The following is a 67,413-nucleotide window of genomic DNA, read 5'->3' as shown; positions in this document are numbered from 1 at the left end:
TCCAGGAGCTCTCAGCCAGGTTAGCTGTGGTTTCAGCAGACCTGCATCACAATTTAATTTCTTTCTTTGCCCAAGCTACTTTTCCGTGACTTCCACACCATCTTCTAGCAGATGACTGAATGGTGGACATACACTCCTGGTCCTGGAGAGTCTCCTGTTGAGGTGGGAGGCAGCTGCGGCTCACCCTGGGAACATAGACACTGGTGGCAGCCATTCTTTGGAGCTTGTTCTACTGCGTGGACCCTGGTGCTGACGGGTGCCATTGTGGGACCCTCCGTCTAGCTCATAGGCTCTCTCATTTTACTGCATTTTGGATCCATGTTTGGCATGCTTAAAATTGTGACCATACCTTGTTATGCCAAAGGCAAATGCACAGAAAATGTATCTGCTTTTGTGTGAAGGCAAAAGGGAGGATATCAAATTTATGTTTGAGACATAGGCAGTTGTCCTCCCAAATATCCAGTCTTTCCTTCTCCCTTACATAAAGTCACACAGAGATCCGGGACATTTTGGTGGATTCACAGTCTGGGTGGGACTTTGTTTTCCCTGGAGGAGGGTTAAATTTGTTCTGTAGTGAAAAGGGGGATTCTCAAGAGTTCCTAGCTCCCAGAGGGGTTGACTAATGACACAGGCTGCTCTTGTTCTCCAGCTTCCATTCTCTCAGTTTTCCTTTCACTAATAGAGCCCCCATCCCTGTTCATGTTTCAACTGTCCCACTAGAGCCCATGTTTCCCATATTCCCTTGTAATTAGTTGTGGCCACATGACTAGGTTTTGGCCACTGGGATATGAGCAGATGTGACACATGCAAATTCTACTTCAGGGCTTCCCTGGTGGCGCAGTGGTTGGGAGTCCGCCTGCCAACGCAGGGGACACGGGTTCGTGCCTCGGTCTGGGAGGATCCCACATGCCACAGAGCGGCTGGGCCCGTGGGCCATGGCCGCTGGGCCTGCGCGTCCGGAGCTTGTGCTCCACAGCGGGAGAGACCACAACAGTGAGAGGCCCATGTACCACAAAAAAAAAACAAAAAACTACTTCATACACCTAAAGTTGATATTGTTTGCCCTTCACTTGCTCCTTCCCTCTTCCCACAGGATGGAACATAGAATCATGACTTTATATTGACCCATAAAATCCAGGAAAATACCCTAGTGATGGTGGATTAACAAAATGAATAAAACCTGGCTACCTGAAAGATGGCATGAAGCAGGGCTGTCTGTCCAACTGCAGAATATTAAAAGGAAAAAAATTCATATATATATATATATATACCATTTGTTACTGTTGCTGAACTTGTACCCCAACTAACGTGTACTTTGTGTTCGTGTATAATCTGATTTGCAAAACAATTTGAGGTCATTTTATACTTTGTCTGTCTCCCATGCAATGATTCATGAAATTCGGTTATTTACCTGGTGCATTTTTCTCTAATTCATCATCTTCATCCCCATTGTTTGGTTAAACTAATTTGGTTAAGGCCCTCATCAACACTTTTTTTTAAAAAAAAACATCTTTATTGGAGTATAATTGCTTTACAATGATGTGTTAGTTTTTGCTGTATAACAGAGTGAATCAGCTATATGTATACATATATCCCCATATCCCCTCCCTCTTGTGTCTCCCTCCCACCCTCCCTATCCCACCCCTCTAGGGGGACACAAAGCACCAAGCTGATCTCCCTGTGCTGTGCAGCTGCTTCCCACTAGCTATCTGTTTTACATTTTACATTTGGTAGTGTATATATGTCCATATATACACATATATGTCCATATATATATGTCACTTAGTCCCACCTTACCCTTCCCCCTCCCCGTGTCCTCAAGTCCATTCTCTACGTCTGCGTCTTTATTCCTGTCCTGCCCCTAGATTCTTCAGAGCCAATTTTTTTTTTTTTAGATTCCATATATATGTGTGTTAGCATATGGTATTTTTCTGTTTCTGACTTACTTCACTCTGTATGACAGTCTCTAAGTCCATCCACCTCACTGCAGATAACTCAATTTCGTTTCTTTTTATGGCTGAGTAATATTCCATTGTATATATGTGCCACATCTTCTTTATCCATTCATCTGTCAGTGGACACTTAGGTTGCTTCCATGACCTGGCTATTGTAAAGAGAGCTGCAATGAACATTGTGGTACATGACTCTTTTTGAATTATGGTTTTCTCAGGGTATATGCCCAGTAGTGGGATTGCTGGGTGGTATGGTAGTTCTATTTTTAGCTTTTTAAGGAACCTCCATACTGTTCTCCATAGTGACTGTATCAATTTACATTCCCACCAACAGTGTAAGAGGCTTCCCTTCTCTCCACACCCTCTCCAGCATTTATTGTTTGTAGATTTTTTGATGATGGCCATTCTGACCGGTGAAGGTCTTCATCAACTCTTGACTGAATTATTGTAATAACTTCGTAACTGGAGTCTTTGACTTCATTCTGGTCCTTCAAGTTTATTATCCAACTGTCAACCAAATGACATACTTGAAAGATAATTCTAGATTCTGCTTCTAGTATGACCAAGTAAGCTCCTGATGGATTGACTTTATCATATGTAACAACTATAAATTCAGGGGGAAAAGAACTAAAGATACAGAAGTGGAACCAAGAGCAGGCAGATTCTGGGTGGAAGTCAACACTTGGGAGAGAGGAATGGCATTAGATGAGTGTGTCATTTTTATGATATCTTGCCTGAGAATGGCCCAAATCTCTAGCTGAATCACGAACCACATACGTGTGGGGAGGAATCCAAGCATCCTAAGAATCAAAGAACTAAACTGACATTTGAGATGCTGCCCAACAGAAAGAAAATTAAACCAAGTTAATTGCTTGCTTAACCAAGCAGAACACCTCCAGAGGCATATCCCAGAATCCAGAGTGTAACTTAATATATCCAACATCCATGATACAATCCAAACTTACCTGGCATACAAAGAAATATAAAAATATGACCTAGTCTCAAGAGAAAACACAATCACTGGAGGCTGACCCCAAGATCTTATTTCCAACATCTGGAATTGGCAAAGATATTACAATGGCTCTTATAACTATGCATGAAAATGTAAAGAAAAACGTTCTCATAAATGTACAAATAGGCAATCCCAACAAGAAAATAGAAGCTATAAGAAATTACCAAAAGGAAATTTTCCTTGATTGAAGACATAAACTAGCAAATTATAGAAAGCTCATGAGAGGTCTAATAAATTGCATTATTTAATTGCATGTATAATAAAAGTATCTCTGGAAGGTAGTTAACGAGTTTGATGTTACTGTCTCTGGGGATGGGAACTGGATTTCTAAGGTAGCAAGAATAGTAGAAAGACTTCCCACTATATAAGCTTTTGTATCATTTGAATTTGAACCATGTAAATGCATTGCCTATCCAAATATAAATTCATAAAATGGAAATAAAAAATAAAATCTTTAAGTTCAAGTGGAGGAATGGGGCTTAGACAAAGGAAGATACACTTTCTTTGAGACAGGAGGCAAAACCAAAGGGCAAGAGTGAGGTAGAGACATTTGTTAAGTTGGAGGGTCAAAGTATTGGGATTAGGTTATGCTGCATATGAAACCCAAAACAACGACTGCTTAGACAGACAATATCGAGTTGGCAGTCCACACCTGCTATAACAGCTCCACAAGGTCATTCCAGACTTTGTTCAGTTCTGCTATCTTCATCACATGGCTTATATCCTAAAGGTCATTTATGGTCAGTAGTGGGCTGCTTATACTCTATCCATTTTTTTCCCTGTTCTAACCTGGTGAAAAGAGGGGATGATGTGACTGGAAGGGGGATTTTCAGGGCCTCTCCCTGTAAGGTACCTTCCTAAAAGTTCTATACAACACGTCCACTGGCCAGAAGATCCACGGCCACACCTAGCTGCATGAGAGTCTGGAAAATGTAGTCCTTATTCCAGGCAGCCCAATTTAATCAAGCTAGGTTCTGTTACCAAGGAAAATGTGTATTTGGTGGGCAGATGGCAGTCTCTGCCTCACTGAGCAAGTTGAGGGAATTTCAACCTGACAGCTTCTATTTTCTCTGAAGGTGGAGACATAGTGATTTGCTGAAAGGGCAGAAAGGGGTATGTGGCTGGCATGAGGACAGTGGTGAAAGTCTGAAATAACTAATGTGAAGAGTAAGAGAGATAACTGAAGTGGAACATGCAGAAAAATATGTTTCAGGTGGGTTAGACATCATGCAGTTGTGGTGCATCAGTCTTCAAGGTGGTGTGATTTTTTTTTCCCTATGGCATTCAGCAATCTGGGAGTAGCAGGTCTGTGATGGAAGCTATTATTTAGGAAGAATGTGCATAAGGTTAATGAACAGCACTGAGGATCTGTCTCAGTTTGTTGCTGCAAAAACTGTGACATAATCTAAAAATTCAGCAGATTCTGATCCGCGGCTTGCAGGATCTCAGTTCCCCGACCAGGGGACTTACCTGGGCCACAGCAGTGAAAGCCTGGAATCCTAAGCACTAGGCCACCAAAGAACTCCCTCTTCTTTTTTTTTTTTAGCAGATTCTTAATCATGGTTAGAATTTTCTAGTCTTATACATACTCTGTATCCCAAGAGATGGCTCAAATTTTTGAAGGAGGTAGAGGAGGACTGCCAGTTGCAATAACCAGGTGAGTGAAACTAGTCCTGAAAGTCCTTTTAGATTTCTCTGATGAAATGTAAAAAGTGTCTCCAAATTCTATTTTTTACTGATTTAATGTATTTATTCTACAAATATCTAATTAATGTCTGCAATATGCTAGACATTGCCCTAGTCAAATGGACGAAGTATCTAACTTCATTAAAGTTTACCTACTGGGGCAAGAGAGACAGCAAATACATAATGTCGAGAAATGGTCTGCATGTCATTCCCTCCTGTGTAATTCCAGGAGTCACAACACTTCTTGCAAGAGTCGCCCAATCTATTCTCTCTCCCCTCCAAACCCTTCTACTCACAGTTGCCAAATCAATCTTCCTATTTCCTATCTAAATTATGCCTTCATTTGAATACCTTCAATGGCTCCTTTGTGCCTATTGAACAAAATTTAAACTCTTTACTGGCACCTACCTTTTTTTTTTTTAATTTAATTTATTTATTTATGGCTGTGTTGGGTCTTCGTTTCTGTGTGAGGGCTTTCTCTAGTTGTGGCAAGCGGGGGCCATTCACTATCGCGGCCTCTCTTGTCACGGAGCACAGGCTCCGGACGCGCAGGCTCAGTAATTGTGGCTCACGGGCCCAGTTGCTCCGTGGCTTGTGGGATCTTCCCAGGCCAGGGCTCGAACCCTTGTCCCCTGCATCGGCAGGCAGATTCTCAACCATTGCGCCACCAGGGAAGCCCTGGCACCTACCTTTTTACCTACTTTTCATTAACTTCCCGGGATGTGTCCTATGATCCTGCCAAATTACTGTCACCATTCACCAGAAAAAATAATCTCCAATTTTTCTGAGTCCCAGTTTGGACACAATAATTTTAGAGGGATGGTGGTTGTAGAAGCCACACTGTAAAAGAAGAAATGACTAGTGTAGTAGTCATGAGGGCGGTACACAAATATTCTGTTTTTCCTTCAGGGCACACTGTAGAGCTCAGTGTCCCATCTCTTTGAAATCAGGCTTGGCCATATGACTTGCTCTGGCCAATGAAATGTGGACAGAAGTGGCACGTCTTATATCCAGGCAGAAGTTATGCAAGTTATCGCATTTTCTTTTTTCCACTGTCCCAGTTTCCACTGTTTCCAGGGTCCCAGTGCGCGCATCCACTCTATCATGAACATATAGAGTAAATAAGAAGAAAAAAATTCTTGGCGTTTGAAACCTCTTCAATTTAGAGAGGTTACTACAGGGTACCCTAGTGTTCCTAGACTAGTACAACTAGTGAAGAAACAGAAGTAGTAAATGTAAGCCACTGTTTGGAGGTTTTTTGTTTTTTAATTTTAAAAATTAACTTCATTGAGGTATAAATTATGTACAATAAAATGCATCCATTTTATGTGCACTGTTCAGTGTTTTAATAAACATATACATCTGCTTAACCACTACTCTAATTGAGATATAGAACATTTCCATCACCTCAAAACATTTCCTCATGCCTTCTTGCAGTCTAGTCCTTCACCTCACTTCTCCCAGCCCCCAATCCAGCCTCAGGCAAACACTGACCACCTTTCTGTTACTGCAGACTACTTTTGCCTGTTCTAGAGTTTCATATAAATGGAGTCATGTAATATGTATTCATTATATGCCCTTTGAGAAGTTTTTAGACTATAAATTGCCTTTATAATTCAACATACCTTTTCACTCATATAAAAAATGAAGGTTGATTCAGTCTAACTAGGGTAATTAACCTGTACCTCCCTGAATTGTTTTTTCATTTCAAAAAGCTATACTAATTATACTTTCCTATACGAATTATACTTTACATTACAATAGAGTTCAAATCCATCATAGCGAAACTATTATTTTCTACTTAGTTGAGAATTTCACAAGACTTTAAGCTTCATGAAACATTCTATTTTGTTGACCACTGTTTACCCAATGCCTACAATGCTGTCTGGCATGTATTAGTTGCTCAGTAAACATCTGTGGACTGAATGGATGTATTTCCCTTGAACTGCCTTTATATAAGTCTGTGTTAAATTAATGGGATGTTTTAAAATCAGAATTTTAATTACCATGCATTCGTAGAGGATAACGTGTCTTAAGTCCCTCTATGCCACCTTAGGTGGAAGTAGAGGATGGAGATCCTGGAGGAAGCATGACCACTAGTACTGTCGAGTAGGTATGTTTCTGTACATCGTGGAACATAATTTTGTTGTCTGGTTGCATTAATACGTTGACCAAAAAAATCAAGAATATAAAATTCCACCATCATTGTGTCCGAATACCTTTGTTTACCCATTCTCTATTTTATTCATGTTATGTCGTGACAAGCGCCTCAGCCAAATTCTGAGTATTTGGTTCTAGAACAGGATTTGTCACAAACGAATTGTTTGACCCTTGACACTCACCTGTAAAATAGACACTCTGACCTCCTAACCTCTGAAGAGAGTGATGAAAATCAAGCGGGAGGAAAAGTGAGGAAGCACCGCGAAAAACATATTGAGGAACACGAGACGGTAGCTCTAGTTTGGGTCATTACTACCCGCCCCTGCCCAGTCCGCGCGGGAGGCTGTGGCGCGGGACTGCGCAGGCGCTCCCCGTCGGCCCCACCCCACCTTCGTCGGCCCCGCCCCACTTCTGTCGACCCCGCCCAACCGGCGCCAGGCGCGCGCACGCCGCCCGGCGTCCTCGCTCCCGGGGCGTAGCCCAGCTTGCGCCGGAGTCACCGAGGTTCCCCTCAACGCCGGAAGTGACCCTGGCGGGTTTGCCTTCAAATTCTCGGAGAGTGGAAGCAGCGCCCCGAGACTGGTGACCAGGCAGTGCTGGGTCCGTGAGCACAAAACAGGGTGGTTGGGACAGGACAGGGCAGGGCCGTCCTTCATCGCTGCCCGGTGCCCCGCTCGGCCCTCCCGCTCCGCCTGCCGCTGGGCGGTTTCCCGAGGAGCCTCGGAGACACAGGTGAGTGTTGGCTCTCTAGGTCTCCTGGGAATCCCCGACCCACGTGGCCGGGTCGGCGAGGGATTCGGGAGCCTGTGATGCGATCCCGCTGCGCATTCTGCTGTGAACTTGCCGGTGCCTGCGCCGAGGTCCTAGGTTCTTGCTGTTGTCGCTGACACCTGTGGCTCGGATGACGGTTCCCCCTACCGGAGGAGTCTTGTCCGGCCGGAGACTTCTGAGGGCTCCTGCCGATCCCACTCTAGGCCTGTCTCCTTAGAGAAGTCTCCGGCCGAGACAACCTGTTTTTATTTCCTCGCTTTTTTGACGGGTCCTCTCCCGAATTCGTCCACGCCCCCGCCCGAAACCCTCTACCCTAAAAAAAACACCAAAAGCCTTGACTTTGGGGATGCAGCTTCCTTTCTTATGTTTTGTTAGGTAGGTGTGCTATTGTTGAGGATGTTCTTTCTTATTTAGTTTATTCTGGAGCCGGGCGTCCTCTGGGAGGCTATGGCCCTTTTTGTTTAGAGTCGGTACCTTTTACAAAACGTATCCCTCGAAACTTTGTTTCATACTGTATATTATACGGTGATGAAGTTAGCGATGAACGTGGGTCCTTAATGCTTTGCAGTGGATAGTCTCAGGCCCTTATTTACTCAAAAATAATTTTCTCTTTTAACTGCGAAGTGCCATTTTTATATCAGTTACTAACATTTATATCAGTTACTAACATAGCTCCTCTCTTGAAACAACTCATTTGTCTTCCTCTTTGAAATCAGACCTTTAGATACTGCTGAGGACATTCCTAACGTTTTAGAATGTGTGCGATAAATCTTTGCCCCATAGTCACAATGCTAGAACACCAAGGTATTGAAAGATTCTTGTGATGTTCATACAGGCCTAAATATCTCAGTGTGCAGCCTTATTTTCTTTTCCAAAGGAGATGGTTTTTGTAATCATTGAGTTCTCACACAAAGAAATAGTGGCAAAACTCTTTGTCTTGTATTAGTATTAATAACTTGTGACTTGTTTCATATCTTAAAAAAAAAAAAGGCAGTGCCAATCGACTTTCCAGCTTTCTTAGACTATGAAAAGTTATATAAAGCTCCTTTATGGCATTGGTTATTCAAGACCTTTTTACATTTTATAGATTCAGTATTAGGCATATTATATAGTCTACAACGGATTCTGCATCTTATTTTGAAACTGGTATCACAATTCTGACAAATACTAAGGATTAGAGAATCTTGTAGAATTTACTGTATTAAAAACAATGTTGAATTTCTGTTTACAACAATGGTTCTGGATTGTTTGTTTTTTAGCTGTTTGACTGCCTAAAAAGATACTCTTTGTGGACCACACAGCATCACATTAAGTTTGCTAGAAATTTTGCTGTAATATTGAGTTTTTAGTGTTTAAAAAATTTTGACTTATTTGAATTAAAATTTCATGTTGCATCTTACTTAGTTTAAATAAATGAATTTAGTCATTAAGATAAATACTCAGTACACTTAAGCAAAAGGGTGGTTCTGATAGGAAGGATCATGTAAAGGAAAAGCTTGCTGTGAGATAAAGCATGCATCACCTATGCTTATGTTTATTTTTCTCTTTAATAATCTCTTTAAAAACCAACAGTGTGTTTTTGGACAGTCTCAGTTTTTATAATTTTATAATCTCATTTTCTATTAATTGAACCAACAGGTAGTGTTTACAGTTCACTGTGGTTAAACTTTGGTCTACAGACTTTTCTTCACATATATTCATTTCTTCAAGTACTGCCAGATATTGTGTCAGGTAGACCCAAATTCTGTCTTCCTAAAGTGTAATTTTGGCAATGATAAGGATATATTCTTGAAAATTGAAGAATCTCATAAATTTACAGTGTTGACCTTCATTTGAGAAGAAGAATGTGTGATACTAAGAATAGGAAAATTTGTTTTTTGTCTAACATTTATTCATTGCATGGTATTTTGATACATTTTCAGTAAACACATCATTTCTTTGATAACCAAGAATTTTTCAGGTCATTTTTAATGTGGCCTTGGATTGACTTTACATTTGTTTGTTAGAAAATGTCGATTCATTGGCTCCTCAGGAATTTTATCTGACTAGAAAGAAGTATCCATAACACGGAACCTTCAGAGAAGGCCTGGAGTGACTTCTGTGAATTTTGGAACATTGAGCCCTGGCCCTCAGAAATACAAAGGGACAACCTATATATAAGTAACAATTTAGATTTTTTTTTTTTTAGTTGGGGAAAGGGAAGAAAGATCTGGAGGGAGCCTGTTAAGGAAAAGAGAGAGAGAAGGAAGAGACGTTGGAGTCTTGCTATCTGTGCTTATCCAGATCAGCGATATACTGCCAGCAGCCAGCTCCAGCTGTACCCTTATAACATTATTGCTCAGGCTAGGCGTCACCGTAGGGCATATATAGCTTCAGAGCAAAAGCAGTCGCACAGTTCTGGTAGGGGTGATTTGAGGATCAAGTAGTGTGAGAGTGCTGAGGGTCAGAAACTGGACAAAAGTAAGAAATCTTAGTAGTTAGACAAAACCTGACAGTATTCATTCATTCGAAGATTTACTGAGTATCTGCTGTGTGAAAGGAAGCATGGTTCTAGATGCTGGGGATATATCCATAAAATAGCAGAGAGCCATGGTCCCTGACCACAGAGCTCTTATTAAGATGGAATATTATGGGCTTCCCTGGTGGCACAGTGGTTGAGAGTCCGCCTGCCGATGCAGGGGACACGGGTTCGTGCCCCGACCCGGGAAGATCCCACATGCCGCGGAACGGCTGGGCCCGTGAGCCATGGCCGCTGAGCCTGCGCGTCCAGGGCCTGTGCTCCACAACGGGAGAGGCCACAACAGTAAGAGGCCCGTGTACAGCAAAAAAAAAAAAAAAAAAGATGGAATATTATCAGTGGTCATACTTTTCAGTCACGGGATTTTTTTTGCTTTTCTTTTGGACCCCAGATGCTCAGTCTTGAATTACTTATAGACCTTAGTTCTTAGCTGTATTGCTTCATGACAAATTACCAGAAAACTTAATGGCTTAAAACAACAAACATTCATTGTCTCACGGTTTCTTTGGTCAGGCTCTGGGCATAACTTGGCTAGGTGCTTCTGATTCAGGGTCTTGCACAGGCTATAGTCAAGGTATCAATCAGGGCTGCATTTATCTCAAGGGTCAGCTGAGGGAGGATCCAACTTCCTGCCTCCCTGACATGGTTGTTGGCAGGATTCAGTTCCTCTGGTCTGTTGGACTGGGGGCCTCAGTTCCTCACTGGCTGTTGCCCTTGGGCCTCCATCAGTTCTTTGCCATGTGAGCCTCTGCACTGGGCAACTCACAACATGGTAGCTGGTTTTCCCTTAGAGTAGTCCAACGAGAGAGCAAAAGATAGTAAGCAAGGTGGAAGTCCCAGTCTAATCTCAGAAATGATGTTCCATTATTTTTGTATATTCTGTTTGTTACAAGCTCACATTCAAGGGGAGATGATTACATAAGGGTATGGACACTAGGAAGCAGAGGTCATTGAGAGCCACCTTACAGGGTCTCTGTGATTATTGATGGATATAAGGCCCTTCTTTTGTTGTATTTATTTTTGGTTACTCCCCTACCCTCCATCCTCTTTCTTCATTCATATTTCCCTATCTCACCCTCCACAGACACTGTAATATATTTAATATATGTTCTTCGGTGTGTATGTGTCCTTTAAAAAAAAAAGAGTGTTTTATTCACCATATATATTGGGTTGGCCAAAAAGTTCGTACAGTTTCCATGACATCTTATGGAAAAACTTTTTGGCCAGCCCAATAAATATAGCATAATTTTAAGTTTATAAGATGATCTTGGCACTTAGACCTTGTTCTATGTCTAAGTATTTTTTACACCTAACCCTGTATTTTGATGATCTATCCATGTTGCTATTTGCATATTTTGTTCATTGCTTCCATCTGCTACGTAGTATTCCATAGGGTGCATCCACCATATTTCCTTATCTATTTTCTTAGCAGGGAATAGATAGATTACCTCCAGCTATTGATTTCTCAAACAGTTCTGTCATTAACATCCAAAAACAAGTCCCTTTGTGGATCTGTGTGAAATTTCCTCTGGAATATTTACAGAAAAGTAGGGTTGCAGGGTCGTAGGATATATGCATACAGAATTTCTCTAAGTACTGCCAGATTGCTCTCCAAAATGATTATACCAGTTTCTGCCCACACATTGTATGTGAGAATGTCCTTTTTCCCAAATAATTGCCAATACTTAGTATTATTGGATTTATTAATTTTTTTAATCTGGTAAATGTAAAAGGAGTCTCTCATTGCATTCTTCTATTACTAGTATCTGTACTTGTAACCATTTGGGATTTCCCTTCCATGAATTACGCTTTATGCCTTTCTGTGCTACCCATTTTTTAAAAATTTTATTTATTTATGTGTTGGGTCTTCGTTTCTGTGCGAGAGCTTTCTCCAGTTGCGGCAAGTGGGGGCCACTCTTCATCGTGGTGCGCGGGGCCTCTCACTATCATGGCCTCTCATTGCGGAGCACAGCCTCCAGACGCATAGGCTTAGTAATTGTGGCTCACGGGCCTAGTTGCTCCGCGGCATGTGGGATCTTCCCAGACCAGGGCTCGAACCTGTGTCCCCTGCATTGGCAGGCAGATTCTCAACCACTGCACCACCAGGGAAGCCCGCTACCCATTTTTGTATGATTTTGTATGAAGTTCTTTTGTCCGTTAGTGTGAGGAATTACAAGGATGGATTTTCTCAACTTAGATTATAATTGCATTCCTGTGTTGGTCATGGAGAGAGAGAGAGAGAGAGAGAGAGAGAGAGAATGCGCGCTGATACATTGTTAGTTAGCTAATCGTTTTTTTTCTTTTTTTTAGTTAGCTAATCTTTTATTTAAGATTACCACATCATGTTCATAAGTGAAATAGACTTTTTATTGCTGTTAATTAGTTTTGAAATTGAGGCGATTCTCACCTCATAAAAAGTTGATCAGTTTTCCCCTTGTTTTCTGGGCCAATTTTTATGTAATTGGAATTAGCTTCTGTCTAGAGGGTAGGTAAAAACCCACCTATAAAAACCCCATATCCGTATATCCACATCCTACTAAGTACAAAGACTATGCTTAGTTCTTGTATATGGAAAGTTTCAGGGAAGATGCATTCAGCATTTATTGAAGACCTACTCTTTGCCAAGTACTATGGTAGGGACTCTAAATAGCCATTTATTCCTTCTAGTGCAACTCTTGGAAATAGTTACTATCCCAATTACGGATTTAAAAACTAAGGCTCATTAAAGTTAAGGGGCTTGACAAAGGTGGCAAAATTACAGTTCCAACCAAGATTCTTCTAACCTCAAAACACGTGTGTTTTCTGCTGTGTCACAGTGTCCTCCAAAAAATGATCTAACATTCTACATTTGTTCTGCAGATGTTCAATAAGACTTGTATGTCACGCACTGAAGTTACCATCTCAGACCTTTCCTCTGTAAATCCTGCTCTAAAAGAACTTAGAGATTCAAGGTAGACAAGTGCCTTGAGATGAAGGTCCCAGTAAAGTGCCAGGGGACTTTAGAAGGGGGAGGGCTTATTTTGAACTGGGAAGTTCAGAAGGTTGACATACTGGGAGAATTGCCATCTGAGTGGGGTTTTGACACATAGGTAGGGTTTGACTGTGGGAACCTGAGAAATTTCTTTGAAGGAGTGGAAATTAGCATGAACAAATGTATAGAGATGGAAAGTACATTGTGAGTGTCTTCAGGGATCCTTGGAAAGTATACTTTTAAAAAACTCTTTGTAGTACTTATTTTTAAGAGGTAATATTAAATGTTTCTTTCTTTTTTAGCTTATAATTGAGCATGAGTCTTCTTATGATTAGTGAGAATGTAAAATTGGCCCGTGAATATGCATTGCTGGGAAATTATGACTCTGCAGTGGTCTATTATCAGGGAGTTCTTGATCAAATGAACAAGTATCTATACTCAGTCAAAGATACATACCTCCAGCAGAAATGGCAACAGGTAAGAAACATGACTGATGTTTGTTTTAATAGTTTAAAATACTCAGATGTAAATAGGTAGTGCTTTTGCAGCTTTACGTTAAGAGTGTATAATTTATTACATGGATTTGTATATAATGTTTCTTAAAACTTGATTATTATATTAGTCCATATTCGCCATCATCAGTATGATGAGTTCTCAGTTATTCTAATTTTTGGAATCTAATAGTAATGGTTTTGGCATTTTTTTCTAGATCGCATTTTTACCTGGTAAAATTAGAATTGACTTTATTAAGCCATTATTGAAACTGCAGATGACACCTGAATCTCACAAGTACCATATTCTCTATAGAACATCATAAAGCAGACCATACTTGCATCCCACTTGAGGAACTTCAGTCACTGAGGACCAGTAGAAGTTTATAGGTAGAAACTATAAACAGGTCCAGTTGAATATGGCATTTATAATAGGGTTCAACAATGTCACAGGAGAGAAATATTATAGAAATTAATAGTCTTTTTGTGCTGGTCTTTTAGGTAGAGTATTATCCCTCAGATTCTACTAAACTGCTTTTTTCATAGTATTCCATATTTGTCCTAAATTTCTTTAAAAGAGAGAAATACTCTACCTCTTTGAACTTAACCTCTTTCCTTAAGTCTGCCTCTGCGTATTTTACATTAGAAGGGGAAAACACTTTATTTCATAAAGAGTCTTAAATTTGTCACTGAAAGACTTCTAAGACCTTTTGTTCTTAGGCCAGCAGCTTTTACTTAAAAAGTCTGAGCTTTTTTATAAGGATATTTAAATCATTTAGTTTTAAAACCAAATATTACTAACTTCATTTCAGTGTTTCATGTATGTGTGTGTGTGTGTGTGTATAGTTTTAAAATTGAGTCAAGGCTGCTTTTAAAAAAAATATATTGGTTGTGTGTGGATTGAGCCATTTATCCTCTGAAGCTTTATTTTTCAAACTGTGGGATGCAGTTATGAAATTAGTGGATTCTGATCAGCATTTTTAAAGTCAATTAAGTAGCATAAGAACCATCAAAGCGCAACTTGCAAAAGTATTGTTTTTGCCAAACTTTGAAGTTACAGCTAACTTTTAAATTTGTTATGCATTTTGAATAAGAACCATAAGTCAGTCATGATGGCTTCATTAGCCAGGATACTTAATTCATTTTATCAGAATTAATTTTGCAATTAGAAATAAAGAATTCATGAACCATTATTAAAATTTCAACAGAATATTTTGGTATGGTTTCCTGGATATCTGATGTCAAAATGGAGGCTTCTGACATCTTTAATAAATGGCCCAACTTAATCTTGGCAGTGATTTATTAGTTATAGAAATTTAAAGCGCCATATTCTCCTTTGAAATCAGGTTTGGCAGGAAATAAATGTGGAAGCTAAACACGTTAAGGATATCATGAAAACACTAGAAAGCTTTAAACTAGACAGCACTCCATTAAAAGCTGCACAGCATGAGCTTCCAGCATCCGAGGGAGAAGTCTGGTCCCTGCCTGTGCCTGTTGAACGAAGGTAAGTGGAGACCCTTTAAGAAACACACTGGCACGGAAAACTGATAGCATTGGTTCTACCTAGGAAGAGAACTGGGGACTGAGAGACGGGAATGGGAGAGGGTTTTTTACTGAATACCTTTTGTAACTCTTAAATTGTACATCATGTAACTCTGCCTCATTTCAGTAAGTTAAATTTAGGTAGACATAGACCAAAAATATGCTTTTGTGAATGAGCTTAAAGTAGTGGAGGCACTGTTATCTTATGGAAGGAACATGGGGATGGAGATTGAAATATCTGGGCTCTAGGTCTGTATCATTATTTGTAGCTCTGGGAAAATCATGTAACCTTTCTAGAGCTCAGCTTTTTGTTATGTAAAGTGAGGGAATTAGACTAAAACAGTGGTTCTCAAAAAGCTATCACAGAATACTGCTATTTATCAAGCTATACTGCTGCTAAAATTTAAAAATGGGCTTTTTAGTTCACAGAAAAAAAGAAAAGATAAAATGTTCTCAATTATAGGTTTTTTTCTTTGGTATTTTTATCCCCAGTTTCCTCTTACCTGGTGCCAGCAAATGAACAATTAGTGAAAGTTGATATTTACTGAAATGCAAAAGAGCCAATTATGCTTAGTTCCACTGCATATTTTTTAACTGACGAGTGTGCAAGTGGGTGTCATTTATCTATTTTACTCACATAATAGATTTCCTAGTTTATATTGTGAGTTTAAATACATTAGTGTAAAATAGCATTGTACAAAAAACACTGACTTTCAGGTTCTTTGTCCCTTAACCAGTTTGAGAACCTTGCATTAAAACGTTGCTCAGGTGTTTTTCAGGTGTTTAAGATTCTATCATTATAACTGTTAATTCTCAATTGTATTTTATGATAGGTGCTAGATATTGAGTGCTCACGGAGTTCTGAGCACTAATATGGGATACATGTATTATTTTATTTATTTCTTACAATAAGCCTTCCAAATAAGTCATATTTTTTCTGTGTTTCAGGTAAGATAGCTGAGGTAGAGGGAAGTTAAGTAACTTTTTCCAGTTATCACAGAGGTAATAACTGGTGGAGCTAGGATTCGAATCCAGATGTGTTTGATTACAAGGCTGGCACTCTGCCATACCAGTCATTCCCAAACTCTAGCATACATAAAGATCTCCTGGGATACGCATTCAGAATGTGGATGCTGGGGCTTCACTCCCAGAGAATCTGGTGTAATAGCAGGTGGAGCCCAGAAGTCTTCAGGTGATTCTGATACAGGTGGTCAATGGATCACACTTCGAGAAGTACCATACCAAAGTGTTCCCCCTCCAGTTTAAAATTAACTGATGGATATTGATTGTTTCTTAGCCACTTTGATTTTCTTCAGCTCCAGATAAAAGTACTAATGTTCTATTATTGACTCTGATACCTTCTGAATATTTACTAAATTTTACCCTTACTCTAAGTACTTTTATGTATATTTTCTGTTTTATTTTAGAATTCACTAAAAATTTAAAAAAAAGTACAGCGATAGGCTCATTAAAGAAAAATAGGAAAATGCATAAAAGTAGGGGGGAGATCATAGAGTCATCCTAGTGCAACTTCTAGTCTTTTATGCATTGTTTATTTCATAGTTGTAGTTGTGCTATATCCATAATATAGAACCTTGTACCCTGTTTTTTTAAAAAAATCCTAAAAGTAGACAACAGTTATCATACACTTACCAAATACCGTGTTAATTGCTTTACATATATTACATATATTACTTAATTCTCAAAACAGTCTTAGAAGGTAGGTACTAAACTTGTAGCCCCAATTTCTGATAAGGACACTTAAGCTTAGATAGGTTAAGTAATTTGCTCTTCATATTGTATACGTTGATAATTTATAAGCCATCTTAGACCTTATTCTCTGCTACTTTTAAAGGGTTGTTTGCTACTCTTTTGAGGGATATAACCTACGTAGTTAATCATGCTCTTATTCATTGTTTCCTCTTTTTTTTTTTAATTTTATTTATTTTTGGCCACGTTGGATCTTCATTGCTGCACACAGGCTTTCTCTAGTTGCGGCGTGTGGACTTCTCATTACAGTGTTTCTGTTGTTGTGGAGAACGGGCCCTAGGGCACGCGGGCTCAGTAGTTGTGGCGCACAGGCCTAGTTGCTCCGCGGCATGTGGGATCTTCCCAGACCAGAGATCACACCTGTGTCCCCTGCATTGGCAGGCGGATTCTTAACCACTGCGCCACCAGGGAAATCCTCCCCTTTTTTGTTGTTATAAATAAAGTGAATATTTTTCCACATTTATGATCACTTTTTCTTAATTTCAAAAGTAGAACTAATAATAGATGAGTCAAGTTGTGTTTTTATTTTATTTTACCTATGAATATGTCTTACTCCTACTTTCTTTTTTTTCCCTCCTTCTGGAGAATCATCATTTGGCCCTTGTATTAGTCTACTCTGGCTGCCATAACAAAATACCACAGACTGGGTGGCTTAAGCAACAGGAACTTGTGTCCTCACATGGCAGAGGGAACAGCAAGCTTTCTGGTGTCTCTTAATAAGGATACTAATTCTGAGATCGGCCCCACCCTTTTGATCTTATTTACCTTTTTTTTTCTTTTTTTTTTTTTTTTTTGCGGTACACGGGCCTCTCACTGTTGTGGCCTCTCCCATTGCGGAGCACAGGCTCCGTACGCGCAGGCTCAGCGGCCATGGCTCACGGGCCCAGCCACTCCACGGTATGTGGGATCTTCCCGGACCGGGGCACGAACCCACGTCCCCTGCATTGGGAGGCAGACTCTCAACCACTGCGCCACCAGGGAAGCCCCTTATTTACCTTTAATTACTTCCTTACTTCAAATGATCACATTGGGGTTTAGGAATTCAACATAATGAATTTTGGAGGGGTACAAACATTCAGTCTATAACAGCCCTGTAACTCCTTTATCAATTACTGGTAAGAACTTTCCAGTGAATAGATGTGCCCAGTGATTATTCAGTTGATTTCAAATTTAATGAACTGTTTGGTTGCCACAATCTAATATGTGGAGGCAGGAGGCTTCTCTCTTAGGGGTAATGGAAAGTTGAGTTAAATGAGTCTTTCATCTTGAAAAGTCTATGATGATGAACCCTAGTGTCCCTCCTTATTGCTTCTGGCTTTTCTTCAATATTTTTTTCTGTCTCTGATTTTAAATGCCCTGGATTACTATTAACTACAAAGTTCTCCTCTTTGACTTTATTTGCTGCATCTTTCTATTTCTTTCTGTAATTTATTTTACTTGCTTCCTCAACTGAATATCCCTCAAAACTCTTTATTTTTCTGTTGGTCTTAATCTGTACTCATGCTTAAGAGCGCTTATTCTTTCAACTCCCATGGTGATTCTAACCTTGACATTGCCTAAATTTTAATCCCATTTGAAGAACAGATTTAACTGATCCAGCATTCTGGTGCTGTGCACAAATATGTTTGTACAGGAGGTTCATTGAAGCCTTTTAGAGGAAAGATTAGAAATAGAATAAAACTTTTTGGTATGATTCTTTTAAAATGTCTTTTAAAAGTCAGCTGATGTCCCTCAAACATCTTCTCGTCTCACTGAATAAAACCCAAAGTTTTCAGTATGTCCCTCAGTGCCACCCTGTGAGATCTGGTTCCCTGCCGCCTCTGTGACCTAAGTTCTTACAGTTCTCTCCCTCAGCCTTCTTGAACAAGTCAAACACAAATGCTTCAGTTCTCTGCACTTGCCTTTCCTTCAACTCAGATGTTTGATGGCTTGTTCTCTCACTTCCTTCAGGTCTCTACTTAAATATCACCTCAGAAAGGCCATCTCTGATCACCCTACCTATATCATTCCGTAGACCCTACCATTCTTTATTTTCTTAGATAGCATTTAGCGTCATCTGATGTACTGTTTATTTCTTCATTGAAACCCCCTCTGCCCACACACACACTTGAATGTGAGCCTGTGAGAGTAAAGGCTTTTATTAAAGTTATTTTAAAAATTTTTTTACTTTAAATGCAGAGTAGTGCCTGTCAGTAGTAATAGTTCAGTAAATTATTTTTCGGATAAATGAATAGCAGTAAGAAGTGGATAAAGGGACTTCCCTGGCAGTCCAGTGGTTAGGATTCCATGCTTCCACTGCTGGTCAGGGAACTAAGATTGTGCAAACCACAAGGCGCGGCCAAAAAAAAAAAAAAAAAGAAGTGGATAAAGTGTGCCACATTTTATGTGACTGACTGCCAGCTAGCCATTAAAAGTCATTTATGAGGTGATGATAGAGGAAAGAATACCGGCAATGCCTCATGATATAATGAATAGAGAAAAATAAGAGCATATGTGTATATAATGGTTCCAATTTTGTTTAAATGAAAGGCAACCGTAAGAAAATAAACTAATATGTTAAGTGGTTAACTCTGGATAGTGGGGTTAAGGTGACTTTTTCAAATTCTTTATACTTTATTATAATTCAGTGTCTATTTTATATTATTTTTCTTAAGAGGAAAAATAAATATATATTTTAAAGCAGAATCCCTACTTGGCTATCCAAGTTTCTAAATCCAAAATTGAACCCTCATCATTCCTTTCACGTATATATTGGTTTGGCTTTATCATCCTCCCAAATTCTCATTCTCAACCTTTCACATCTAAGAGTATCTTTTTTCATAGTGTCTCTTAGATTTTTATCATTACTCCTTGAGCTAGGCCCTCATCTCATGCCTTGATAACATCTCCCTGCTTTTTCTGTTTCCTTCATCAGTGTATCTTATTATTAGACTGATCTTTCTAAAACCTTTTCAGTGGCCGCCAGCTAAAAACCAAGCCTCTTGAACTGACAGTGTTTAGATCTACTTACTGAACCACCTTATCTGTTCAGTATCATGTTTTAATGTTTACCATTGTCTTCACAGTTAGTAACTTTATAACCTTTACGTAGATTAAGCTCATCTTGCTTTCTTTGCTTTTCTTCACTGATTTTCTTGTCTGCAATTGTACCATCTTGTTTAGGTCAACTTCTGTGTTTCCAGGTCCAATTTACTTTGTCTTTAAGAGGCCACTCCCATTGCCACAGTACTAGATCTCTTTCACACTTTCTAGTATACTTGCCTAGTCTTATGTATCTTCTTCTTTCTTAACTATACTTGAGGTATTTGAGGATAGGACTCCCCTGCCTTTTTTTATTGCTTATTTTACTGGCCCCAACCAAGTCTAGAAGTGTAGTAGGAGCCTAATAAGTATTTGAGAGGTCTAAATCCTGCCACAGAAATAAAGATGAAGTGATCTACATAGAGGTAAAGCACTGTACATGAGTTCTTGTAACTGTCCATAGCCAGTGCTTATGTCAGGTTTTTTTAATGGGAAAATGATTAAATTTTATTAATTAAAACAGAACTGTGATACATTCTAAATAAAATGGTACCAAATTGCACATATATCAGTACATAAGTGTGAAGTCTACACCTGTGCTTTGTTCTTGCTTTTTCGATAAAACTCCCTTCTCTGATTATTGTTCTCTTTTCAGTTTCCAAGAATCAGACTAATTTTTCATCTAATCCGATATACAATAGCTATTTCCTTTTAAAAGAGAGGTGATGATCAGTTGACTTCTATTATTTCTACCATAAAACCATAGTGCACCACAGACAGCTATGCCCAGTTTAAATGCTAGACCTTAGATTTCAGTGACCTCAAGTTTGTTTTATCTTGTGTTCAGTTATGCCTTTGCTTCTTTAGTTCATAAACTAACTTACACACTATGTGTGTTCATCTATATATGGACCAACTCCAAGAGTTGAGTATGATTTTCATGATCTTGTATTTGATTAGACCCTCACCAGGACCTAGAAAACGCCAGTCGTCTCAGTACAGTGACCCTAAACCACAGGGTAACCGTTCAAGTACAACTGTCAGAGTTCACCGTCCATCCGCACACAGTGTTCACAATGACAGAGGGAAAGCTGTTCGTTGTCGGGAAAAGAAAGAACAGAATAAAGGAAGAGAGGAAAAGGTAAATGTTACTGATATTCATAAATGAAAAAGTTATTTATTAACCTTAAAAATGAAGACTGTACAAATTTTAATAATTTTTAGTAATTAAATCTGCTACTATAATAAAACCATAGTCACACTCCACCTAGGCTAGGATTTTTCCTACTCACTATTCAACAAATAATTTTGTTTTTTTTGTTTGTTTTGTTGTTGTTGTTGTTTTGCGGTACGTGGGCCTCTCACTGCTGTGGCCTCTCCCGTTGCGGAGCACAGGCTCCGGACGCGCAGGCTCAGCGGCCATGGCTCATGGGCCCAGCCGCTCTGCGGCATGTGGGATCTTCCCGGACCTGGGCACGAACCCATGTCCCCTGCATCGGCAGGCGGACTCTCAACCACTGCACCACCAGGGAAGCCCTATTTTGGTTGTTTTTTGTAACTTTCTATCTTGATACAATTTCAGACTTGCAAACAAGTTACAAGAATGGTATAAAGAACTTCCAGTGTGGTGAATTGGGAGATTGAGATTGACATGTATACACTGATGTGTATAAAATGGATGACTAATAAGAACCTGCTGTATAAAAAAATAAATAAAAGAAAAAAAAAAGAACTTCCATATATTCTTTCCCCAGTTTTACCAGTTATTAATATTATGTCCCTTTTGCTTTATCATTTACTCTCTGTATATACTTTATTTTTCCTGAAGCATTGAGAGTAAGTTGTAGAAATGAAATCATGCCCTTTTACCCTTAGATGTTTTAGAGTCAATTTCCTAAATACTAGGACATTGTTTCACATGAAAACAATGTAGTGATCAAAATTCATAAATTTTGCATTGATACGGTACTGTTATCTAATACATAGACCTTTAGAAAATTTTGCCAGTTATCCCAATAATGTCATTTATAGCTCCCCCTGCCCCCCGTGCCAGGACCCAATATAGAAGCATACATTGCATTTGGTTGTCATGTTTCTTTAGTCTCTTTTATCTTTTTTTATTTTATTTTTTTAATTTATTTATTTTTGGCTGCATTGGGTCTTCGTTGTTGCCTGAGGGTTTTCTCTAGTTGCAGTGAGCAGGAGCTACTCTTCGTTGCAGTGCGCAGGCTTCTCATTGCGGTGGCTTCTCTTGTTGTGGAGCACGGGCTCTACGTGCAGGCTCGGTAGTTGTGGCATGCGGGCTCAATAGTTGTGGCTCGCGGGCTCTAGAGCGCAGGCTTAGTAGTTGTGACGCATGGGCTTAGTTGCTCAGCAGCATGTGGGATCTTCCTGGACTGGGGCTCGAACCTGTGTCCCCTGCATTGACAGGCGGATTCTTACCACTGTGCCACCAGGGAAGCCCTCTTTAGTCTCTTTTAATGTGAACATTTCCTCTGCCTTTATCTTTTTTGGCCTGACTTTTTTAAGAGTTATTTTGTAGAATGTTCCTCGGTTTGGATTTGCCTGATGTTTCCTCATGATTAGATTTAAGGTTGTGCATTTTTGGCAGGAATACCACTGAAGTGAAGTTTTGTTCTTCTCAGTGTATCATATAAGGAGGCACAGGATGTTTATTTGTTCTGTTACTTGTGATAAATTGGATCACTTGGTTAGGGTGGTGCCTGCCAAGTCCCTCCACTATACAGTTACTCTTTTTCCCTTTATAGTAGTTTGTGGGGAGATACTTTGAGGTTATATAAATATTGTATTTCTCATTAAAGTTTCAGTTACTTGCTTTAGCATCCAGTGATTCTTGCCTGAAGCAGTTATTCCTCTGATAATTGAAAAATCATTTTCTAATGCTATTATCTCTTCTACATTAATTACTTGACATTGAACTGTAAGAAAAAAACTCTATCTCTTCCCCTTTATTTAATTTTATCAGTATGGACTGGTGGACTCTTATTTTATTCAGTGAATTAAAATCTATTACTATCTTTTTGATGCTTAAATTGTCCAAGAGTTGAGGAGTGGGAGACCCTTGAAGCTGGGTCTTAAGTCTTTTTGACACATACTCACCATTCTCTGAGCATTTCCTCATTTTCTGGCAAAATAGGATGTTCCAGGCTCTTCGTGTATTTACCCCATTTCTCCAAGAAACCCTGGTTCCTATTAGTGAGGAATGAGATTTATAAACCAAGATTTCAGTACCAATTATTATTTGAGGGCCTGTGCTCTCTTACAGTAAGAAATATATGGGACTCTGAGAACCTAGTTTCTGTCCTCTCTACTTCCACCTCCCCAGTCCCTTGCCCCAGGCACATACCTAGTCTATGAAATGGTAAAGTACAGGCTCACTTCTTGGCTTGTTGTACCAAAAGGACCCCTCCACACCACCTGGGCAAAGTGAAAACTGGGTTAAGCAAATGTAAAGCCCCCAGTGCTGCCCATTCAGTCCTTTTCAAAACATCATATCATGGGCTTCCCTGGTGGCGCAGTGGTTGAGAGTCCGCCTGCCGATGCAGGGGACACGGGTTCGTGCCCTGGTCCAGGAATATCCCACATGCCGCAGAGCAGCTGGGCCCGTGAGCCATGGCCGCTGAGCCTGCGCGTCCGGAGCCTGTGCTCCACAACGGGAGAGGCCACAACAGTGAGAGGCCCGCGTACCGCAAAAAAAAAAAAAAAACCATCATATCAGCCCGTACTTCAAGATCTTTTTCCTAAATTTGCAGTCTAACTTTGTAATTCTGCTTGAGAACCTCATCCAGTAACCAGCCAAGCCACACCTTTAAATATAACCTTCCTTGTTGGTATAGATACAGATGTGCTTTTAGCTCTTGATTTTGTGTCATCACCTTTATTCCCCGTCCTCCCCATTTCTGGAGGTCATTTGCCCTTGTACATCTGGATAGTCAGTTCCCTTGAGTCCCTCTCACCATCGTTCCATAGTCCTGTATTTCTGTACTTTCAGCAACAGCAGTGCTATTGTAGTTCCTGAAACAAGGAAGGGTATGCGGAAGGTGGCTAATGCCTCTGGCCTTAGGCAGTATTATCAATACGAAGGTTGCCCTTGCCTATCATCTAGGGTGTGGGTTGTAAGCCTTTTAACCATCTGTGGTTTGTTAGAGCTCAATGTCCTATACCTTTTTCACTTTATATCTATACTTTTATACCCTGAGAAATGATGTGTAGAACCTGAGGTACTATAATCAGCAAATCAGTTGTATAAATTAAATTGAATTAATATGATTTGCTTGTTAAAACAGGAAGATATAAAGCTTTTCAAAAATATAGCATGGTGATTAAGAGTATGGGCTTTGGAATCATGTAGACTTGTATTTCAGCACCATCCCTGCTGTTTCTGGATGTATTACGATAAGCTACTTGGGCTTTCTAAATTTTATCCCCTCATATATAAAATTACTTTAATGCCTGTCTTATAGAGTTTTTGTAGGATAAATAAAATAACTTTTTTTAAAAAAATTTATTTTATTTATTTTTGGTTGCGTTGGGTCTTCGTTGCTGTACACGGGCTTTCCCTAGTTGCGTTGAGCGGGGGCTGCTCTTCGTTGTGGTGCGCGGACTTCCTCATTGCGGTGACTTCTCTTGTTGTGGAGCATGGGCTGTAGGCACACGGGCTCAGTAGTTGTGGCTCGTGGGCTCTAGAGCACAGGCTCAGTAGTTGTGGCGCATGGGCTTAGTTGCTCCGCGGCATGTGGGATCTTCCTGGCCCAGGGCTCGAACCCACGTCCCCGGAATTGGCAGGCGGATTCTTAACCACTGCGCCGCCAGGGAAGCCCCAAGATAACTTTTTTTTCTACCTAGTGTGTGCTCAATAAATGTTAGCTATTATTTCCCAAACATTCCAGGTAACTGAGATTTTTGTTACATATGCTATTGACTTGAACAGTTTCACCATTGCATTTTTTAAAATTTTAATGAAATATCTTAGAGGTTGATGACTACATTCAAAATGCTCTTTAATTTATCTAAATGCAAAAGTAGAATTATTAGGTTAAAAGTAGGATAAAAATAAATTCCCCAGAAGGAGGCTCACTTTGAAAAAAAGTTCTTATTTACCAATGGAAGTATTTTAGCCTTCAGTTTAAAACAAATAGTGTTTCTATCACCCTTTGATTCTCTACTGTTTCAAGAATAGGGCAAGAGGACAAAGTATAATAAATAAACATAAAATCAGCTACATTAAGAGGAGATCTTAGGGGCTTCCCTGGTGGCGCAGTGGTTGAGAGTCCGCCTGCCGATGCAGGGGACACGGGTTCGTGCCCCGGTCCGGGAAGATCCCACGTGCCGCGGAGCGGCTAGGCCTGTGAGCCATGGCCGCTGAGCCTGCGCGTCCGGAGCCTGTGCTCCGCAACGGGAGAGGCCAGAACAGTGAGAGGCCCGCGTACTGCAAAAAAAAAGAGGAGATCTTATCTGTGTCTTTGCTGAGTGTAGACATGACTTACGTGCTAAAATCCTCAGGACTTGACAGCCAAAGAACAAGTGTATAGAATAGATTTTCTTCCCAAATCAGCCAGTGTGTCTTTGTTGGTAATATATGCCCAGTGTTGAGAAACTTACATTTGGGGAGATCAGAATAATATATTTCAAACAATTATAGAACAATTAGATGTTAAACTGGTGGTAGCTAGTGACTAAAAATAGAATTCTTAGAAGGAGTTGGTAGTAGTGAGAAAGCTTCATGGAAGAGATAAAGCCATTAAGTCATACAGAATGAATAAATTTTTTTTTCCTATTTAAAACCTTTTGTTACCTATTCACTTAGAAAATCAGAAAATAGAGCAAATGAAAAAAGAAAACTCAGACTCACATTCTTACCCACCCAGAGTTCTGTTAATCTCATGGTATATGCTTTTAATGCTTTTCTATTGCGTGATTTTTTTTTTTTTTTACCGTAACTGGAATCATAAAGTAGCCTGTTCTTTTTGATTATCAATGTATCCTAACAGTCTTTCTATGTTGAGTTAGTCTATTCCTCTAAATAGTAGCTGTACAAATGACTAAAGAAAAGGAAATAAGAGCACAGAAACAAGTGTCTTCAGTAAAATGTCTCTCTTAAGTCTATTGCCCATTATGCAAATGAGTTTTTTTTTAGTCTTGAGTTTTGAGAGCTCTTTATATAGTCTAGAGACTAGTCCTTTGTCAGTTATGTATTTTGCAGATAGTTTCTTTAAGTGTGTAGCTTGTCTTTTCATTGTTTTAGCAGGATCTTTCACAAGGCAAAAGATTTTAATTTTGGTAAAGTCCAACATTTCCTTTTTATAAATTATGCTTTTAGTGTCAAGTTTGTAATTCTTTGCCTAGCCCTAGATCCCAAAATTTTTTAATTTTTTTCTTAAAAGTTTTATAATTTTATGTTTTACATCTAAGTCCATGATCTGTTTTGAGTTGATTTTTGTGTAACGTGTGAGACTTAGGTCAAGGTTCATTTTTTGCCTATACATGTTCAATTGCTCCAGCACCTTTTGTTGAAAAGGATTTGTTATAGCACAGAGAACTACATTCAATATCCTGTAATAAACTATATGGAAAAAATATGAAAAAGAATATACATGTATATATATATATATATATATATATATATATATATATATATAACTGAGTCACTGTACTGTACAGCAGAAATTAATACAACATTGTAAATATACTTCAATAAAATAAATTTTTTACACCTTGGTCAAAAATTATTTGGGCATATTTGTGTGGGTCTGTCTATGGGCTCTCTATTACATTTCATTGATACATGTATCTGTCTCTCAACCAATACTCCACACAGTCTTGGTTACTATAGTTATATACTGTGTTATGTACATAGTAAGCTTGAAATTGAGTAGACTAATTCATCCCATTTTATTCTTCCTTTTCAAAGTTATTTTAGCTATTCTAGTTCCTTTTTTTTCATGTAACTTTTGGAATCAGCTTTTCTACATCTACAAAGAATCTTGCTGATATTCTGATAGGAATTATGTTAAACCTATGTATCAGTTTGGGGGAAATTAAGATCTTTGTTACATTGAGTCTTCCAATCCATGAACATGTTATCTCCTTTAGATCTTTGATTTCTTTCATCAGCATTGTGTAGTTTTCAGCATACAGGTCTTGCATATATTTTGTTAGATTTTAAACCTAAGTATTTCACTTTTCTAAGTGATTGTATCAGTGGTATTGTATTTTTTATTTCAGTATCCACATATTTATTGCTAGTATATAGAAATACAAGTGACTTAAAAAATTCTTTTAGGGCTTCCCTGGTGGCGCAGTGGTTGAGAGTCCACCTGCTGATGCAGGGGACGCGGGTTCGTGCCCCGGTCCGGGAAGATCCCACATGCCACAGAGTGGCTGGGCCCGTGAGCCATGGCCGCTGAGCCTGCACGTCTGGAGCGCTCCGCAAAAAGCCCACAACAGTAAGAGGCCCGCGTACCGCAAAAAAAAAAAATTCTTTTAAATTGTGGTTTAAATATGTATAACGTAAAATTTACCATTTTAGCCATTTTTAAGTATGCATTTCTTTCCTTTTTTTTTGCGGTATGCGGGCCTCTCACTGTTGTGGCCTCTCCCGTTGCGGAGCACAGGCTCTGGACGCACAGGCTCAGCAGCCACGGCTCACGGGCCCAGCCGCTCCACAGCATGTGGGATCTTCCTGGACCGGGGCACGAAACCGTGTCCCCTGCATCGGCAGGTGGACTCTCAACCACTGCGCCACCAGGGAAGCCCTAAGTATGCATTTCTTAAAGTGCAATTGAGTACATTCACATTGCTGTGGAACTATCACCACCATACATCCACAGAACGTTTTTAATTTTGCAAAACTGAAACTCTGTGCCCGTTAAACAATAACTCCCTGATAAGGAAAACTCTCTTTTTCTTTCTGCTTGCTACTTGCAAAACACTTCTGTACTCCAAATGTGTAGGATTTTTTTTCCACATCAAGCAATTCTTTGACACCAGTTGTGTGTCCTACAGTCTAACTCAACTGGCATCAGATCCACAGGTTAAGAGTTCAGTTGCACAGGGTGCCTCCACATCACATGCCAGTTGCAAGTCCAGCTTGTCACCTGTGCTTCTGACCAACTGGTATAAATCAGAGGTTACCAAAACAACCCCCTTGGGTTTGATAATTTGTTAGAGCAGCTCACAGAACTCAGGAAAACAGTTTTCTTACTAGATTTACCAGTTTATTACAAAGGATGCAATTCAGCAACAGCTAGATGGAAGAGAAGCCCAGGGCAAGGTACGTGGGAAGGGACGCAGAGCTTCCATGCCTTCTCCAGATACGCCACCCTCCTAGCACCTCCGCATGTTCACCATACCCTATCCTTTTGGGGTTTTGTGGAGGCTTCATTACGTGGGTATGATGGATTAAATCATTGGCCATTGGTGATTCATTGAACCTCCAACCTCTCTTTCTCCCCAGAGGTTGTGTGGTAGCACTGTGAGTTCCAACCCTCTAATCACAAGTTTGGTTCCCCTGACAACAGTCCCCATCCTGTGATTAACTAGGGGCTTTCCAAAAATCACCTCATTAACGTAAACTCAGGTTGAGTTGAAGGGGCTTGTTATGAGTATCAAAAAACACCTCTTTCACCTTTACTGCTCTGGATCTATTTCAGGAGCTGGGAACAAAAACTGCATATTATAACAAAAGATGCTTCCATTGCTCTTATCAGTTAGGAAATCATAAGGGTTTTAGGAGTTATATGCCAGGAATAGGACTAAAACTAAGTATGTATTTCTCGTTATAAATCATAATATTGCATTCCCTGTTCCTTCCCCCTGCCCACAGGCCCTGGCAACCACTATTCTACTTTCTGTCTCTATGAGTTTGATTCCTCTAAGTACCTCACATGAATGGAATCATACAGTATTTGTTCTTTTGTGACTGGCTTTTCCTACTTAGCATAATGTCTTCAGGGTTCATCCATTTGATAGCATGTGTCAGAATGTCATTCCTTTTTAGGCTCATATTCCATTGCATGTATATACCATATTTTGTTTATCCAGTCATCCATCAAAGGACACTTCGGTTGCTTCCACCTTTTGGCTATTGTAAATAATGCTTCTATGTCACGGGTATATAAATGTCTCTTCAAGACCCTGCTTTCAAGTCTTTTGGAGATATATATATATATATATATATATTCATATACAGAAGTATTCGTGTATAATTCTGTTTTTAATTTTTTGAGGAATCACCAAACGTTTCCACAGTGGCTGCATCATTTCACATTTCTACTAACAGTGCACAATGTTCCAATTTCTCCACATCTTTGCCAACACTTGTTATTTTCTTTTTTTAAAAAATAAATTTATTTATTTATTTATTTATTTATGGCTACGTTGGGTCTTCGTTGCTGTGCGCGGGCTTTCTCTAGTTGCAGTGAGCAGGGATTACTCTTTGTTGTGGTGTGCGGGCTTCTCATTGCAGTGGCTTCTCTTGTTGCGGAGCATGGGCTCTAGGCGCGCGGGCTTCAGTAGTTGTGGCACGTGGGCTCAGTATTTGTGGCACGTGGGCTCAGTATTTGTGGCTCGTGGGCTCTAGAGTGCAGGCTCAGTTGCCCCATGGCATGTGGGATCTTCCCAGACCAGGGATTGAATCCGTGTCTCCTGCATTGGCAGGCAGACTCTTAACCCACCAGGGAAGTCCCTGCCAACACTTGTTATTTTCTATGTGTGGTTTTTTTAGTTAGTTAGTTAGTTTGTTCTAGTTTTGTAATAGTTTAGTAATAGCCATCCAAATGGTGTGAACTAGTATCTCACTGAGGTTTTGATTTGCATTTCCCTAATGATGAAATTGACTTTTTACGTATATTTAGTATCCTGCCACCTTGCTGAAGTCATTTATTAATTCTAGGAGAATTTTTGTAGATTCCTTGGAATTCTCTGGGTAAACATCATGCCATCTGAAATAGAACAGTTTTATTCCTTCCTTTTGGATTTGTATGTGTATATGTCCTTTTCTTGCTCTGTTACACTGGCTACAACTTCTAGCACTATGTTGAATAAGTGTGATGAAAGTGGACATCCTGATCTTAGTGGGGAAAGCATTCAGTGTTTCATCATTAAATATAATGTTAGCTGTAGAATTTTTTTTTTTTTTTTTTTTTTTTTTTTTTTGGTACGCGGACCTCTCACTGCTGTGGCCTCTCCCGTTGCGGAGCACAGGCTCCAGATGCGCAGGCTCAGCGGCCATGGCTCACGGGCCCAGCCGCTCCGCGGCATGTGGGATCTTCCCGGACCGGGGCACGAACCCGCGTGCCCTGCATCGGCAGGCGGACTCTCAACCACTGTGCCACCAGGGAAGCCCGCTGAAGAATTTTTGTGTGTGCTTCTTACCAAGTTGAAGAAATTCGTCTTTACCACGAATGGATGTTGAGTTCTGTCACGTGCTTTTTGGCATCTGTTGCATGATCATGTAGTTTTCCTTCTTTGCCTGTTAATATGTGGATTATATTGATTTATTTATTGTTTGAATTTTGAACTAGCCTTGCATCCTTGGAATAAACCTCACTTGGTCATGGTATATAATTCTCTTTATATCTTACTGAATTCTATTTGGTAATATTTTGCATTTATGAGGGATATTGGTCTATAATCTTTTTGTTTTGTTTTTTAATTCTCTTTGATTTTGGTATCACAGTAATAGTAACTTCATAAAATGAATTGAAAAATGTTCATTCTTCTGGAAGAGATTGTGTAGAATTGGTAGTTCTTGTTTAAATGTTTGATAAAATTTTCCAATGAAACCATCTGGGCTTGGATATCTTTTTTGGAAGTTTTTAAATTATGAATTCAATTTCCCTAGAAGTTGAAGGGCTGTTTAAATGATCTTTTTCATAATAGTTGAGTTGTAGTAGTTTGTGTTTTTCAAATAGTGATCCATTTTGTCGAAGTTGTCAAATTTATGTCAAATTTATTTTGAGCACCAAAAAGGAGTCTACATTCTTTTTAACCTCTACTGCTTTCTTTTACCTCCTGGTAGTTGTTAGTATTTTCCCTTAGAAATGTCAAAATTTGAAATTCCATAGCTCCCCTTGGCCGACCTATTATAGAATTGTTTCTCCTTTCTGCCTGTCTGAAATTTGTTTTGCTTTGTCTGCAAACATTCCCTCAGCACTGTGTTCTATGGGAGAAAATAAGGTGAGAACTGCTGATAAAGTGCCTTATATTTGTGTTTCCCTGGGCTTGCAGTTTAAGTTTCTAATAGGAACAGTGTCTTCTTTCTATCCCCCGCAGCTGCTCGTACAGAATAGATTAGTATCTGTGAATGAATAACAACTTCATAAATACTTAGAAGAAAAGATAACCTCCTCTTTTAAATGTTATACAACACCTCCCTTGAATCTTTAATGTTCCTATTGGATACTAAATATGTAAATTGTGAGACAGGCACTTATTTGGTCATCTAGTGTAAGACTTTGAACGTCATAAATATTGGTTAAGTCTAGACATTAGTACTGACTTTAGACAGCACCAGTGACAAAGAAGTCATCATGTTATGGGCAAAAAAATGTTATGGATTTTGGAGATGGGGGTAACAATCCTAGTACAAGACCAAGTAAATGATTATTTACACCAATATAAAGTTTCATAAATTTTCTTGGCTTATAAAATTCACGACTGTCTCAGCAGTTTTTTCATAGCACCTCTAGGACAAAAAGAATACCCATCCATTTGAAATTTGGTTAAAACAACTCTTTATGTCCCAACAACACCTTTTGGACACTGTACAGTTTCTCAGACCTTGGAGTCACAGTGGCCATTCCACTGTCATTCCTCTTCCACATTGATTTTTCCCGGTATATGTTTTATCACAGCAACTGCCAAAAATCCAGCCTCACAAAAAATACGGGATTATTGAAAGGAATGCAGCAGTCTTCACGGAGAAACTGAACTACCTCGAGCCGGTAGTTCACCCAATGTTCAGACAGGTGTTTTTGTATTTCCCTCAAAAATCTGAAAAATCCTGCAGCGCCCTGTGAGTTCACTGTTGTGCCTTGGAGTGCTTTAGTGTGCATCTTGCGGCCCTAATGACTGTCATCACAGAGGGTGGGAGGGAAAATCTCTCCGAAGGACTGAGGTGTCTTTTGGAGGGATGTGGGAATAGTGAAAAGGGATGTTTTGGGAGCATCAATGGGGACTGAGTACATGTTAAAGATTGACCCATAATCTTAGCTAAATAAACCATCTGTCTATAACCTTATCTCTTCTAAAGTTTTGAGATAAATGCTATACATATCTAATATTCACTAGGGACTACAGTTTATCTCAATATTAATTTTTACTATTGTCAGTTCATATGCATAATATTTTTATTTTTCTTTAATACCGTTGTCATACTTTTTATGTAAAAATAAAAATTCTGTATGAAACTCTGATGTTGATGTAGAAGGATGACTTGTAGTCTTTGATTCTGTCCTTATTACTTGGTACTATTACATTAGCTTTTTAAAAAATGTCACCTAAGTCCAATCTTTGTTTCTGACTCATAGAAACAAAATATAATTTTTGAGTCAATCAAAAGCTCTTGTTTTTTCTCTCTGTTTGTGTAGAACAAATCACCTGCTGCAGTTACAGAACCAGAGACAAATAAATTTGATAGTACTGGATACGATAAGGACTTAGTAGAAGCTTTGGAAAGAGATATAATTTCTCAGAATCCCAATGTTCGATGGTAAGTTATATCACAACAAAATAATTGGGTGTTGCTTTTTGGAACAGAAAATGGAACAAATGTGGGCATGTACTGAAGATCAGTCCTTGAGGATAGAACCTGAGGACATACAATGTGAGCATGACACGTAATGAAAAACTTGACTTTGGTTCAGGCTGTACCAGTTTTTGTCTGAGATTTTTTTATTTAATGAAATAATAATAAAATTCTTATTAAATTAAAAATTCTACATACAGAATGGGAACAAGATCACAGAAATTACATCTTTTGGGGACATTCTCCAGTGGTAAAATGGCAGTGATTCTATGCGTGTGTATTGCTTGTTATCTTTAGGTTTATACAATATATGTTGCTTTTATATCCTATTAGAGCAGTGGTTCTCAACTTTATTCCTGTTATATCTAAGGGATAAGTTAGGAGTTTGGGATTAACATACACACACTGCTATATATAAAATAGGTAACCAACAAGGACCTACTATATAGCATAGGGAACTATACTTAATATTTTGTAATAACCTAAAGGGAAAAGAATCCCTTTGGAATAACCTAAGGGAAAAGACTGAAAAAAAAAATAGATGTAGTTGTATGTCTAACTGAATCACCCTGCTGTACACCTGAAACTAATACAAAAGTGTAAATCAGCTATACTTCAATTAAAAAAATAAATATTATATCTAATCAAAGAACTGTAATTTATCACAGTGAGTTATAAATCTCCCTTTCCCACAAAGTTAGGTACATTCTGTTATACGTTTTTTGTTAAAACTTTAATTATTTTTAGGTATAGTTTTGAGGGGTATTTTCAAATATATTATCATGTCATATATCATAATATATTATCATGCCACGTGTACCGGTTGTTGTAGTAGTAGTTGTGTTCTAGTGGTTGGAGATGACTTCACGGCAATCTCTATGATACTCTTTATTTATTTTTTATTTTTTTATTTTTAATTTTTTTTCTATGATACTCTTTAATCTTGGTGTCTATCTCTTGATAGGGTTGGGGGCAAAACAGCAGTTTTGCAAGCTGTATCTGCTTTATGCCCTTTTTATTCTTTATGGGTTTTTTTAATGGGCTCATTATTTCTAAATCATGGAATTTATGGAATGAGCATTTTAAGAGCAGAACTTTAAAATGAAATGGCATAATACTTAAATTCTAGGCCTATAGACCTGTGTTCTCATTCACCAAGCTGAAAATCATTACTCCCAAGAATTGAAGATTCAGGGACTTCCCTGGTGGTCCAGTGGGTAAGACTCTGCGCTCCTAATGCAGGGGGCTCGAGTTCGATCCCTGGTCAGGGAACCGGATCCCACACACTACAACTGAAGATTCCCCACACGGCAACGAAGATCCCACGTGCCGCAACTAAGACCTGATGCGGCCAAATAAATAAATATTTTAAAAAATTAAAAAAGAATCGAAGATTCAGATTGTGCTCTTTCTATATACTGGTTGGTGTGGCAGGCCTCGTCACAGTGTGTTAGTTCACTAGTGCCTAGGAAGAAGCTTAGCATTCTGTCAGCAACGTAAAATCATGTGCTTTCAGTGATTCTCAAGAATGACTACATAGAGTTAGGTTGTTGTAGTTAGTTTATCAACAACTACAAGGTTGTTGATAAAATATCTTCTCTTTCAGGGATGATATTGCTGATTTAGTAGAAGCTAAAAAGTTGCTTAAGGAAGCTGTGGTGTTACCAATGTGGATGCCAGAATTCTTCAAAGGCATTAGGAGACCATGGAAAGTAAGTGTATTACTGTAACGGCATTGTCAAAGCAAATGGCAAGTGCATTGCTATAGAAAGCCAGTATTTATCTGTGTTGGGGGAAGTGGGAGGAGAAAATAGAGCAGGTAAAGAAAATTATTTTAAACTATGTTGTGTTATTCAGAACTTTGTTTAGACCAAGAGCTACTGCAAGGTTTCCAGAATAAGAAATAGGTACAGGACTTCCCTGGTGGCACAGCGGTTAAGACTCCACCTGCCAATGCAGGGGACACGGGTTCGAGCCCTGGTCCAAGAAGGTCCCACTTGCTGCGGAGCAGCTAAGCCCATGTGCCACAACTACTGAGCCCACTATGGAAGCCTGCGCACCTAGAGCCCGTGCTCTGCAACAAGAGAAGCCACCACAAATGAGAAGCACGCGCACTGCAACGAAGAGTAGCCCCTGCTCACCGCAACTAGAGAAAGCCCATGCACAGCAACGAAGACCCAATGCAGCATAAATAAATGAATGAATGAATGAATGAATGAATAAATAAATTTACTAAAAAAAAAAGGAATAGGTACAATGTGAATATTTGGAAAGTTGGACACATAGCAGATTTATAATGAGCTTACATTCGCAAATATGAACAGGTCACCTAATGCAAAAATACTCCATTTTACGTGTTGTGTTGCAGAACTTACATCTATATTTCTTGGAATTGTTCTTAAGAAACTAATAAGATATATCTGTATCTAATGAGTACTTTTTAAAAGTCATGTGCTGATATGAAAAGAGACTGTCCAAAAAACTCTTGGATTTGGGAAATGTGCTAATGGCTAACTCTGTACTTATTTTTTAAAATTCTTGAAAGGTTAAGTGATAAGCAAGATACAAATTATGGACATACAGCTATGTAAAAAAAAAAAACTAATTTGAGCAAAAAGACTAGCAGGAAATATATCCAGATACTAATGGTACCTGTGTTAGGGTATGATATTATATCAGTACTATAATATTGATTATACTATTTCTCATCTCTTAGTTCCAATTTTTTAATAATGTGTAGTTCCCCTACTTTTGTAATGGAAAAAGTAAATTTGTGATAAAGTATCCTTCTGTTTATCTTTGTCTTTTACTTGTCTTAATATTATGTGTAAGTTGGTTGAAAATTGATCCTTAGTAACGGAATTCTTGTGAATTAGAACAATGGCACATAAATCCTTTGCTGATGCTATTATATTCCCAACAGGGAGTGTTGATGGTTGGCCCACCTGGCACAGGAAAGACCCTCCTTGCTAAAGCAGTAGCTACTGAATGCAAGACAACATTCTTCAATGTCTCTTCATCAACTCTGACTTCCAAATACAGAGGAGAGTCTGAGAAGCTTGTTCGTCTTCTGTTCGAAATGGTGAGTGCTTGAGCTAACTCTAATGATTCTTTACCTCTAGAAGGGGAGAAAGTGAGTTGTAACTACAGCATGTAGAATCGCTAGGCAGGATGCTTTTGTGCCCAGAGTGTGATTCCTGTGCTCTTGAAGGTAGAAAATTTTTATTCAATACTAACATGAATAACTTGCATTTCTCTTTGACTCCTTTTCTCTGGATGAAAGGCTGTCTCTGTTAGCTTATGGACATGCTCATGTTACGGGATCTGCATTACTGATCTGCTATAGGAATGTGAAATTATTACGGTTTTTAAATCAGGCTTAGTTATCGTAAATGCAGTATTAGAACAAAAATGAGAAAAGGTGAAAATCATAAGTAGATATGGAACTGAGATTACCTGCAATCTATTAACTATATCAAATACCCTGAGTTTAATGACCCAGTCTTTAGATTAAGTTCTTCGCTTCTTTGAGTTTCTTTTTCCTTCTTCCACTGCCACTCATCTGAGTATCAGTAGAAGAAATGTAATTCAACAAGTTCTGCTTGAGTGTTTAGGTTGAATTCAACAGCTTTTTAGACTTCAGACTTTGTTTCACGTACTGTTTCCGTCTTACCTCATTTAAGAAATTGTGTAGTTATATGCATGAGGACAGAGTTACGTTTATTATATAGATAGTGAAAAAGATTTACATTCCTGGTCGTGGTGGACAAAACCTTAGATGACCATGCTAATATTATACCAGATCTTCCTTCCTAGGCTGAGAATAAACAAACAAAACCCTCACAATTTCATGTTATCTGTTTTCTGTAAAGGCTTCTTCCTGTTTCGGCTCCCATTTTCTTTCTCCTTCAACTTCGATAATTCATAAGGCAGGATGTAAATTCTGACAAGTTCTTATGGGATTATTAATTGTCCATCCCACAATAGGAATCTAATGGCGAACGTCTTAGATCCTTTTGAAAAATTAGCTTGCTATTTGCTTCAGGGGAAAAATTATATTGTCAGTGCAGTATTCCAGAATAACTAGGCCTTTTAAAAATGTAAGCTAGGGGACTTCCCTGGTGGTCCAGTGGGTAAGACTCCACGCTCCCAGTGCCGGGGGCCCGGGTTCGATCCCTCGTCGGGGAACTAGATCCCCCATGCGTGCCACAACTAAGAAGTCTGCATGCCGCAACTGAGACCCGGAGCGGCCAAAATAAATATTTTAAAAATTTTATTTAAAAAAAAAGTAAGCTAAATAGGGTGAATGGGGACTTCCCTGATGGTCCAGTGGTTAAGACTCCACGCTCCCACGGCAGGGGGCACAGGTTCAAACTCTGGTTGGGGAACTAAGCTATCCCGCATGCCAAAAAAGAAAAAAAAAAAAGTAAATAGGGTGAATGGCTAAGTGTGGCGTCTTTAGAGTCCGGTGGCCTGGGTTAAGACCCCACTTCGGTCACTTTCCTAGATGGCTAACTGTGGGAAAATTCCTCTCCTGTCCCTCAGTTGCTTTATCTATAAGAGGAGGACAGTAATTTAGGACCTACCTCTGTAATGTTTGGAGGGTGAAATCAGCCAATACATGTAAACTGCTTAATACAGAGCCTGACTCATAAGGACTCATAAAGATTAACTGTTACTGTTTAAGAGTTATCTGAATATATATTTATATTCCTTATATTAAGGAAAAAGGACTATTTTCTTCTATGAGGGAAAGCCTCTTACAAAGTAGTAATTTGCAATATTTTTGTATACTGCGGTTTATAAAGACATATCAAACAACTTATTTTTTACTGCTTCCCTGGTATTGCCCAGGAGAATCTTAACCATCTTTAAACAAGTCCTTGCTTATCTGGAGCGAGCTACTTTGAGTTGCCCACTTGAGCAGGGGCTCAGTCACAAACCAGTGCCTGCAGATGGGAGCTTCTGCCTTTCTGCATTTCGGTTAGGGCTCATTAGGGCTGATTTGCTTCTGTTCATATGGACTCTCTCGAGTAAAATTGTACTGCCTCTCATATTTTGGTTTTGACTGCTCTACAGATGACTGCCTCTCTCTTGAGTGCCCCTCCCCCTGGACCTCTCAAAGTGAGCATTCCTCAGGGCCTGTATTTTGAATAAGGCCACTTAAATATTATAAAAGTCTGTCCAGGGTTTTTCACATGACATGGTAACAAACACATATAAAAACTTAATTGTATAGTTTTTGTTGTATTGTCAGGAACTTTCATTTTCAAGTGTCAGAAACCTAATCAAGTGAACAACAATCTCAGTTGTTGCAGCAAAATTCCAGAGATTAATGTTTGGTCTCTTTTCAGTCACATGCGTATGCCTGGACCCTCCTGGGACTCCAGCAGAGTTGGCCTCTCTTGAAGTAATGGAATAAGAATGAGAGAGAGATGATTTACAAATGAGAAAGAGAGCTTCTCTTATCATAAGGAGCCATGCTGTGCAGGCAGAAACAATTGGTTTCCTCTCCAAGTCTCTCTACATTACTTTCTCAGGTCATCCAAAGCCAATTTTAAATGTGCCACATAGCCTCTGCTTTAAGTCAGACCTTTCTGCACACCCTCAGTATTTGGGAAGACTCAATCTAGTAATTTTTGCTTGAAATTTAATTTTTGTTGTTGGTTCTGTTGGTAGATGGTTGCTAGCTAGAATTTCAATTATAAATTTTCTTGCATGTTTGCTTTTTTCTTCCTTTCCCTCCATCCAGTTTATTTTTCTCCCTCTGTTTCTTGAAAAGAAAGTACAAAAATGTTTGTACACAGTACCTAAGATCCAAGTAAGGATACCTTATTAAAAATGTATTATTAGGGCTCTTGGTTAAGAATCTGCCTGCCAGTGCAGGGGACACGGGTTCGATCCCTGGTCCGGAAGGATCCCACATGCCACGGAGCAACTAAGCCCTTGCGCCACAACTACTGAGCCTGCACTCTAGAGCCTGCGAGCCACAACTACTGAGCCTGCATGCCACAACTAATGAAGGCTGTGTGCCTAGATCCCGTGCTCTGCAACAAGAGAAGCCACCACAATAAGCCCGCACACTGCAACAAAGACCAAACGCAGCCAAAAATAAATAAATAAAATTTAAAATTATTATTATTATCTTGCTATCCCTTTGGAGGCAGTAGATGACTTAGAATTCAAGTTTTTAACTAGAAAAGAAAGTGAGATTTAACTATTAGGATTTCCCAAGTGAACAGACTAAAACGAAATCTATACTTTGGAAGCACTGTGCTTTCAACACAATCGCCTCTTAGAGGATACTGAATTATAACCTCATGGTCCAAAGAATTGATGAACCCAGTACAATTGCGTGTTCAAATCTGTAATGTTCGCTTGCCATTGTGGACTTGCATTTTACGTTCAAGCTTTCTTGTGCAGTGATTCTGTAAGTTTGGATATTTTGTTTAAAAAATGATTAACGATAAACATTAGTTACTATAATAAAATGCTTCTTATCAACTATACTCCAATTTTAAAAAGTCTACTAAAAACAAAAAAAAATAAGTAAATAAAATTAAATGCCTCTTCAGTCTCCTTAAGAAACGGGTGATACTATTGAGTCTTACACAGCTGTTTACTAGATAATACTTGACTAGATCTATTAGTTAAGGGATCAATCTTCCCTGTTCTTTGGTTTGGGGAAGAAATGCATTTAAGGTACAAAAATAAACTTGGGGGATATTATTCAGCCATAAAAAAGAATGAAGTGCTGAGACTTCCTGGTGGCTCAGTGGTTAAGAATCCGCCTGCCAATGCAGGGGACACGGGTTTGATCCCTGGTCCGGGAAGATCCCACATGCCATGGAGCAACTAAGCCCGTGCACCACAACTACTGAGCCTGCATGCCACAGCTACTGAAACCTGCGTGCCTAGAGCCCATGCTCTGCAACAAGAGAAGCGACTGCAATGAGAAGCCCGCACACCGCAACGAAGAATAGACCCCGCTGTCCGCAACTAGAGAAAGCCTACACACAGCAACGAAGACCCAATGCAGACCAAAAAAAGAGTGAAGTACTGTACATGCTACAATATAGATAAACATTGAAAACATGCTAAATGAAAGAAGGCAGACACAAAAGGCCACATATTGTATGATCCCATTTATTTGAAATGTCCAGAATAGGTAAATGCAGAAAGACAGAAAATAGATTTGTGATTACCAGGGGCTAGGGGCAGGGAAGTATGGGTTATTTTTGGAGGCAGTGAAAATGTTCTGGAATTTGATAGTGATGATGGTTGCACAACATTGTTAATATACTAAATACTGAATTGTCACTTTAAAATGGTTTAAATGGTGAATTTTATGGTATATGAATTTTATCTCAAAAAAAAAAAAACTAAGGCCATTTAAATTGACCTCTAATTGACAACTTAAGAGGATAAAAATCAGTTGACCCTTGAACAACGTGAAGGTTAATCTGCATATAACTTATAGTGAGCCCTCTGTATCCACGGTTCTTCCACATCCTTTGGTTCAACCAACCGCAGACTGTGTAGTACCGTAGTATTTACTATGGAAAACTATCCACATATGAGTGGACCCATGCAGTTCAAACCCGAGTTGTTCAAGGGTCAGGTGTACTTGTATTAGTCAAATGAAAAATGGCAATTAAATTAGAATCCCTTAGAGGGAATCTATGTGATTTTATTTAAGGTAATGGTTCTCTTTAACAAAAATTTTTCTAGAACTTTAGAACACGTCAGTATCTGTAAATGTCTTCCCACCATTGTTGTCCATATTATTGTAGTGTACAGGATAATCCTGTATTTATATGACTCATAAACAAATACATGTTGAAGATAATCAGTTATAGTATTGAATAGTATAAAAAATGGCCATGTAAGATTTAAGTATATGATAGGTCTATATTAGAAGCTGTATTTTAGCTGTTCCAGTTCTATCCTCTCTCCCCAGTATTAGGCAAAGAGGGAGAGATGCACAGGGTGGCAGGCTCCACAGCTCTTTTCTAATTGCTAAACTATGGATGACTTTTCAATGAAATAAAAACCTGGTGTTGCACGCTTTCTCCCTTCAGGCTCGATTTTACTCTCCAGCCACCATATTTATTGATGAGATAGATTCCATTTGTAGCCGCAGAGGGACTTCCGAAGAGCACGAGGCAAGCAGAAGGGTGAAAGCCGAGCTGCTGATTCAGATGGACGGTATGCCTGTGTCTCTGCGTGAGCTGAGCAAGCCCCACTCATAGTGCTGACCCACACAGCCCCAGGGACGCGGGGCTGGCCAGTCGGTCCTGGAGATCGCCAGCGGTAAACTGGGTGCACTGACAGTGGCGACACACCAGCAGTTATGGCTGTTTATTCACAGGACACCCTCTGTCATACACACTGATCTCATTTTTAGCCATGAAACTGAAACAAATGCCGATTAATTGGCCTTAGAGAGGGATATGTATGGTTTTGAAGAATTTCTAAATTGCTATGTAGTTGTGCTGAACTAGTCTTTTGATCAAATCTATTTTGAGTCCTATTTTTTGCACACTGCAAAAACTCATTTTTCTTGCACCACAAATTCACATACATACCAGTTAGCTTTGTAAGTCTTAGGGAGGCTTGATGATTACCCTGCTTTTAATGTTGTGCTAAATATCTGATGATCTTTAAGTAGTTGAGCTTTGCTTTTTATTTTTTTTACTGTGTTCTTATCCTTCCTAAAGGTGTTGGAGGTGCTTCTGAAAATGACGACCCTTCCAAAATGGTTATGGTTCTGGCAGCTACTAATTTTCCCTGGGATATTGATGAGGCTTTAAGACGACGTCTTGAAAAAAGAATCTATATTCCATTGCCATCAGGTATCTTTATTTGAATCAGAAAGGTCATGTTAACTCTTAGGTAGTTTTGCTTAGAAATTTTAAAATTTGGTATTAATTAACTTTCCAAGACAAACGTAGGATGTCTTTCCTTATTTTAACTGGTTTGGCTATATTTGGAGCCTAAAGCCTTGATACTAGGAAATTTAAAATTCAATGAAATACTTCAATTTTAAAAAATAAAAATTAATTAAAATTTTAAAATAAATGCAGTAAATTCAGTAAGGAATAGGTCTTAAATTTTTTAAGCAAATGAGCTCGAAGAATTGGAAAACAACTTCTCAAAGTAGACTGGAGAAAAATAAAACATTGTTTATGTTGAAGGCTTACATTTTTAAATTTGTTTCTACCAATAGCAAAAGGCAGGGAGGAGCTATTACGAATAAGTCTACGTGAGCTGGAATTGGCTGATGATGTTGACCTTGCAAGTATAGCAGAAAACATGGAAGGTTATTCAGGTGCGGACATTACCAACGTGTGCAGGTATGAATTATTTTGGAAGCATAGGTGTTTTTTTTCTTTTTTTTTTTGAAGCATAGGTTTTTGTGGGTATAAGCTTCTATTATGAAGTTTTTATGCTGAATTAAGACAGATGAAGAATAAAGACCCACATTATAATCTAGTCAGAGACACAAGTTTTGGTATTACGTTAGTGTTAGCTAACAGCCTCTCTCCTGTCTCTGTGATGCTTATTCTTTATATTATGGTACACTTTTAATAAAATTGAATTGCTATCTTATTATATCCTTTTAATTCTTCTTGGGCTTTTTGCTCAGATTCAACTGCTAAAAAAACAAGTCAAAAACAGGCCTTATAGTCCAGTACTGGATTCTATGCAGTACTACATATGTATATGTAATAAGATAATTACAGAATAACATATGCACTGAAACATTTTTTTGTTTACACGTTTTTAAAACCTAGGGATGCATCCTTGATGGCAATGAGAAGGCGTATTGAAGGTTTGACCCCAGAAGAAATCAGAAATCTTTCAAGAGAAGAAATGCACATGCCTACAACTATGGAGGATTTTGAAATGGCTTTAAAAAAGGTTTCTAAGTCAGTATCTGCTGCAGACATTGAAAGATATGAGAAGTGGATATTTGAGTTTGGATCATGCTAAATTCTCACATGTAAACTGTGAGAAACCTGCATTAAGTGTTTGAATAATAATTAAAAGTAGTATGTCATTGCACCAAGCGCTATATTTTTTTAAATTTTCATAATGGTAAGAGTGAAAAAAAAGTATGATTCTGAATAAAGGAAATTTTTAAAAGTTACAAGCAAATATGTTTTACTTTAGCATTACTGTATTTCTCTTTCACTGACAACAAATGTTGTGGCACAGATGCCATTACTTAGCTTGGAAAACTGTCTTATATGTACATCTAAGTATACTATCTTCTCTTCCACTGCCTGCGGCTGCTGTTCCTTCTAAAGAATAAGACTGGCTCTAGCTCCACCAGTGCCAGTGGATAGCTGAAAATTCCTGAACATTTTTATACAAGTAGCCATTTGATGCATGGACCACACCCAGTGTGCTTTCCTTCCTGCGTGGTGTTATGGTAACTTCCCTCCTCGTCCTGAGAGAGCTTTAAAGGCCCTTCATTTTACTGTGCATTTAAAAGGAAAAAATATATACATCTATATAAAACCTTGCCTGCCTGACTTTATTCTGCCTGTGTAAGAGGCTGCACTGTAGGCGAGTAGATACTTTTCAGCCCGTGCTGCTCACTGTATTCCAGTGAAACGCATTAACCCATCACTCATGGACACAAAGCATAAATAAAATACGTAATAGTTAATGGTGGAAGTAAAAGTTAATAAATGAAATAAAGGTTAATGGTATAAAATTTTAGGTAAGATTTTTGTTTATAATTACTTGTAAAAAACACTGTGGCATCCCAACCATAGAAAACAGAGCCTCAAGAGGACTGAGTGTCTTGCCGTGGTCCCAAGCCTCACAGGTGAGGAGAGAAGTCAGGATGGGAATTGCTGACTGCAAAGTCTACACTCTCCAACAAAAGCCTCCTACATTGTTCTCCTCACTACAATCTTCAAGCTTATGCTTAATGGATGAAATAAGACCCTGTCATCACTTAAAGTTAGAACTGGTGATTTCTAGCAACTGAGAGAGTGAGGAGGACATAAAAAAAGAAAGTGTTACCAGCTGGGTGACTTGAGGATCAAATTGTAAACCGCATACTATGATTTATTCGCCTATAATATGTAGATAGCACATTACAGGGCTGTTATTCCTTATTAAAAGCACCTAGGCAGGACTTGCCTGGTGGCACAGTGGTTAAGAATCCGCCTGCCAATGCAGGGGACACGGGTTCGAGCCCTGGTCTGGGAAGATCCCACGTGCCGTGGAGCAGCAGCCCTGTGCCATAATTACTGCCCGCACGCCTAGAGCCTATGCTCTGCAACAAGAGAAGCCACCACAATGAGAAGCCCGCAACGAAGAGTAGCCCCCGCTGACCGCAACTAGAGAAAGCCTGCGTGCGGCAACGAAGCCCCAACCCAGCCAAAAATAAATATTAAAAAAAAAAAAAACAGGCAGAATGAAACATCACTCCTTTACTGCCTTCATCTTTCCTCCACACATACTTCCATTTAGCCAAAATCTAAGGTGGTTGGTCTTAAAAACAAGTCATTTCTTTTTTGAGTAATGTGTTTTAAATGATGGGTTGCAATCAAAAGAAGAATTTTAATAAGTATTATATGTCCTAGATCACATTGTAAAATATACGTCAATTTGGGTGATGGTTAAACACTATTGTAGGGTAAATAAGATTATATTTAGAACCACAAGAGCAAAGGCACGTTGTAATTCCCTGATATTGATGGACTCATTAACTGATGTGAGCCTTGGTTTCAGCCAGTGTTATGTGAAAGCAGCTATTATATATAAGTAACTCGCACGTGAGCAAAATTTTTATTCCAAAAAGATTGTACTTTTTTCTTCAAAAAAATTTATTTTTAGAGTGAGAACATGTCACTGTTTTAAAATCCTGGTTCATTCAAGGTAAGTAGTCTTGGTACAGGATACAATTAAATCATGATATACTTCAGTGATTTTATACTGAGTCACATACTTAATATTAAGGCACATTGTACTCAATAAAAAAATAAGTGTTAAGTTCTTGAGCTTTTAAATTAGAATTTCATAAAGTGCTTTTCATAAAGTCTTATATATTATAGCAATTAAGTGTATATAATTTCATTAACAAAGGCACCTTGAAAAGTATTGGCACATGGCATTTTGTCTTGCCTTTTTTTTTTTTTTTTGGTAGTTTCAAAGTTTCTTCACATCTTCTCTTCCATTTCATTTAAATTTTCTTTAATAATTCACCATCTGAACAGCCAGCCCCATTAATAAGGTGAACTTTAACTATCACTTTAAAGGTCAAGTTTTAGGCAGTTTTAGGAGTTTAGCAATTTCTTTACTGTACAAACTGATTCCTAACGATTTAAAGAAAATTATATTCGAGTGGCAAATTTGAACCAATAGACTAATTCTGAGTCCATGATTTGAGATGGTGTATTAAACACATGTTTTATCTTCAGGGTTTTCTGCTGTTTTCTCAGTACCATCTGGATATAAGTTGACAGCTGTCACAGGCATAACATTCACTTTATCCAACTGAAGAATTCCTCTGAAATAAAAAATTAAAATTAAAGTAAGATAGGGTTACTTCGAGGTTATAATTAAATATATACCTGATGTTAGGTAATTTTGCTTCATTTAGTTTATGATGGTTATATAAATCCTAAGTCCAAAGTTCACTTTAACCAAACTGATTGAGGGAACAGAAAGGAATAAGAGGAAGTTCTTTACCTGGTACTGTAGGAGATGACAGGGTAAGTTACAGATCTCCAAGGCAAACAGAGTCCTAGATTTGCACAAGTTGGGCAAAAAGACTAGGCCCAAGCATCTTTCTAACCAGTACTCCAGTGGAACGCAACCTTAGATCTTTAGACAGCATTTCTCCTTCTGTTACTAAAATACCTGACCAGGGAGATCTTTGGATTGGATCCAAAACCCTGTATTGCAAGCTCAGTATTACCCTAATTAGAATGTAAATAGAAGTTGTTTATAGACCTGAACAAGCTGATTCTGAAGTTCACAAGGGAGAAACTGCAAGAATAGCTGTCACATTTTTTTTAAAAAGAACAATGCAGAGAAGAGACAGTTGCCTTAACCAGCTAGCAGAGAATTTATTAAAATACTTTATTAAATTAAAACCATGCTACTGAAAAAAAAAAAAAACTATGCTACTGGCACAGGAATAGACTAGATCACTGGAAGAAGAGAGTCCAGAAACATGGGAATTTAGTTCATAATAAGGTAATATTCCAAGTCAATGGGCAATAGAACAATGGCCTCTCTGGGAAGCAAAATCAACTAGCTCAAACAATACACAAAAGTGATGGTAAAAACTAAGTTTTAAGAAAACAATGTAATTTTAAGATGGGAAAGGTCTATTTGAGAAAAAATCAAATCCTAGAAGCCATAAAGGGAAAACATGAATTGCCCTGACCCCAAATTTAAAATTTCTGTATGACACGGAATACCATAAATAAAAGCAAAAGACAAATCATAGTCTGGGATTTAAAAATATACATAAAGTCTCCCTGGTGGCGCAGTGGTTGAGAGTCTGCCTGCCGATGCAGGGGACGTGGGTTCGTGCCCCGGTCCGGGAGGATCCCACATGCCGCGGAGCGGCTGGGCCCATAAGCCATGGCCGCTGAGCCTGCACGTCCGGAGCCTGTGCTCTGCAACGGGAGGGGCCACGGCGGTGAGAGGCCCGCGTACCGCAAAAAAAAAATAATAAAAATATACATATACATATATCTGCAATACATATTATGTATGTATAACAGACAAAGGAGTCCTACATGTTAATGATTACAAAAGGCAATACAACTGAAAAATGGGCAAAGGTTCTAAACAGGCATGTCACAGGAGAAATATATACAGCTAAGCATCACAAAGATGCTAGACTTAGCTAGACCTAGACTAGTAAAGATGGTAGTAAGAAGAAAATGGAAATTAAAATGAGATTTTTGTCCACAGTATAAAAAGCAAAAAAGATTGCTATCAGGTGTTGAGAAGATGTTAAATACATGTACTCTGACCCAGTAATTTCACCTTTTAGGACTCTATCCTACATAAATATACATGTGCAAAGAGACATATGAACATTTAAGAATATACACTAGAGCATTATTGGAAGTAACATGAAATTGGAAATTACCTAAATGTCTAATGGAGGAATGGTTATATTATGGCATACCCATACTGTGAACACTATGCAGCAATAAAAAGTAAGTCCATATATGTATTGATAGGAAAAGATCTTAAGCCCATGGTTACCAAACTGCACTGAGACCCCTGGCATGGCTCACAGAGGTGCTACAGAATATTTAAAAATTTCAAGACTTCTTCAAACAGAGAAAGAGAAATATCGTATGATATTGCTTATATGCAGAATCTTAAAAGAAATGATACAAATGATCGTATTTACAAAACAGAAACGGACTCACAGACTTAGAGAATGAACTTATGCTTACCGGAGGGGAAGGGTGGAGGGAAGGCACAGTTAGGGAGTTTGGGATTGACATGTACACACGGCTATATTTAAAAAGAATAACCAACAAGGACCTACTGTATAGCACAGGGAACTCTGCTCAATGCTATGTGGCAGCCTGGATGGGAGGGGAGTCTGGGGAGAATGGATACCTGTATATGTATGGCTGAGTCACTTTGCTGTGCACCTGAAACTACCACAACATTGTTAATCGGCTATACTCCAATATAAAAAAAAAAGTTAAAAAAATTCAAGGGCTTCCCTGGTGGCGCAGTGGTTGAGAGTCCGCCTGCCGATGCAGGGGACACAGGTTCGTGCCCCGGTCTAGGAGGATCCCACATGCCGCGGAGCGGCTGGGCCCGTGAGCCATGGTCGCTGGGCCTGTGCGTCCGGAGCCTGTGCTCTGCAACAGGCGAGGCCACGACAGTGAGAGGCCCGCATACCGCCAAAAAAAAAAAAAAAAAGAAAAAAAAAGAAAATTCTAGACTTTATGTGTAATACTAGCTTGATGGTAGTTCACGATTTTAACATTACATTGTACTACACATTCTTTTTTCAATGAGGTCCCATCTTTGCAAAGCTGGATTTTGGACAGTTATTGTGATAAAAAGCAAATACAGTACAAAAAACTAATGTTGAATGGGAAATGAGGGTGGCAGTGTCCAATCTGATTCTAAGATATGAGTATTGTGTAGTGCCCTGTAGGTACACAATCCCATTGGTAAGTTAAGAAACAAAAAATATTTTTTCTTTCAATTTTATTTCTGGCCTAGCTAAGGGCACCAAGAAAAAATTCCTGGCACACTTGAGTGCTATGAACCAAGAAAGTTTGGGAACCTCTGTTATAAGTGAGTAATACAATTTGTGGGACAGTTAAGAGTCTAGATTGATAAACAATTATAAGTATCTAGTATACAATTACATCAATACACAGAATTTGGATAAAAGATGCATACCCAAACAGTTAACAATTACGACCTCTAGATACAAGAATTAAAGAACAGGGAAGTGAAAAGGTACTTTTAACTTTCTGTATTGATAAAATTTCTACTACCAGAAAGAATCCTCAGTACAATTGCCAATGATAGAGTATACTGAAAATTAGTTTTTAATTTTACATTGCATTTTTTCACACAGAGGAGCCCATGATAAATAAAACATTTGGTAAAAGAACCATTTAAAAATTTACAACACTGTTTTCTATGTAGATTTGCATAATAAAGATAAAAAAAAAAAGTCCTGAGCTTCCTGGCAGTCAAAGGAAAAAGGAAGAAACTATTAAGTTATAGAATTTTCATTATCAGGAAGAAATGGGAAATGGGAATTCTCCAGGGGAAACACAAACTAAAAGGTGGGAGGGGCACTAATATTTCTTTACTCTCATTTGCTCTGTTTGTATTATGACTTTGACCTCTAACAATCCTTTAAGGGAGGCATTAGTTCAGTGTTACACATGAAGAAATGGAAATTTTGAAGACCTCTTGACAAGCAAGTGGAAAAAAAGCAAATGTTTAAATTGGGTCTATTTTTTTTTTTTTTTTTTTTTTTTTGCGGTACGCGGGCCTCTCACTGTTGTGGCCTCTCCTGTTGCAGAGCACAGGCTCCGGACGCGCAGGCTCAGCGGCCATGGCTCAGGAGCCCAGCTGCTCCGCGGCATGTGGGATCTTCCCGGACCAGGGCACGAACCCGCGTCCCCTGCATCAGTAGGCGGACTCTCAACCACTGCGCCACCAGGGAAGCCCTGGGTCTATTTTTTTAAAAAAATAAATCCTATGGTCTTCTCCACATAGTCCAATGTAATTTAGCTAAGCCAAAAATTGTGGTCATCAAGCTTCCCTGGTGGTGTAGTGGTTAAGAATCCACCTGCCAATGCAGGGGACATGGGTTCGATAACTGGTCCGGGAAGATCCCACATGCCGCGGAACAAATAAGCCCGTGTGCCACAACTACTGAGCCTGGGCTCTAGAGCCTGCGAGTCACAACTACTGAGCCCGTGTGCCACAACTACTGAAGACCGCGCGCCTAGAGCCCGTGCTCCGCAACAAGAGAAGCCACTGCAATGAGAAGGCTGCGCACCGCAATAAGGAGTGGCCCCCGCTCGCTGCAACCAGAGAACAGCTCGCGCGCAGCAAGGAAGACCCAGTGCAGCCAAAAATAAAATAAATAAAAATTTTAAAAAAAATTGTCATCTCTATTGAGATTTACTTCTAGTAAGACTAAAATGACCATTTAACTTGTAAAAATGCCAACAATAAATTCATAAAATAATTTCTTACAGTTAAAAAAAAAAATCAAGCTGTACAGAAGGGGAAAAAGGGAAGGTTCTCTCCACTCCTGCTCTCATTCTCACTTATTAGACATAACATCTCCCTTGTCATTCTGGAAATCTTCTGTGCATTTATATACATATACACGTACTTTTTTTTTACCCAAATTGGATGATACCATTAGGCAACTTTTTTCCCCATCTAATACATCTTGGACTTTTTCCTTTTATTTATTTATTTATTTATTTATTTGCGGTACGCGGGCCTCTCACTGCTGTGGCCTCTCCCGTTGTGGAGCACAGGCTCCGGACGTGCAGGCTCAGCGGCCATGGCTCACAGGCCCAGCCGCTCCGCAGCATGTGGGATCTTCCCGGACACGAACTCGTGTCCCCTGCATCGGCAGGCGGACTCTCAACCACTGCGCCACCAGGGAAGCCTGGACTTCTTCCTTTTATAAGCCACACAGAATCCCACTGCATGTGTGAACCATTAGCTATCAACCTCCACCTATAAACAGTTCAGAGGTTTCCTCTTTTGCTTTTGTTTTTTGTTACAAGCAGTGCTGCCGTGAATATCCTGTTAGTCTTCAAAAATTTACTTCATTTTAAATTGATACTTTGGGGTTGAAAATAGTGAAGCCCTCGTTTCATTTCTTTCTTATTATACACATTGCCATTTTCCATTATAGAGATTTGTTTCCTTTCTCTCTCTAATAAACTAAGTTCTTACACAGCAGAGTTTGTCCTATCCACATATGAATTCCCAAGACAAGTGTCTTGACCATAATAGGTATCTAATAAATGTCTTTTAATTTTGCTAACGTTGAAAGATGGGCTAGAACAAAAAACGATGTTATTTTCCCTCCCAATTCTCTTATCCTTCCTAATGTTTATATTTTCCACTCTGAAATAGAGTAAATACAACTACTTTTTAATCATTAAAAATACTGAAATTGATCCAAAATAAGAAATACTTACTTGTATTCACAAACTGGGAAAAGCACCTTTAAGATGGTTATTACTATAACTGCTCCTATAATTCCAACCACCATGACATTCAAAAACATAAAGAATACTGGGAAAACACTACACCAGAACCTGCACAGATCTTTTCTGAACTTTTCCATCCACTGACACATCACCTTTAAAAAAAAAGGGTTTTGATTAGATATGCAAGTTTCATTTGAGCTCTAAGAAACTTTAAAAATTATGTTCTAGTTTTGGGTGATGGTAACATTATATACCTTGACTGTGGTGGTGGTTACATGGGCGTCTACACCTGTCAAAACTTATCTAACTGTACATTTTAAGTGGGTGCATTTTATTTTTAAATGTACCTCAGTTATTTACAATTTAAAAAATTATGCAAAACAGGCACAGACATGTTGCTATACTTTACAATTATTTACACTGCTGTCTAACTGTAAACCAAGTGAAAATAATTGCTAATTGACAAGAAGAAGGCTAGTCCACTTACATAAAATGGACCCGTCATCTATGTGTTTCCAATATTTGGAGGACAAGAGACGGAGAGACAGAGAAACATATCAGTCGCTTTTGAAACAGACGGGGCATTCACTGTGCACAAAACCTATTTCTGTACTTAAACAGTGACAGAAGAAACTCAGGTGTGCTTTGACGGCATGGGCTTTGAAGAGTCTGTTCTTGGGCTTCCTTGCTCTGAAGGAGATGGGGCAGACAGTGAGGGCGCTAGAGTTCAGGCAGCACAAAGTGACCCCACGTAAGCAGTCCTAACCTTCAGTGAGAATCTCTTCAAAGAATCATTTTGACTAACCACAGATCCTGCTCATTTAAATGTAGATTATTCCGAGTGAGGGGCCTAGCTAACATAGAGATTCCAGGATACTCTCTCTGAACCCAGAATATCTTCCCAGTCAGCAGTATAAGGTCACTAAGAATATACAAGTCCCTAACGGTGCCAGCGCGTACTTACATTTGCACCCATCCTATTTCAGTCCTCACAACAACCTGACGAGAAAGGCATCACTTTACGGACCTTTGTTGTACGGATAAAGGAAAAGGTTAGAGAGGCTAGGAACTTGTCCAAGATGACACAACTAGTGAGTGGCAGAAGCAGGATTCAAACCTAGGCAGTCTGATTCCAGAAAGTACACTCTTAACCAAGTGTGCTTAGTCACTGCACACGGTCCTGAGGGGACCATGCATGTGTGTTTGTGTTAGAAGTCACAGAATACTAACAGACAAATGGGGACATGAGAAAGCCTCTGAAACGGAAGATCCCAAACAAAATGAAATCTAATGCCTTAATCATCATTATCTGACTACATTACTAAGTGAAACTTGAAAAGGAAGACAGGAATACCTAAAAATACCACAGTAAAACAGTGCTGAGTTCATTATTAACAACATCCCATGGATCCAATCCTCATGGTTTCCACCTCATTTTAAATGCTGACATTTATTTTCTTTACCATAATCATAAATGCTTGTAGTATGTATAAAGAGAACCCCAAACGCCCGATTTACCTTATACGAAGACGGAGGCTCTGCTCTGAGAGGAGTTTCAGGTAATTTGCCAGGTAAAGCATCTTCATTTACAGTGGTTTCCACATTCCTGATAAGATACTGGCTGGTGGTCTGCAATGAACTAACACTTTCTCCTGAGGAGGAAGAGCCAGGTTACCAAAATGCTAGGCATATGCTGGTGTCCCTCCCACCAGTCCTAAGACTACTACACCAGTAACATTTCAGATAGCAAGAACACACATTTTTCCAGGGGAGAAAAACAAACATTTGATTGTTTAGCTTTAAATGCCAGAAAGGAACCCCAAATTTAGACAGTTAACAGGGAGCTACAGCAGTTATGATTCTGTCACATAGAAAGTCAAATTTTTTCAAGTTCTGTGTTTCAGTGGGAAAAATGGATACTTCCTCCTCTAAATGAACTTAAATGAATGACATTCTTATTATGTATTTTGTGATGATTACCCAGAGTAAGAGTAGATAGATGATTACAGCAAAATGTCACTCTGTAATCAGCATTGATCACATTCTGCAAAGTCCTCAAATGGATATATAAAGCAATACATGTTACAAAGCATTTTTAAGAGAAGCTTACTTCGAAACATATTAATTATGATTAAAAAGTTACCAACTAAAGAAATAATTACCTTAACACTTTAAATAATGGTATTTTAAAGTACCTTTTTTGGAGAGGTTGGGAAGGGTAAATAAAATGTCACTGTCTCGGGAAATCGAGTACAGCATGCTTTCTTCCAAAGGCAGGGTGTAGTTTGAACGTCTGAGTATTCCCTGATTCTTAACTAAAATATCTATTTCAGTAACGTCCTTCTGTTGAGCCTATGAGAAAATATAAGCAACTCTTTACTTTAAATAATGGCACAAGCTGGTAAGAAACTAAGACTGAATTTTCCTCCCTGATTTCTGAAACTAAAAACCTTGTCCTAGTCACACACAATTCCTCTTTCTTCCCCCCCCTCCACTTTAAGGCATTTAATTTGCAACTTTAATCACACTCCTGTGTGCTCACTATTAGAGGCTCGCTCTCAGTTCCATTTCATTGACTTAGAGAGACTTAGCCAGAGGAAATGGCAGCAGAGCTACGAACCAAATTCAATCTCTTCACTTATTTGCTCTGTTTAATGATGTTTACTATATTTTAAAGTGATATAAACATGTATGAATAAACATGTATGAATATGATCTTTTTTAAAATTAAGACTTCAAATGCTAAACAAGTAAAAAATTCTGAGTGACTGGATACACGCAACACTAACGTAACTTTGTTCCTTATTAAGTCAGAAATAAATAGTAAAATAACTGAACACATGCATAACACCAAGCACAAATCTTTATAATTTAATTCTCAATTAGTAAGCATACTATCTTACTTGTTTTCCATCAATCTCTACTACCTCTTCTTGAACGACAATTAGTTGCAAACTGGAACCAGATGTCATAGGCCACTCATGAACTAAAATCCTTACACTGACAATTCCAGAATATCCTTTTTCCTCCAAATTTTCCAGATTTTCATTCTTCACTATAAAAAAAAAGTAGTGACAGCTCTGAACAAAAGTTGCCACCAAGTCAGTTGCTGCATTTGATTATTTTGATGACATTTACATGGAACGAGACGGTTGTATACCAATATCTTTGCCTTTCTTCATCTCTGACCTCATATTGATGCTTCAGATCTATGAAAACAAAGACAACTTGACAAATCCTTACAATCCTTATACTCATTTGAAAAGGGGAAAATGCTTGATGGCCTTTAGGTTTTGTACCGAACTCCACACTAGCCACGTCCTTCCTATTCTTTTACATACACTGTCAATGAGGAACCGACAAGGCGTTAACTATTTACAAAGCAGGCCAGAAGACACAGACAATCCGATGTTTTAGCAAAGTGAGCACGTTCATCCATCCAGTCATTCGTTCACAAAATCCAGTGATAGAAGGGGCCCAAGCAGTGAGGACACTTGAGGCTTTTCTCAATCCTGTCTCCAGTAAGCGACTCGTTACTGTTGGAGAGGTCAGGAATGGGGAAGAGGGTGGGAGAGCCCTTAATGACTCTCCGCCAATGGACGATGGGGTAGGATCAGCTACCGGCCCTGCTCCTCTCTAGCTCAGAATCCCCGCCCCACCCTGGCAGTGACGGGGTGTAGCAGTTGCAGCTGGCTTATAAAGCCAAGAAAGTGAAAGAGATAGAAAAAGATAAATCAATAGAAACCAACGAAACTGCCGCAAAAGAAGCATTTTGCTTCTGTTCCTCAAATGTTATTGTCTGAGAATTACTTGCCAGAAAGGAACCCAGATGGAAATTCTGCATGCATATCCAGCTATTTAAAGTGATGCTGTGCCTTTGCAGAGCTGTTCCCTTGATCTAGAATGCTCTCCATGGGCTTCCCTGGTGGCGCAGTGGTTAAGAATCCGCCTGCCAATGCAGGGAACACGGGTTCGAGCCCTGGTCCGGGAAGATCCAACATGCTGCGGAGCAAGTAAGCCCGTGCACCACAACTACTGAGCCTGCGTTCCAGAGCCCACGAGCCACAACTCCTGAAGCCCAGGCGCCTACAGCCCGTGCTCTGCAACAAGAGAAACCACCGCAGTGCAAAGCCCGCGCACCGCAATGAAGAGGAGCCCCCGCTCACCGCAACTAGAGAGAAGCCCGCGCGCAGCAACTAAGACCCAACACAGCCAAACATAAATAAATAAATTAAATAAAGTTTTAAAAAATGTTATAGAATGCTCTCCATTATTCACTCTCCTCCCATACATTTTTAATAAACTCCTACTTGGGTAGTTCTAGATACTGTATCCCTACAATGCTGAGTTCATGCCTTTTTTTTTAAGCACTAACTTTCTCGTAGTGTAGCTCTTAGTTTAGAAACCTGTCTCCTCAACTAGGCTGAGTTCTTTGAGAGAATGCATGAAGTTTATTGTTCTACAGCCTTTGTGAATCAGTGATTCCACCCAGAATTATAAATATATAATTTAAAGTAAATATCCTATCATAAATTGTCAATAATGTTCAGACACCTGGTTGAGTGGTTCTAAATCCTAACTATGCATCAGAATCACCAGGGAACAGTATAGATGCCAGAGCCTCACTCTAATCTTAATAAATCAAAATCTCTGGGGGGTATAGACTAACATTTGTAATTTTTTAAACAGGTACAGATATTTTTATTGAGAAACAAGTGGCCTAACCCTTGGTCTCAATCTTCCTTGACTTCTCTATTTCTGTTAATAAACCCACCCTTCTCCAACCTACCAAGGACAGGAATTACTAGGTTACCTTTGACTTCTTCACCCTCATCCTCTGTATCCAGTCAGTTGCTTCCTTTGGACCATTCCAAAGTATCTCCTATATTTGTCCTTTCCATCTCCACCTACCTCCCCACCCAATGTCTAGTTCATTAGCTACTTACTATTATGATACTTACCCATTCTCCCCTTCTGTAACCCCTCCCCCCTTCAAACCATTCACACCACAGCACCAGATTAATCTTACCATGACATGGTTTTGATTATAGTCTCCTTGTGCAAACGCCTTCAGCAGCGCCCCCGTGACCTCTTTAGTGGTTCTCTGCCTGGTCCTCCTTCTTCAGGCTCGTTACAGTGTGCCCTCTCTCTAGTCTGCCTAACTTCCCTCACATCATCTGAGGCTCCTAACTGGAAAACGTCCCTTCTCTCGTGGTCCATGTCAGTGTTTTCACTGTTTACCCATCAGCCTCCCTCATGGAACAGTGGGCTCCTCGTCAGCCTAGTTGTATGCCCAAAGGCCAGTGCACGAGGACACAGATTCAATGCATGAGAAAATGCAGTCATATAAATACATCAAAGCAGGGACCCTTCAGACTCCAAAGCTGGTACTGCTGCCGTAGAATAAAACTAATAAGAACAAAAGCCCTCCATATTCTGACTTTCCCTACTGAGGTAGACAGCTTTCCCAAAGGGCTCTCAATGACCCTTGCCTTCTGACGTTCACGCCCCTGTGTAACTGCCCCCTGCCGAGTGTGGGCTGGACCTAGTAACTTGTTTCTAACAAACAGAATACAGCAAAAGTGCTGGAACGTCACCTGTGTGATTAGATTATAAAAGACTCTGACTTGTGTCTTGCCGGTACTCTCTCCCTGACACTGTCTCTCGTACTCTCACTGATAAAGCCAGCTGCCATGTTGTGAGATACTCTACAGAGAGGCCATGTGGCATGGAAATGGGGGAGGCCTCCAGCTAACATCTTGTGAGGAACGGAGGCCTCAGTCCAACAGTTCACAAGCAACTACATCCTGTCAACAACCATGTGAGTGCGCTAGGAAGCGGGCCTCGCCAGTCGTGCCAGAGCCAGAGAGCCCGGCTAGGCCAAGCTCAGATTCTTGCCCTGCAAGAACTAGGAGATAATACTGACAAAGACTACTAACTTGGGGGTGAAATTGTTACACAGCAGTATAACTAATGTATCTACAAAGAAGAAATTTTTTTTAAAGAATTAAGCATAGAAGACTTTTTGTTGTAGTTGCATTTAATGTTTTAAAGATTCTTGTAACTGATAAGATAGGCTTTTACTTCCACTTTCAAGGAAACAAACCCTGTGCAACTGGGATGACTAGAAAGATGACTATAACAAATAAAGCAGGCAGACTGCACTCCACGGCAACTTCCTAATAAATATAGCATCAGTGGAATATTCTTCAAGCCAGGAATGGCTCTTCCTCTCCAGCTATGATGGACTAGCTTGTAGCACACCAAGTCTCTCACTGAGAACCACTAGAAAACATGTAAAAAGATAAACACACAAACAGACACTCAAATCTGCACTAAAAAAATACTAAGGGGAATTCTTTAGGCAGAGGGAAAATAACCCCAGAGGGGAGCACTGATATTCAGGAAGGAATGAAGAACAATGGAAAGGGTAACTGTGAGGGTGAACATAAATGAATACTGGACTACAGAAAACCATTAAGTATAATTATGTTGCTTAGTGCTTAAGAACCCAAAGAGTTAAAATGCATGACAATAGCAACACAAAAGCAAAAAGGGGGTAATTCCCTGGAGGTCCAGTGGTTAGGATTCAGTGCTTTCACTGCCATGGCCTGGGTTCAACTCCTGGTCGGGGAACTAAGATCTTGCAAGCCACGTGGCGCAGCCAAAAAAATAAAAATAAAATTTAAAAAAGCATAAAGGGAATCAATGGACTTTACATTTTCTAAGGGTCCTACATTGGTTGGGAAATGATAAAAGTACTAGTTTACTGATCTCAAGGGTAACCATTAAAAGAATAGTAAAATAATATAAAAACCAACAAGATAGAGGGGAACGATGAAACAAAAAGTAAATAACCCAGAAGAGGGCAAAAAAGGAGAAGAAAAAGAAACAGAACAGGTGAGACACAAATAGGAAACAAATAATTAAGAGAGAAGATCTAAATCCAAATACATTAGTTACTACATTAATGTAAATAAATTAAAATTCCAACTAAAGACAGATTGACAGCCTGGATTAAAAAAAAAAAAAGAAAGAAACCACAAGTATATGCTGCTTGTAAGACATTCACCTCAATTATAAGGACCCAGGAAGACTCCAAGAAGATGGAAAGATACCACAAAGCAATCCACGTCCCTCCCCCATGCCTGGCCAAAAAGCAGTGATTAGTAAAATAATACAGATAAAGCTGATTTTAAGGCAAGAACATCACTAGAGATAAATAAGGACATATTATAATGATAAATGAGTGGATTCACCAGGAAGACATAACAGCTCTAAATATGTATGGATTTAGTAATATTGTGTCACAATATATAAAGCAAACATTGACAAAACTGAAAGAACAGACAAATATACATAGTGGAGATTTAACATACCATTCTCAGTAATTGATAGGGCAAGGAAAGAAATAAACAAAAAAATCAGTAATTCCATAAAGGATTGAACACGATTAACAAATCTGACCTGACATATATAGAACATCATATCCAACTAATTACATAATTAACTTTTTTTCAAGTACACACAGAAAACAACATTTACTAAAACTGACCATCTGCTAAGCCATACAGCAAGTCTCTAACTTCAAAGGGTTAAAATTATACAGATTATATCTCTGATGATAGAGGTGGAATCAGTAAAAAAAAAAAAAAAAAAAAAATCCCAAAATGTTTGAAAATTAAGCAATATACTTCAAAATGACCCACAGGATAAGGAAATATCACAGCAAATAATTAGAAAACACCATGAATGGAATGATAATAAAGATATATAATGAATTAAGTATGGGATACAACTGCTCAGAGAAACATTTACTGCCTCAAATGCATATATTAAAACAGGTAATAGGAATACTATACAAATTTTTCATATCCTTTATTTCATTCAAATAATGGCACATTCCAATGTAACATATTTGCTTGTTTTTAAACAACTCAAGATTTTAAAAGGTTAAAAAGGAAAACATTATATGGACATAAAGGTGGAAGAATCAGAAAGACAAATCACTTTTCTCTTTATTTTTTACAACTGTGATAAGCACTCCTCTGAAGATTTTGTCTCTTGCTTGTAAATCTCCGTTTACTACCTCCAGGCACATTCTTACATTGTTATCAACCTACCAGACATGAAGTTCCAAGCAATGCCAATCGCATGACAGAGAAAATGTGAATATGCCAGAAATATAAATATAAAGTAGGAAAAGAGTACACACAAGTGTTATTATATACTCTAGTAATGATGTGTAGTATTAATTTGAAATGGAAATATTTAACATCAAAGAATTGTGTTTCACTAATTTAGTATTATTAAAAATAGAACAATTACGGAAGTAATTTAGCAGTACTTACCTATCAAAGTCTGACAGCTTATTCGGGTTACACCACTATTTACAGGGAAGTCATTTACATATACCTGTCCACTCTCATAGGTTATGTTAAGAACAACCTTAAAATAAAGCAGCATATACATTAATTCCAATGGTTTACAAATGATGACAAACTCTTCATGTCAAAAATACATTATCTAACTAAATTGGATATATAGATAAAAAATAAAATAGGCTGCATGATACTTAGCTAAGTGATATAATAAAAACATAACCAAAAGAGACAAACCTGTTCTTTAGATACCTCCCCATCATCTTTCAGGGTAGTTACATTAATTCTGATGCTGTCCTGAAAAACAAATATACAAATTGGGCAGGTATGCGTTTCACAAACTGAGAATAACTCAGTTCTTTTTCTTCTCCCCTCAGTTATACTTATTGTATGATCACTTAAGGCAACATTAAAAGACCACTTTTAAAAACTCATCAATTTCATCCTTACAGCCTTTTAAATACCCTTCACAATTCCAATTTTTTATAAACTATATACTTTTCCACTTAATTATGAAATATATCACATATCTGAGCATATAAAATGCAAATATAGAGTTTAAAAGAAAAGATTAACACTCACATACTTACTACCTAGCTTAAAAACTAGAATGTCATCCACACCTTAGAAGTCCCCTGCATGACCTTTTCTGTCACATTCCCCTCATGCCCCTCAGAAGGAATCCCTATATTGTCTTCTATGTTAACATTTCTTGCTTTTCTTTATAGTTTAACTATCTGTATTATCTCTCTCTAAACAACATATTGTTGTTTATATGAGTGGAATAATATAATGTATTCTTCTGGAACTTCTTTCATTTAAAACTGTTATGTACGCAGCTGTAGACATTTATTTACAGCATTGTGTAATATGCCATCAAATTGTTACCGATTTACTTAACTGTCCCCTGTCAGTGGACATTTGAAATGTTTCCAACTCTATTGTTTTCATATACAAAGTTTCTCTAACCCTTCTTACATGTGTCCCCTAGTGCCCAAGGACAAGGTCTTTCAGTGCCCAGCTTCAGTGCCTCTCAAGGTATGCTCAAAAGCACTCTGCTCAAATATTTAAGTTTACTCATGACATGCTTACTACAGACAAGAAAGCATTATTCTAAGTAATCAGGGTCACAGGAACTATGATTTGTCATCTGTAAATCAAATTCTTTCCTAAATGTATTCACAGACAGACATTGTTATCATAGAATGAAAACAAGACTCCTCTTAAATACTTTTTTTGTGAGGGTATTCTTAATTTTGAAAAGACAAAAATTATTCTAAACATCAAACCAATATACAAGTGTATTTCTTGGCACTGTGCGCAACTCCAATACTTTATATATTTCTAACAAATGAGAGACCAAGACTGAGTGATTTTATGAGATTGGCTTGATTCCTGGGACAACCTGAGGAACAGGATTCTAACATGTAAATTCATACCATTTATTCAGGATGACTTTGGTACACTTCCCAACTCCCATAGGAGCCCAGGAAGCTTTAGGACTAGTGATTCCTCAGATCCAGCCTGGCTTTCTCCTGGCCCACGCTTATCTAGAATTAAGTGTGGGCTAGAACAAATAAACTCATCTCTAGAACAAACTAACATTCAATAAATCATCAAGTTGGTGGCTATATTGTTTTATGCCCAAATTCGAGCCAAGAATTCATTCCTCTTTTCAAACTAGAGGATCTGTTTGAAAACTGTAGACTATAGTGCTCTTCTAATAGCCCAGAGATAACCGTCCACTCATGGTGTTATGAGAAACCTTTTTATAGCTTCTGCCTTTCAAGTAGAGAACATACACTATATTGTGAGTAATTTATTGCACTTACATACATCATTTGCCCAGTAGAAATATGCGGTTTGTAAAAGACAATTAGCAGACTGTATAGCGCACTATATTTTCCAGAAAACTAACTTCAATTAAATTCCTTTTGACCCTCTTGAATGATTTCATATCAGGGAAAACTCTCATCCCTTACTGCCTCCTGACCCAAAGTTCAGAGCCAGCATATTTCTTGTTCTTCCTGAGAGCCTCTGACTGAACTGAAAGTTCAGGCTTGTCAGCCAGGGCAGTGTATGCTTAGAAAGTGAGTGGCAGAACTGAAGTTTCTCCCCACTCATTTTCAATTCTCCTCTAATTCCTTCACTCACAAGTGCCCATCTGGAACAAAATGGCTTCCTAAGGACAAAGGTAATAGATACCTGGTTTAAAATAAGTCTGAGGGAAATACATGAAATACTTACACATATAAGAAAATAAGTGTCCTCTGGATGCCTCCCTCTCTTTGGGGACCAAGTCATTTTAATATTAGAAGAATGTACTGTAAATTTTTTTTTATTTCACAATCTTTGTAACAACTTTTCCCCAAATTTTTTAAAATTTCACAATCTGTGTAACCTCAACTTCTGACAACTACATGTGTAAACAAAACATAAAATGCGGGACTTCCCTGGCGTCGCAGTAGTTAAGAATCCACCTGCCAATGCAGGGGACACGGGTTCGAGCCCTGGTCTGGGAAGATCCCACATGCTGCGGAGCAACTAAGCCCATGTACCACAACTACTGAGCCTGCGCTCTAGAGCCTGAGAGCCACAACTACTGACCCTGCGTGCCACAGCTACTGAAGCCCGCGTGCCTAGAGCCCGTGCTCCACAACAAGAGAAGCCACTGCAATGCAAAGCCCGTGCACTGCAACGAAGAGTAGTCCCGGCTCACCGCAACAAGAGAAAGCCCGCGCTCAGCAACGAAGACCCAATGCAGCCAAAAATAAATAAATAAATTTATTTTTAAAAAAACACAACAGAAAAATGCTTATAACACAATAAATATGAGTCACTGAAGAGATACAAGGAGAATTTTTCTGACTTCAACCAGTTTCCTTACAGTTAGGTCAGGCTGGATACAAAGATGAACAAATGAACAGATGTGTGTAGTAAAACATAAATGGTAGTTTAAGTTGGCATTATTCAATACGGTATCCACTAACCACATGTGGCTATTTACGTTTAAGTTAATTAAAACTAAATAACATTTTAAAAACTCAGTTCCTCAATCACACTGGCCACATTTCAAATACTCAGTAACCACAGTAGTCTAGTGGCTACTGTAATGGGGAGAGCAGACATACACCATCACTGCACAAAGGTCAACTGGACAGCTCCTATCAAATATGCATGACCACTGTAAAATTCTTTCAAATGTTCTGTACATTAAAAATTTTTCACAGTAAAACTTTGTGAGATCAAGAGGCCTCAGCTTCCCATATACACCTTTCCAAGGAATGAGATTCTCCTTCTAGTTGCACACCATTCATTTAACCTATGAAATTCTGAGTGTAGATCTGGACCTTCCAAAAGTAGAAAGAAGTCATAAGGAGAACTGAAATGATGAACTCACTACGAGCCCCACGGTGTGGTGTATTTTCAGCTTGCAGTCTAAATGCATTTTTTTTCATATTATAGGAACAGACTCAAATGTCTTTCAGGTTCATAAATAACTATGATGAATCTTTAAAATCTGGAAAAGGGAAAAACAATGTCTCTATTTCCAGAACTCTAGGAATTATTTCATTTTTATTTGGTCTCTTGATCTCACAACCATATTTCTGAACAGCTGCAACTGTGGTCCACATACTTCAGATATAAGTGGTTCTTAGAGCTTGGGATGCTGTGGCTTCTTGGAATGTCCCAAGAGAACTGAAACTATGATATGCTATTATTCTACCCAGGAAGGGTAACGTCGTAACCCTCACCCCTGAATTTTGAGCATTCAAGTCTTGATATAGTAAGAAAAGGCGCACCTATGTCGTTTCTTTTCATTCTGGGAAAATCGCATTTTAAAGTCTTCAGACGCTTCCCTACCACACATTGAATTAATGAAAGGCAAATACTGGTTAATTCCACCCGGCCAAAGCAGTAAGAACCAGCCACCCTTCAGGACAAGCATGCAGTGGTCCCTAAACTTTAGCCGACCTCGGGATCACCTGGAGGGCTTGCTGCAACAGACCGCTGGGTCCCCACCCTAGAGCTTCTGATTAGCGCGTTTCTGCCAGGTTCCCAGGGGATGCTGGTGCGGCTGGTTCCACCGCGCTCGAAGATCAACTCCTCTAACAACTCCCGCCAAAGGGACGACGTCGGGGTCAGCGTTGGCCTGCAGCCTCCCTCCCTCTCCGGCCCAGCGACCCGGCTGGCGTGCACCCGGAGCCCTGCACGCCGGGGGAAGGCAGGCATTCCTTCCCGCCGCCGGCCGGGGCAGACAGGTGGCCCGGAAACGCTCGCGCTCGCTCTCAACTGAGCAACTTCCACGTTTCCCCAGCACTTCAACACTGCCTCGCCCCAGAGCCCGGCTCTTTAGGCGCCATTACAAAAGGCTGAGATCACTAGTGATCCGCTACTTTCGACGGCACACCCCCATCAGGACTGCAACTGCCTGGACTGCCGCAACAATCGGGTTCGCTGCGCCGCGCTGAACCTCAAACTGAAGAGCCTCTTTTGCGCTCTCGCCTCCCCCATCCCCTGCCGCCTCCATTTCCTTGGCTGCTTCTCCCCACTCCCGCTTTGGGGGCCCGGCCCCCAGACCACGGCCTGCCCGCCGGAGGTGGGAGGCGTCGATGGGGACGCCGCAGTCCCACGTCCCCGGTCCCGGCTTCTCCTGAGGATCCCGGCAGAGCCGCGTCCGCCGTGCCCTACCTTCGGGGCTCGGGGCAACAGCGTCGGCTCAAAGGTGCCCGTCGTCAGCCAGCCGGTGACTGGCAGCGCCGCGACGATGAGCAGCCGGAGGGCGAGCGGCGCCCGCGGAGCGCCCTCCATCTTGGACAGGCCGGCGGCGGGCGGCTGGCGTTGGGGGCGGTTCGGGGGCGGCTGGGAGGCGAGGGCCAAGCTGGCCCGAGGGGCGGGGCCTTTACGAGGGGAGGGGATTGGAGGGGCGGGGCGGGGGCGGGGAGAAGGTGGGGCGGGACCCGGAAGGCTCCGAGAGCTGCGGAGGTCTAGGCCTCCGGGCCGCGGAGCAACGTTCCGGGGCGGAATCAAGTCAACAGAAGGTCTGATTCCGTCATTAGACCGGCACTCTGATTTGGAGAGAGTTTCCTCACCTAAAAGAGTGTAAACATTTTCATTGCCATTACTTTTGAATCAGTATATACTGTATGTGTACATAGGTATGTCTCTGTGTGTATATATTTACATATATCTACAAAGTGAAAATAGTGGTAATGTATCAGAACGCTGTTGTACAAGAAAATAAGGTATATCACGTTTAGAGGGGCAGATTTATTAAATCGGTACTTCTCACCATGGTTGCACTTGGTAATTGCCTGAGCACTTTTAAAAATTACTGATTCTGGTATCTTCTGGGACACCTGAGTTTCTGATTTACTTTGGGCAGCTACTTGGGCACTGGTAGTTTTTAAAGTTCCCCAGTGATTTACTGTGACAAGGTTGAGGATCAACCCCACATTAAGTTCAACACTCAGCGGATCGCTGGAGACGCGAGGGAACAGCACTCCACTGGAAGCCAGGCCACCTGGGCTCTCAGGACTTTTCTAGTGAGCTTATTAAAATCTATAAATTGAAGATGATAGATTTTCTTCCCTCTTTAAGATTAAAAAAATAATTTTCTTTTTGATGAAACCCTCTAAAGCAAATGTGAAATGAAATGAAAGAAACCCCATTTAAAATAAAGTCTGGAAAAAAAATAAATAAATAAAGTCTGGGGCGTCCCTGCTGGCGCACTGGTTAAGAATCCGCCTGCCAATGCAGGGGACATGGGTTTGAGCCCTGGTCCGGGAAGATCCCACATGCCGCGGAGCAACTAAGCCCGTGCACCACAACTACTGAGCCTGCGCTCTAGAGTAGGCTAGAAGCCCACATGCCACAACTACTGAAGCCCGCGTGCCTAGAGCCCGTGCTCCGAAGAGTAGACCCCGCTCGCTGCAACTAGAGAAAGCATGTGCACAGCAACGAAGACCCATCGCAACCAAAATTAAATAAATAAAATAAATTAATTTTTTAAAAAAAGAAAAATAAAGTCTGGGAGATGGGGGGAGGGAGAATAGGATGTAGGCAGTTAAAAGGTACAACATCCAGTTATAAGATAAATAAGTACTAGGGATGTAATGTAAAACATGATAAATATAGGCAACACTGCTGTCTGTTATATACGAAAGTTGTTAAGAGAGTAAATCCGAGGAGTTCTCATTACAAGAAAAAATTTTTTTCTATTTCTTTAATTTTGTATACATATGAGATGATGGATATTCATTAAACTTATTGTGATAATCACTTCATGATGTATGTAAGTCAGATCAGTATGCTGTATACCTTAAACTTATACAGTGTTGTATGTCAATGATATCTCAATAAAATTGGAAGAAAAATGACAAAATTAAATTAAAAAGTTAAAAATAAAATGAAATCTGGAAGGACTGGAGGAGCTCTCATGCATGATCACTCCTTGGTCTGCAGACCCCAGACAGAAAGAGAGAGGTACCATGCATGTCCAGAAGGAAGAGGCTTACTGAAATACTCCAGCAGAAGGAAGATTTTATCTTTACCCAGCAGTAGCCTGCCAATGAGAAACTGCCACATTCAGCCAATGAGAAGTTTGAACGTCTGCCCTCTTCCAATGGATTTCTACTCAAAACAGTCCCTCTTAACCTCCCCCCTTTTCTCTATAAGAGCAAGTCCCTCTCCTTTGTCCTCCAACTTAACCTATGGTTCATCTAGTTTTCATGTCCCTTACTGCAGTTGCTCTGCTAGTCCTGAATAGACTCATTTTGCTGGTAAAATAACTGGCTTATTTTTAAGGTTAACACAGAAAATGCCAAGAATTCAGATATTTCAGGTTAACAGGATTGCATATTGATTGAGAAGAACTTGGAGATGTTGCCATTCAGGGCGAGTAAGAAACAGTCTTTCTTTAAAATAAAACTTTTGAAAAAAAATAGTAAAAAAAAATAAAACTTTTGACAAGAAAAAGAAATCTGTTTCTCTCTTAGCTCCTCTTCCTCTTTTATCAACCCCTTCCCCCATGCCTGCGTTTTTAGCTAGAGTAAACTACAAAATCTTTGGTCAAAATTGTTGTATGGTAAACTACAGTCATTCAACTAATTTCTTGCCTACGATGAGATACCCAACAACATTATTAACTGGCAAGTGGTTTCTGCAATGAAGCCTCACCCACTGGTGGGTTTCAACTGCAACCACTGGCCTTTTCATTGTTTCAGACCTCTGAGATTAAAAACAAATCGAATCTGGGACTTCCCTGGTAGTCCAGTGGGTAAGTTTCTGTGCTCCCAATGCAGGGGGCCAGGGTTCGATCCCTGGTCGTGGAACTAGATCCCACATGCATGCCACAACTAAGAGTCCTCATGCCACAACTAAGACCTGGTGCAGCCAAAATAGATAAATAAATAAATAACCAAATCGAATCTAATGGTCAGAACATATGACATATGTGGATCTGTGTAATTTGAATTAGTAATATATGTATAAGTTTCCAAAATACATTTGAAAGAAAGAGTAGTTGGGGAAGGTGAGTGACGTAGTCTGTATGTCACTCACAGAGCCCTCCCCTTTTTCTGACCATCTATTATTCTTACACTTGTTCGTCTCCAGAAGAGTTCAGTTTGCCTATAGAAACCCAATGTATTTCTGTGTACATTACATGCTTTATGTTTCTTTCTTTTTTTAAAAAAAAAGACATTTCTTTTTTTTTTCTTTTTCTTTTTGCGGTACGCAGGCCTCTCACTGCTGTGGCCTCTCCCGCTGCGGAGCACAGTCTCCAGACGCGCAGGCTCCAGACACGCAGGCTCAGCGACCATGGCTCACGGGCCCAGCCGCTCCGCGGCAGGTGGGATCCTCCCAGAACGGGGGCACGAACCCGTGTCCCTTGCATCGGCAGGCAGACTCCCAACCACTGCGCCACCAGGGAAGCCCCCTGCTTTATGTTTCTTGAAGATAATCTTTCGTATAGCAGAAGATATTGTTTAAAAAATTTGATACATAGATAACTATATGAGGTATAAAAAATACGTCTTTATTTTCACGCAAAATATTACTCTTTGACTCCAAACTTTGAGGTATTTCCTTTTTCAACAACTGATCCTAGGGACTTCCCTGGAAGTACAGTGGTTAAGACTTCACCCTCCCATTGTAGGGGGCACAGGTTTGATCCCTGGTCAGGGAACCTGCATGCCGGCACGGTGTGGCAAAAAAAAAAAAAAAAGCAAAAACTACTGATCCCATTGTTTTTATTATTCTCACACTCAGAAGTTGAATTCCTCTTTTTCTGTAATCCAAAAGCAGGCTTGGCACCAAAGAGAAGTCTGGGACATAATCTGTATCTGTTTCCAATTTCTGGGAGAGAGTGAATCACTGCGTTTCTATTGCAACACAGTCTACTCCATTATTTCCCAGAGTTACTCAACCACACATTTTTGAACTTCCTGAATGCCCCCAGGAGATGATAAAAAGGAAATCAAGAAAGATATTCCTTTTACATCTCCAGAGCCATTTACACATTTTACCTTATTTTTCTCCTAAGATATTTTAAAACTGTTTTTACTGTACCCTTATTCTCTGTGTATTTATAGAGATTTAAGTTTTTTGACCGGAGTTACAGGATACTAAGTGATGGAGCTGTGG

The 67,413-nt window shown here is 39.4% G+C and overlaps 2 protein-coding genes across 2 annotated transcripts; one reads left to right on the top strand and one right to left on the bottom strand.

The window, feature by feature from the left end:
- The first annotated feature begins 7,405 nt into the window (after positions 1-7,405).
- KATNA1 (katanin catalytic subunit A1) lies at positions 7,406-45,809 on the top strand. Its single transcript, XM_019951846.2, has 11 exons — positions 7,406-7,542; positions 13,373-13,547; positions 14,908-15,065; positions 20,855-21,035; positions 32,506-32,627; positions 34,270-34,375; positions 35,587-35,745; positions 40,745-40,871; positions 41,384-41,518; positions 41,893-42,019; positions 42,461-45,809. The coding sequence occupies exons 2-11, from the start codon at positions 13,386-13,388 to the stop codon at positions 42,657-42,659; spliced, it is 1,476 nt and encodes a 491-aa protein (XP_019807405.1). The 5' UTR covers positions 7,406-7,542; positions 13,373-13,385; the 3' UTR covers positions 42,660-45,809.
- Positions 44,459-63,616, bottom strand: GINM1 (glycosylated integral membrane protein 1). The gene is made up of 8 exons (XM_019951743.3): positions 63,460-63,616; positions 59,005-59,064; positions 58,738-58,834; positions 53,290-53,441; positions 52,582-52,738; positions 51,905-52,038; positions 50,375-50,538; positions 44,459-45,195 (listed from the first exon to the last, which is right to left on the bottom strand). Exons 1-8 carry the CDS (start codon positions 63,577-63,579, stop codon positions 45,084-45,086), a joined length of 996 nt encoding a protein of 331 aa, XP_019807302.1. The 5' UTR covers positions 63,580-63,616; the 3' UTR covers positions 44,459-45,083.
- Between the last annotated feature and the right edge of the window lie 3,797 nt (positions 63,617-67,413).

Source organism: Tursiops truncatus, chromosome 12 (genome assembly GCF_011762595.2).
Source record: "Tursiops truncatus isolate mTurTru1 chromosome 12, mTurTru1.mat.Y, whole genome shotgun sequence".
In the NCBI taxonomy this organism is placed as follows: Eukaryota; Metazoa; Chordata; class Mammalia; order Artiodactyla; family Delphinidae; genus Tursiops; species Tursiops truncatus.
Note: the sequence above shows the minus strand (reverse complement) of the source record. Positions and strands in the feature narration are given on the sequence as shown.

Excerpts from the sequence above, each read along its gene's own strand:
- GINM1 (XM_019951743.3), bottom strand. The coding sequence starts at position 63,579 with ATGGAGGGCGCTCCGCGGGCGCCGCTCGCCCTCCGGCTGCTCATCGTC. Across the intron at positions 52,739-53,289 it reads TAGAGATTGATGGAAAACAA|GCTCAACAGAAGGACGTTAC; the intron begins GTAAGATAGTAT and ends ATTTTCTCATAG. Across the intron at positions 52,039-52,581 it reads TCCCAACCTCTCCAAAAAAG|GAGAAAGTGTTAGTTCATTG; the intron begins GTACTTTAAAAT and ends CTTCCTCCTCAG.
- KATNA1 (XM_019951846.2), top strand. The coding sequence starts at position 13,386 with ATGAGTCTTCTTATGATTAGTGAGAATGTAAAATTGGCCCGTGAATAT. Across the intron at positions 15,066-20,854 it reads CCTGTGCCTGTTGAACGAAG|ACCCTCACCAGGACCTAGAA; the intron begins GTAAGTGGAGAC and ends GTATTTGATTAG. Across the intron at positions 34,376-35,586 it reads GCATTAGGAGACCATGGAAA|GGAGTGTTGATGGTTGGCCC; the intron begins GTAAGTGTATTA and ends TATTCCCAACAG.